The following is a 72,089-nucleotide window of genomic DNA, read 5'->3' on the forward strand; positions in this document are numbered from 1 at the left end:
TAAGGAGTTAGACATTCTACTCCCCCTCTCCACCTGAAAAGAACTCTGTTCAAATTGCCGGTTGCCTCACATTCCGTTACCTCAGTTCAAACTGGCAGACGTTCCACTCTTTCATTCAGGAGAGGTCTGGCGCTCCTTACAGTACTAAACGTCAGTACCTCAGCAAAATATCTACACCTTCCACCTATGGAACTGCTTCCAGACTCAAGACAGTGGGAGCAATATTCCCATATGTATTTCAATCAACAGCTACCACTGAGCCAACAGATTGTGAACTGAATTTCTCCTGCATAACCTAGTGAATCACATGCTTTTGTCATGAAGCACGGGTATCCAGCTAGTAAGAAATAAAATCCTAGGTTTTCTAAGTGATATTGTTTATCGATTGCTTGGAGACAAATGGAATTCCTGAAGCCAAAAAAACCCCTCTTCCCTGGATTTGCAGATTCTTATAGTAACTTTTAATCAGAGAAGCTACATTACTTTAGCTCCATTTTCTCCCCAGGTTTCCAGATTCTTCTTTGAATGTAGAAGACAAAAAATACTTTTTTTCTGTTTCAGAAATGGAGCAGCTGGGAATATTTCCTTGGTTGTATGCTGAACACGTGCTTCAATTGGCAAGAGTCTAGTTGAGACAAAGAAGAGTTGATCCTGATGCCAATTTTGTGACTGCTGGATGGTATCATATTACAAGCATTAGACAATTTAAGATGTTTAAAGAATCATAAACTAATGCTGTGATGTCACACATGAAACAGCTTTGAAAAGGTGTACATACTTTGGTGCAAACTTTCATTGAGCCTAAACAGCCTTTCAAACTTTTGCATCCTTCTAATTGGCATGTTTATCTAGAAATGTACATTATAACTTCTCTGATTATCTGAATGCTTTTCTAGATACAGCTACTGATCTTAAAACTTTCATATTGATTCTGATACTGACGCAATATGTTTGGTTCCATGGGATTCAATACAGCAGAAGAAAAAGAGAGAGAAGAGATTGATTTTGCTCAAAGAATACTTCAAAGCAGGGGTATCAAACTCAAGGCCCGCAGGCCAGATCCAGCCTGTAGGGTGCTTAGATGTGGCCCACAGGGCTGCTCTGGAAACCATGAAGGACCACCAGTGGTGCCTCTGCCAGCAAAAACGTGCAGCCCTCAAGGGCTCCATTTTTGATGGCAGAGGGTTGCAGGAGGCCCTTCCAGCTGAAAACGGAGACTGGAAGCCTGTTTTTGCTGGCAGAGTGCTCGGGCCACCACGGGTGTCCCCGACACGTGTAGCATCAAGCTGGCCATGCCCACCCTGCCACGCTCACCCTTGCGGTCAAACACAACCCTGATGCAGCCCTCAATGAAATCGAGTTTGACATCCTGCTTTAAAGATAAAGTATTACACAGCATGCCTGCCACATACACTAGGAAAAATATTTACTATATTTATAAGGCTGCCGGAGTCAAACAATGTGACAAATTGCATGACCCGACAAAAGGGCGAACGACAAAACCGTGCCCGACTAAACCGCATCGCTAAAACCACAACGTCATCAACGTGGCGACAACAGCGCGGCAACAACAGCGTGGCGACAACAGCGTGGAGACAGAAGGGCGCTTTACAACAGCGCGTCGGCAGAAGGGTGATTTAAGTTAAGGTAAGGGTTAGGTTTAGGGTTAGGTTTAGGGTTAGGTTTAGCGTTACGTTTAGGGTTAGAGTTAGGGTTAGGGTTAGGTTTAGGGTTAGGTTAAGGGTTAGGTTTAGGGTTAGGTTTAGCGTTACATTTAGGGTTAGGTTTAGGGTTAGGTTTAGCGTTACATTTAGGGTTAGGGTTACGTTTAAGGTTAGATTTAGGTTTAGGGTTAGGTTTAGTTTTACAGCGCGCTTCTGTCGCCGCGCTGTTGTCGGCGCGATTCAGCGCTCATTCGTCGGAGTGCTTTAGAACACGCAGTTTTGTCACCGCGGTTTAGTCGGGCACGGTTTTGTCGTTCGCCCTTTTGTTGGTGAACCGACAAATTAGTAGGGCCCTTCAATATTTCTAGCTTTATCTCTAACTGGTAAGATAATGAAAACAGCTCAAGAGTGTTCTGAACATAGCAGAATAGTGAGCATCTAAAACAATCAGAGCTCATTTTTAACTTTTGGCTTTCAAGCTTTCTTAAGGTGTTGAATGATTGATTGATAAAAATGGAAACTACTGGGTAAGCACAGTTATGATTCAGTGAGCAAATGTAACATTTCTCTAGCATTTGGGACATGAAATTCTAGCTGGGCGTTTTCTCCAGTATAAAGCCTGCAACTCTCTTCTTGGTCCAACTATTGCTAATAAATCCTGAAAAAAATATTTCTAAAAACATTTCCTTTGGAATTTCCCAATAGAAGTTCAGCAACTAGCTCATTGATTGCCATTTATAGAGCAACTGCTGTGGTGCTATTCCCAGGAATAATTGTCTTCTCTTGCCTTTGCCAGCCACAGGCTGAGATTAATTATCGGCTGCTGTGTGTCTTGCTTTAGCTATACTTTGCTAAAATATGTAACTTTGCCAAACGAGATGGGGATTTATTTTAGCAAGAGAAACATTTATTTTCTCTGATTTCTGTCCTAATGGCCAGTACTTTTAAACCTGAATTAAACCAATGTTATAGTTTAACAGAATATACTTATTCTGGTTGGGGGTTAATTCAACATGTACTCTGAAAGGACAGACTCTAAACAGAAATGTGCACATTTTAAGGTATCCTAGTGGGTTGGAAAAAATAAAAATAAATAGAAAACAGGGATGTTACTTTTTAGAAAGCTGGTTTTGATCATTGGCCATGTCTACTATGGTAGTGTCATTTCCTGAGATGGGTGGCTATAAAAATCATATAAATAAATAAATAAGTCGTAACCATTTTGGGAGGGTACGCAGAAGGTGCTCTAAAAATTCCAAATTTGTCCACTGACAAAAAGGAAGGCATTTTGCAGTAGCTGGAATATGTGAAAGTATCTTCCCCTTTGTTTTAGCAATTTTTGGTATTTCTTTATTTGTTTAAGAAAATTAATATGGCTACCCAATTTACTCTCAGTGTCTCCACACAGTTTACAAAGATAAAAACCCATTAAAAACAATAAAAAGCAGTAATCACTACACACTGGCATCTACAATTGATCAGTCAGTCAGTCAGTCAGTCAAATAAACCACTTAATGAACCCCATCTTATTCTAGGGTTCCCACACCTGTTGCCAAAACCAGATGTGTGTGTGTGTGTGTGTGTGTGTGTGTACATATGACACTATGTGTTGTATTTGTGCTGATAAATAAATAAAGGGAGACTAGTGTAGATCTATTTCAAGCTATTTAGCTCTCATCAGCTAGCCATACCCTTACTGGGATTAGAACCTGTGCTGTATTGCATTTTAGGCAGATGTGTTAACCACTAAGCCACAAGGTCCTTCTCCTTATCAGCTGAGCCAGGGTAATAGGTATGTATTTAAAGTCACAACCTCTGGTATGCCCAAACATGGGAGGAAGTCAACTGCTTCCATTCTCTGTCCATCGGCTCGTCACAAGAGACCATCCAGACAGAAACCCAATATTTTTACTGTTGCCTTTGTTACATTTGTGTTGTATTTGTGCTGATAAATAAATAAAGGGAGACTAGTATAGATCTATTTCAAGCTATTTAGCTGTCATCAGCTAGCCATACCCTTACTGGGATTAGAATCTATGCTGTATTGCATCATAGGCAGATGTGTTAACCACTATATATGTGTGTGTGTGTGTGTGTGTGTGTGTGTGTTTTCTGAGGTTTTCACGGGTGTTAGTATGTAGGTCTTTGGTTATTCGGGTTTTCTCCCACGTAACATTGGAGGTGTCTTGGCGACGTTTCGACGAAGTCTCATTCATCATCTTCAGGCTTCGTGCTTCCAGGAGTAATGTGAGATCTCGGCTGTTTCTTCCTTTTAACTGCCAGTGGGGGTTTGAGCTGATTGGGTGGGGGCTTGGCTGTGTTCTGATTGGGTGGAGGTGTGTTCTGATTGATTGGGGGTTTGTGTTTCATGTAAGAATAGGAGGGGTTTAAAGTGGCTAATGGTGCAGTTGCGGTCTGGCTTCTGATCCTTGGTCGTGCCTCATCATTAGTGTGGGTTTTTGTCTGCTTTCTTTGTGGATGTTTGGTGGTGACATCCTGTGTGGCTCTTGTGAGTGTGGGCCTGGTGTCATTCCTCATGTTAGGGACTCATTTATCAATAAGGGCAGGCTTCCAAATGGCTGGCAGGCGGGAGGTATCGTCCCACCTTTTCATGCTGTGTGGCAGTTTTTCTATCTCGATGGCTTCTCTGATTATTCTGTTGTTAAAATGTTCAGCCTTGGCAATAGATCTGGTCTTTTTAAAGTCAATTTTCCTGTCCTGTGGCTTTAAGGTGTTGGACCAGTACACACACACACACACACACATACACACACACACACACACACACAAAGTTTTTTTTCATTTTCATATCAAATAGCACATGTATACTATTACATAACCAACATCATATTATATTGTTAAATGTTTACATCAATTCATCTTATTATCAACTCCCAAAAACAATTATTGGCTCTTCTGGTCTCCATACACCATGTTTGTACCCTATCCATCACTTTCTTCTCCCTCTCTCCACCTCCTCCCTGCCTCCTTTCTTCCCTCTGTTGTCCTTCTCTTCTCTACTTCCCCTTCCTCTCTCCTTCTCATCTCTCCTCTTTCCACTCCTTCTTTCTCTCCCCTCTCCCCCCCACCCTCTCTCCTATCCCTCTCTTTTTCCCTTACCTCTCTCCTCTACTTTGCACTCTTCCTCTCATTTACTTGGTATATTTCAGCCTTTGAGCAAGCTCCATTTTATGTTGATGGTATTTATAATTCCTTTTCAATATACATATTTAATTTTAACATATATCTTCCTCCTTCTTTTTTAAAAGAGAAAAAAGTATACATATATAGTAATTGTATTTTTAAACACCACCACCCCAAGCCTATTTTTGCCCGAGATGTAGACCTGGTTATGATTCCCAGCTATTCTCATCATTACATTTATATAGTTATGTGTTCTGACCAGTGACCTGCGGTGAGGATTATGGTTGGTGAGGCAAGAGCGCGGCAGTGGCAAGAAGCAACGTTCTCACCACTGTGTCTGACAGGCATCTCACATTTATGTCCGCCATAAACACAAGACACCTGTCAAACATAGTGGCGGGGATGGAGGAGGCGGGGGATGAGGCGGTGGGCGGTGGCCGTGACCTGGACATTAAACACCCACGCCCACACCCATACAAACTATGACAGTGCCAGGAAAACACCAAAAAATAAGAATCCCCCTCAAAAGACTGCAAATGAAACCAGTTTTTCCCTAACCCTAAAGACAGGAAAGACAAAGCCACTGGAATAAAAACCATCAAGGCATTGTGGGAAATTATAAAGGACAGTGCCAGGAAGCTCACAGAACCAGCAACCACCTCACAATTGGGGGCTTGTGGAGGGACGTGGGGGGAGGTCCTGGGTGGAGGGAGGTGGGGCAGGAGGTCCTGCCAAGGGTGGTTATACATCAGTGACGTGCGGTGAGCTTTATGGCCGGTGAGGGTCCCGCTCTATGGCGGACGTGGTGCTGGGGCTTCGGCGGAGTTTTTGCGCTTGCCTCACCGGCCATGAAGCTCACCGCACATCACTGATTCTAGCATATCCAGTTTAAATAGATCCTGGCAGTCATTACATACTGTAGTTTCTGAATATAATGTGGACTGAATTTGACTTATCAATTCTCTAATGTGTTTTAGTATGACAAGTGTGTACAGTAAGAAGGTGACAATGACAGGCCTTATTAGCTTTGTGATGCTTCAAAACACATGGAAAAAACAAAGAGACACAGAGAGATTTACCCCTCTCAGTCTCTTCAAACATGTTTGTACTAGAAATATGATCAAATTCATCAAATTGAGAGCTTTGTAGATCACAAGTGCTTATTGAGATATTGGCCATTCTATTAAGTCCAATTTCCCTCTATTGTTAACATTGGCAATTGATCTACAAGGAGTAACTGGCTTCTCTTTTTTGGAACAGATTAGATTGTTGGGATGATATGTGTTAATGCTACAATCCACTAAGACTAGAATGTACACTATCAATCAATAAATGTTATTTATAGTTGGCAACTTTTCGATATGTTGAAATATGGTTTCAGAATTCTCAAAAATGGCTATGCTGGCTGGTGAAGTCCGAGTATTTATTACTAATTTGTTTTAAAAAAATTATATGGCCGGCTATCTTAAGCTACTCTGAGTGGCTCATAATAATAATAAAACACATAAAACAAAAATAGTGAAATAATAAAACAAAAACATTGCCCATAACTTCATATTTCCCTTCAGATCTTAAGCTTCTCTCTTTCTATACTTTCTACTGTGCCTGTACAATCCCAATACCTCAGTAAAAAGCTAGGAGTCCTTTTCACACTCATATATACAGTCTGAATTCCAGAGATACAAAGGAATTGTAAAATTATCTATACAACTTGTAAAAAAAAATGTTAAAAATAATGAGTTGATAAATCAATTAGTAAATTCCATAATCTTGGAGCCTCATTGTGCAGTGATCACGTTACTTCCGTCCAATTCACCAAATTTGTAAATTTCAGTAATGTTTGAAATAGAAGAAAAAGATTCATAGTACTGCAATTCTACAGATAAATTATTATTGTACTGTAATTCTGTAGATAAATTAATTTCACATCTGCTATTATATTAAGCCATCTTGTTATTTTCAATGCATATTAACCTATACCTGTGGCATAATTTAATAAGCAGTGGTGTAAAAATCAATTTAATGATTCTCACCATCCACTGTTTCTTCTAATATTAATTTGTTTAATTTTCCTATCCACCTTTAATGATCTAAAAGATGCATAGTGCAATTTAAGAACATAAAGTAACTCATATACCAACATACCCAGAATAAGATAAATATGTGACTTTCAGATATATAGGAATAGATAATGCACAACAATGTGATTTTTGTCTACCTATTACTCTACTTCTTACATTAAGCATTTTAGGATATATTTCTGGGTTGTCAGTAATGAATAACAAATCTAAGTTTCCACTCAGATGATAAGGATAATGCTTTTAATGTGGTCAGTTTTTGCAGTTAATGGATATCCATAATGATAGCCATGGTTACATAGTTAAAGAACTGTATAAGAGGTTGTAGGCTTTTTGTAATGGACTAGACTTCCTTGTGTCAGGCCTACAGTCATATTCCTTTTAGGATCTTTGATCTGCCACACTCTCTATTATTTTACTATGCTGTTTCATTAGTGGGGTAATTGGGAGGGGGAATAGTAAGGAGTAGAAAGTGTTGTTGTCAAAATAAAAAATTCCTTTCTAGAAGCTTAAGGTCATTCTTTGTCTCTGCACCTCTGCACCTGACCAGAACTAGATGGATGGAACTACCAGTGTGGCAGTGGAAGATTGGACCATGTGATGGACTTGTGGGTGTAGGGGCAAGATCATGAACTTTCAACTGGGTGGAAAACCCAGGAAGCTTTCAGATTCGGGTTTTCCACAGATGTGCCAACCTGTCTCTCTTAATAAATTGGAAGTTTGAGGAAAGTTCTGCCTTGGACTCTGATTTAATTTTGAATGATATTTGGAACGCTGACAGCATGTTCAATTGCACAGATATTCCATAAGGGTTATACACTTAAATTTTCTCTGAACCATTTTGTTGTTACAGTTGGTTTATCTTTGGTTTAAATATGCATGTAAGTATTTTTGTATGATATTTTAAAACTTCAATTGCCAAATGTTTTGGGTAGATAATAAGTTAGAAGAATAAAGAAGTCAGCATGGTAAGACAATAATTAGCACACAACTTTTTTTTTAATAGAGAATATTTAAAAGCCATATGATACATGCTGTTAGCTAAGAATTATGCAAATTCACTGTTAAAATCTGAAAATGCCCGGGAGAAAATGGTTGTCTTTGAATAGCTGAAATAATGGAATGGAAAAAAAGTTACAGGAAAAGGCAGTTTTCAAATGAATGGATAAAGTTCGTAATAATAAAAACAGTCTAACAGTAGAAGCAAGTACCAATTGAAATGGTGGTCTTCTCTTGACTGAATGTTTTCAAGTGGCATCTATCGTATCCAAGCAAGGGCTGCGCTCAGTGGTCTAAATGGTCCTTTCCAGGGTATGATCATTACAATCTATGGTACCGGTTTGCTTCACGTGCACTTTGCCGGCTGCGTGTTGTTCACGCATATGCACAGTTTGCTGTAAATGATTCTGCAACATGTGCGAAGACCATTAAAAGCTAATAAAAAAGATGCCAGCAACGGCATCTGAGACCGAGGAACCAGTTTGGGGGTGTGGCCAGACTGGGTTGCTGCCAGTTCTGTGTCCCAGGCAAGATTACCAGTACTGTTCGGCTGAACCAGGCCAAACTGGGAGCAACCCACCTCTGAATCTATGGAATGCATCAACACCTAACATTGTGGACCCTTAACAATCTAGCAAGTGGAAGACACTGGACCATAAACTGAAAAGTAGGATGGTATCTGACCAACTTGATTGGCTGGACACTTAGAAAATGGTTTCCAAAGATGACCTAAGAACCCAGAAAAATATATACAAGATAAGATTGTCAACTTCAAACCAAACCTGGCAGAAGCCATTTTATTGGTTCTCAGTTGCCACACAGTATGGGTGGATGGGGGAAAAAAGGCTGGAATGCACTGCCAGACACAACACCGATCTAGCTTATGGGAACCAAAGTCAACTCCACAGGTGTCAAGTGAAGATGGAGATGAGTGCCTAAGGAGCCCACCAATTAACCTAATTGGACAATGTGACACTTGGAGAGTGGATCATTTTAACTATACTAAAACTGCAGGAAATATTCAAAGTTGCACAACTACACTTAGTTGTGCTGATATGATGTACCCAATTGTGCCCAAAAAAGAAGTTCTTTGAAAGAGATGTAAGTCTCTGAGTTCTGATTTGCTTGGGTTCATTAGCCGGAACCTTGACAATGATATTCAGTTAGATATAATTGAGCTTTTCCACCTGTATATGAAATTCACACTATAAACCAAATCAATGGTCCACAACCCCCAGTCTGCAGACCAATACTAGGCTGCAGACCATTGGGAAATGGGTCACACAAGTGGTAGGTGAGTGTGTGAAGCACTATTTATGAGTGTAAAACAATTCCCTCCTCCCTGCTTCCCGCCATCACTGCCAGTCCATGGAGGCAGAAAGGTTGGGGACCGCTGAACTAAATAATGTCAGTGAGCTATTATAACAACATTCTATAATCTGCCTTAGATCATGCACAAATAGTCCATGTTTAGTGAGTCTTGTTTATTGACAATTATAACAGTGATAAAATAATAACTTTACAACCAACCATCATATTTATAACTTTTATAAAAAATAGTTATAACATTATAACTTTTATAACTTTTGCAGGCCTATAAAGCAAAGGGAAGCTAAGATAGTTAAATACAGTCATAGTTTTACTATCACTTTGCTTAATGACTGAATTGCCAGTCCAAATTGTGGTTGCTAAAGAGGACTGCCTGAATGTTTCCCTGGAAGCACAATACACCTTTTGAGGAGATAGGATTTGTAGATAAATATATTAAGATGAAGTGCTGCATATATTATGAGTTTTTTTCTTTTTTTTCTACAGAATCTGTTCTAATATAGTAATATTCTAATATTAGTCCATAGGTTACCAAGAATAATAATAAAAGAAAAAAATAGAAGAAGAAAACTTAATCCATTTGTTTAAAAGGCTTGCTTAAATTCCATCCATGAATATAGCATTTAAAAAGTAAGATAACCCACTGTCCAAAACCATTCAAAGCTTAATTTTGCCGCTTATTTCTTCTGTTCTCAAATTTAAATTAACTAAGTTTTTTATAGGCAGTCTCTTTTAAAACGATAAAAATTCCTCACCAGCTGGAAACACTTTCTCTTTCCGTATCCTTCCATTTTGGAGCTGCACCAACTTCATCAGCCTAGTGGCTGGATTTTTTGTTGCCGGCTTGAAGAACTTCTCTTGGATCGATCAGGGACTTTGCGATGTCCCTGAGATCAGCAAAATGTATTCTTTCTGTTCACTGTCTCTGCAGGATGGTTTAGGTTCGATTGGACCACCCAGCAGTAAAAGTATCAGCTGCAGTCTCAGAGCATCGAGACCGCACGTCCGTATCGTTGCGACGTTGGCTCCTCCACCTCAGAGAAGTGATTTAAAAATATTTGTGATCTGTTCCAATTAGGAAATTTTAAACTTTACTTAGGGCAGGTCTATGCAATTTCCCCCCATCTTTTAATGACCCTGTAATTGGGTGGAGTAGGGGGAACTCACTGGAGCTAAGTGTTTACTGGCCGGATGCCCTTCCTGTCACCAATGCAGAGTTCACCACAGATAAATACTCATTGTGTCCAGAGAGAGAAATATCTGCTGTTACCTAGGATCGAACTCACATCCCTCCTGAATGTGAGGTGAGAGTTCCACCTCTAGGCCACTACACCTCTCTGGAAATGACATGCAAATCTTGAAAAGGAAGACAACACGAGCCCAGATTCTGATATATTCCTGCTTTTTCTCTTTCTGGTTACTAACTGGTTCAATGGTCCTCAAACTTTCTGGCTCCACAGACCAGTGGTGGCATCAATGCCGGCTGGGGAATGGTTTCATGTGCACAATCTAGATCCCATGCATACGCAAATGATGCTTCAAACACTCACCACACAGCTTGCATGGCCTGGTTCCCAACAGGCTGCAGACTGGTACTGGTCCATGGATCAGGGATTGGTGACCCCTGCTCTGGTTTATCCAGCAGAATCTCTCTCTCAAAAAACAAGTACCATAAATGATTAATGGAGAAGTATTTTGGCTGAAGGGACGCAGTGGCTCTGTGGCTAAGATGCTCAGCTTGTCAATCAGAAAGGTCAGCCGTTTGGGGGTTTGAATCACTAGCACCACATAATGGAGTGAGCTCCTGTTACTTTCCTAGATTCTGCCAACCTAGCAGTTCGAAAGCATGTAAAAATGTAAGTAGAAAAATAGGGACCACCTCTGATGGGAGGGTAACAGTGTTCCATGAGCCTTCGGTGTTTAGTCATGCCAGCCACATGACCATGGAGACATCTTCGGACATGGCTCTTCAGCTTTGAAACAGAGATGAGCACTGCCCCCTACAGTCGGGAATGACTAGCACATATGTGCAAGGGGAATCTTTGGCTGAAACCAGAAGTTTTCTTGATGGGACTACTGAATAGACAATTAGAAAAGAGATATAGAAGATGGTTTCATTTTCATACTATATGATAACTGTTTCAAAATTATTATATGAACAAAAATGGAAAGTTCCCACAGTGGAGAAATGGCTGACGAAGATGACAGAATTAGCAAAGATTGCAAAATTGACTTGTTTGATTAAAGAACAACAATTACATTTATAAGTGATGCCTTTTGGCTTTTGGCTGAAAAAAATTGAAATTTTCATTTATGGGTTGGATTATTAGAAAGCAAAAGAAGAAGAAAAAACAAATATTATGTGGTAAACCTTAGAAAGGGAGGGTAAAATATAAGTGTACCTGTTACTGCTGTAAGAAAAGGGTTTTTTTTTGCTTTTCTTTTTCTTTCTTTACATCTTTTTAATTACTTAATCCTTTACTTGCTCTACTTTTTTCTTTCAAAATTTGCATTGTTTTTATTCTCTTAAAAGTCTTTAATTATATATACTATTTTCTAGATGATCTACCAAGTCTGTAAGTCTTTCAGCTGCTAAATTAAGGAACTGAATACAAGTGAACATTGAATAATGTGAACCATTATTTTCCTTTCAATTAATATACTTTACAACAAAGCTTTTCAGATAATCTTGTGCTATAGTTTCTACTGGATCTCATGCCTTCTTCTTAGATGTGGTCTCTCTTGGGTCCTGATCAAACTAATTCCAATTATGAGACTGAGAAAGAAATTATATCTCACAGTAGGAAATAATTAAAATTGTGGGATTTCCAGAGAGAGCTGAAATTGTGTTACCAAGGGCATGGGGAATATAGTTTTATTAGAGTAGGTATATTAGCTTTATTAAAGCAGGTATATTAATAAAATCTTGAAAGCTTGTCCAGGATTCTTTCTGTTCCATCTTATACTGAGGAAAATGAAGGCAGGGTTTCTTTGAGTTTCTTTCTCACACTTCCTTCTATCTTTGGATGTGTAATCTCTTCTCCAAGTTCCTTCCTTAACAGCTCTATCGTATCTTCCCCAAGGTTACCTCAAATTCCTTGACTTCTTTCTCTTTGTCATATATAAACAGAAGCATTTGACCTCTTTTCTACTTTGACTTTTTTAGTCACCATTCATCTTCAATCTTTAATTTTAGATAATCTCTCATTACAAAACCAAAGTTCTTCTTTCCCTTGATTTGCAGTACCCCCCAGTCTCTTGCAGGGATGCAGTGGCTCAGTGGCAAAGATGCTGAGCTTGTTGATCAGAAAGGTTGGCAGTTTGGCGGTTCGAATCCCTAGTGCAGTTTAACGGAGTGAGCTCCCATTACTTGTCCCAGCTTCTGCCAACCTAACAGATTGAAAGCACAGAAAAATGCAAGTAGAAAAATAGAGATCACTTTGGTGGGAAGATAACAGCGTTCCATGTGCCTTTAGCATTTAGTCATGCCGACCACAAGGCCACGAAGACGTCTTTGGACAGCGCTGGCTCTTTGGCTTTGAAACAGAGATGAGCACTGCCCTCCAGAGTAGTAATGACTAGCACATACATATGTGCGAGGGGAACCTTTACCTTTACCAGTCCCTTGCAGTTTCTTATGCTAATCTAACACCTGGTGTCAATTCCCAAGCAATGTCTTTTCTCCCTCGATTTGGCATGGAATCCATGCATGGTCTGCAGCAAAGTACTTAGGGGTGCTTCTTGCCCCTGACTCTGTCCTCTTCCCATCACTTCATATCTCTTTTGCTTTCTCTAACTCTATGGTTTATTTCTTCCTCTCACTTATTTATTTGACCTTCCTATTGGGATGGGGTCCCTGATCTGGAATTACTTGCAAATTCACATACTTGTGTTTAAGGTTCTGCTGCCTCCTACTAATGATCCATCTACCTGTTCACTCATCTTTAGGACAAGGTCACAAATTTGTTTTCAATAATCACAAACACTGATTACCCCAAATTGTACTTACTAAATATAGTGTGACTCTGCTAATTTGTTTCAATCTTTCTTAACAGAACATGGGTGTCATAGTCTCTTTTGAATGGAAAGACTCAGAGCCGAGATGGATTGCTGCCGGTTTGGCCGAACTGGTAGTGGAATTCAGACCTGGGTCACAGAACCGGCAGCGACCCAGGCCTGCCACGCCCCCAAACAAGTTCCTTGCTGCCGCTTGGTCATCACCATTTTGGATTTTAGTGACTGCGCATACGCAGTTCACTGTAAATTGTTTTGGGCATGCACACAGAACAGTTTACATTGAACTGCACACGCACATATTGTCCGCGGGTTATGAACTGGCAATAACACCAGCAGCAACCCACCCCTGACTCAGAGGGAGAGGATACTACACCAGTGCTAATAACATGAGAATCCACCTTCAACTATACTCTCAACAGATGCAGAGACATTGTGGAGTGGCCCTAAAAATTCTACCTGGAGCTGTAATCAGATCCACATAGGAGTCAAGATATAGGCCTTTGGACTGGCATCTACGGTAGTAATTATAATCTGTCCCTTTGGTTGGGTAGCTAAATGCTGTCTGAACCCATCAGGTCCTCCTTTGTTTTTTGCATTACTATTCCCCAAAATTCACTGAAAAACAATGTACATTCATATATTTGTGCAAGGTTACATTGGCCAAAGGCTACTGGTTTCTTTCCACCTTTTTTATAGGAAGAGAAGTCTGAGGTATATATGCACCTATTGACATTACATGGATGAATATGAAAGGTTCAAGTCCTACTGTTGAGGACCTGCTAGGGGGCAGATTATAATCTCTCTTTGGAATTAAAAGATGGTTGATTTCCATTCACAATGCTACCAAATTGACTCATGAGGTACCATCCTTGAGAGACCGCCTCCTGCCAATTACCTCCTCGAGACCCATTAGATCTCATAGATTAGGCCTCCTCCGAGTGCCATCTGCCAGCCAGTGCCGGCTGGCCACTTCGCGGAGAAGAGCCTTTTCAGTAGCAGCTCCAACCCTTTGGAACGATCTCCCCGTGGAGATTCGTACCCTCACCACCCTCCAGACCTTCCGCACAGCACTCAAGATCTGGCTATCCCGTCAGGCCTGGGGGTAAAGATTATAATTCACCCCCATCCGAATGCTGAATGAATGTTGCTTATTTTTTTTAATTACATGTTATGTTATATGTCATTGTATGTATCCCCTCCCATATAAGTTGTTAGCCGCCCTGAGTCCCCTCAGGGAAAAGGGCGGCCTATAAATAAACTTATTCTATTCTATTCTATTCTATCCTCAACTTCTTGCTGTATTGTTCCTTCCCTCAGAGGCTGGTTGCACTAGATGCCTTCATGAGTTCCTGGTATGTGAAGTCTAATTCTTGCTGGGAACATTTCTAGCCGATCTGGAAGGAGGAGCAATTATATCCCCAAGCATCTTCCTTACTTACTGGGGACGGAAATAGGGGAACCTGTGTACCGAAGGGTTGTAACACTCTCACAATTCCAACCTTGCAAACCATATTACATCCTTGCCAAGTACTCCTTCATGACCAAATCATCCTAGGCTCCACCATCACTCTCTAGTGAATCACTGAGTCAATTATTTCTTAGGATTGTTCATTGTGGAGGTGAGAACCAAAGAAAGTTTGAAGGATAAATTCACCAGAGGCTTATCCTACCTGACATTGATGTATTGGTAGTCCTCTACGATGTGGCCCCAGCAGCAGCCCTTAATTTTGCTACACTGTCAAAGGGAGTATTCTACAAGTCTGAAGCTAAAAGTATGTGAGAATGGGGCAAAAAGTGGATTTTATCACCCCTAGCCAATGAGGCAGTTTCAGAAAGTGTCCATTGCTTCAATAACCTTTGTTGGCAACTCCCCAGTGGATGATTTGTGCATCTCTGGATGTTTCCTACAAGAATGATGGATGAATGCTGCCTTTTACAATTCCTAACCTGGTCCTTTTCTTTGCAGTGCTGAACCTGCTTTTACAGCCAGCAAATCAAATATTTTGATTACAGTGGCATAGAATAAACAATCAAACTGATTAAAGGGAATGAAACGGGTATAACTAAGCATAAAGAAGCCTGAACTTAACTAATAATACAATAAGAAAATGAGCCACCAAATAGACACAATATCCAGTGGAGCTTTCATTTACCGTATTTTTCGGAGTATAAGATAACCCTTTTACCCCCCAAAAGAGGATGAAAATCTGGGTGAGTCTTATACTCCGAATGTAGCTCCACCCACCAGCTCCGCACATCGCATTTTCGGGGGGTTCCATGTAGCGGGGATCCTCACTTTCACATGGCGCCTGATTCCTGAAGCTGCCTGGGGAACTGTGATGAAGAGTTTTTGGGCTGCAGGGTCCCCTCCCCAATTCCAAAAAGGGAGCGTGCAGACGCCAAACAAGTGCATCTTGTTTCAGGTGGCAGGCAGTTCCAGCACGTGCTGCCACCTGAAAATGCTTTCCTTCCGAGTTCTCTAGTGCACATCGCAGAGCCACGTGCCCTCCTCCTCCTCTACAGACTCGCCGCCTGCTTTCTCCTGGCCAGCACCATTGTCTGGGGGAGGCAGAGAGAAAAGCGAGAGGGCAGCGCAGTTGGGCGAAGGTGCAGGAGCTGGGTGCAGACACAGGGCAGGCAGATTAGATGCAGATGGCCGATTAGCGGCTTGGTGGCTTGGCGGCTTGGCTTGGCTGCTAGCCACCCGGAGTGCGCAGGCAGCAAAGGAAACCTGTGTCGTGGGTCTATTAAGATGCCCATGGTGGGGTACAATTTGGGGGTGGCAGGTGGGGCAGGGAATGGGGGTGCCCTGGCAGCCACTTCTTAGAGCCTACGCCCTTAAGTGTCCACTGCCAGCAACCATTGTTCTGCGCCCCCTCTCCTGGATAACAGCCAACAGGGAGAGGAGAGCAGTGCCCTGGGCAAAGTTTCACCACCCCCCGCCACAACGAGCGAGGGGAGGGGAGAGTCCAGCAGCGCCAGGGGCACTTCTTCACCACTGGCAGGGATGCCGGGCACCCCATTAGTGGTGAGGCACAATTTGGGGGTGGCAGGTGGGCATGGTCTGACGGTGCTGGCCAGGAGAAAAACAGGCAGTGAGTCTGTAGGGGAGGAGGAGGGCGCGTGGCTCTGTGATGTGCACCGTGGAACTGGGAAGGAAAGCATTTTCAGGTGGCAGCGCATGCTGGAACTGCCTGCCACCTGAAACACGATGCACTTGTTTGGCCTCTGTACACGCCCTTTTTGGAATCAGGGAGGGGACCCTGCAGCCCAAAAACTCTTTCATTGAAAAGGCTTCATCACAGTTCCCCAGGTAGCTTCGGGAATCAAGCTCAAACTGAGGCAGCAAAGATGTTAGCCAGATGAATACTGATGGATGCTGCTGGGAAAGAAGCAGAAAGGATTTTTTTCTTGATTTCCTCCCCCCAAAATTAAGGTGTGTCTTATACACTAGTGCGTCTTATACGCCAAAAAATACAGTATATTCCTTGTCCCACCCCACACAGCCAGTGTCTCCCACTGCCACTTCTCCCTTCTTTATATACTTTCTCTCCCTCTATTCTTGTGCTCCCTCTTTTTATTTCTCTCTTTTTCTATCCTCAATGTCTGCATCTTTTCCATTTCTTTTTCTTTCCATGAACATTAAAACACTGCAAATTAAAGCATTGAGAATAAAAGCTGGAGGAAGAAGGTGAATTCAGGACAGAATTTTGACAATTATGTTTATTTAAAGAAAAATGTAGCCTTCAGATCAAAATTCTTTAGGCTCTATCAAGTCAAACCTTATTACTTTCCGAGGCCCTCATAAGGAAGGTGGGATACAAAGAATTAAAACAGCATCAAAATAGATCAAAATTAAAAATTACATGCACAAAGCTAAAAAAAACATATAAACAAAAATTCTAATAAAATCTAAAAGGAGGGATAGGAGCAATAGATCGGTGTAGGGAGCATATCAAACTATCACAATTCATAGCACTTTAGAATGATGAACCAGATCCTCATTAAAACTGGTTTATGGCATAGGTCATTTTCTGATGGATTTTAAGTGCTGCTGCATAGAACCTGGCAAATTATATGTTGCAGCAGTGTTGGTATCTGAAAGCAAACAGGGATAGGTGCAATTGTCCTGTGCACCCTGGATATTGTTAAGTAATGGTGAGATGAGGCTAGTATGAATATCTCTGTAGTGCAGGTCCTGGGAAAGTACATGCTCTGTTGTTTCCATGGGTCCAGAGTCACAGGGTAGAGGATCTTTCTGTATCACCCTCCAAGGACAGCTGAGGAGAGGGCATGACATTGTGCCAAAGTAAAGGCCTTCCGGTAGTTAGGTTCTTCAAGGGTAGTTAGGCATGTCATAGAGGAGGCAGAGTAGCTATTGGGTTCACTGGTAATAAAAAGTTGTGGACCTGGCTAGGTCCAATTGATACTCTGTTTTTGCTACACACAGTCTAAGGCTTTGGCCTAATTATATCCATGCTGAGTAAAGACCTGGAGAGAAGCCCAAGGATACTTTAGATGCCACTGTCTTTTCTTTGGGCTGTAAGATCCAGTAACTCAACTCTAGAAGCACCATTTCAGGCAACACTTTATAACAGAACAGAATAACAGTGTACAGGGTTGGAGAGGACCTTGGAGGTCTTCTAATGCAATCTGATCAAGCAGGAACCCTGCCAAACAAGTGGCTGTCTAGTCTCTTCTTAAAAGCCTCCAGTGATGGAGTACCCACACTTCTGAAGGCAAGCTGTTCCACTGGTTTAGTTTGGGCACATTTGGGCTAAAGAGAAGAAGGGTCAATTATGGAGTGAAAACTTAACAGAACAGAATAACACAGTTGGAAGGGAGGTCTTCTAGTCCATCCCCATGTTCAACAGAAGCCCCTATGCCATTTCAGACAATGCCAATTTCTTCTTAAAAACCCCCAGTGATGAAGCATCCAGAACTTCTGAAAAACAAGCCATTCCACTGATTAACTGTTCTGTCCAGGAAATTTTTCCTTATTTTAGGTTGGTTCTTTCCTTGATTAGTTTCCATCCATTGCCTTTTGTCTGTCTTCAGGTGCTTTGGAGATTGGATTGACCCACACTTCTTTGTGGCATCTTTTTTTAATACAAGAAATACAAAAGAAATTTAAAGACAAAGATGGCTCTGTCACAATTACCTGAATGATTTCTATAAATATAGAAGAGACATGGCCAAACACATAGTCATTAAATTGTTTCCATATATGTTTCATAGGATCTCCCTGTGACGGGATCTGTTTATTGGAAAGTATACCACTTAGATTTACCAAAATGGATCAATATTATATTCCCACTAATCTACATTGTAACCCTAATTAGCTTGTGACTTTGTTACTAACCTATCTGTTTGAAGCTCGTGAAAAAATAAGGGAAGATCAAGATTACATAACTAAACCAGAAGTCATGCTCCATCCTGACCCACTCACAATTCAGAAGTCATCAGAGAGAAGGGAAACAAAAGTAAGACAGGCTAGAATAGAAATAGAGAACGGGGAAGAAACTATTCAAATTTCTGAGGTGTTTAATCGAGACATCTAAAGTGTCTCCAACAAGTAGCAACAACACTCTCTCCTTAAATGTCTCTTGGATCCTTAAACTTTCTACAGATAAATTGCTGTTGTTAAAAACTCTGTGTAACATTCAACATTTCCTAATTTAAGTCAGATAGGTACTATCTGGTATGATAAGAGCATTTATGGTGACCTTCTTTTGGTATTTAAAAATGCTATTCATATTCCCCTTCTAACTCCCAAGGCAAACTAGGGAATAATCATCAACTCACCCACCTTCTTGACTGATCTGGAAATGCATACAATTTCCTGAAATTTAGGATTGAATTGGCACTCTAGCCATGATAACCTGTTAATTAAAAATCTATACCTTAACTGAAACATTTTTATAGAAAGTCGGAGATTAGACAAAAGTATATGCAATCTTAAACAACATCTACCTGACTTACTTTGCCATCTTAAGTTCATTCTCAATGCGGGAATTGGTTAAAAAAAACAACCACAGAATAGAAAAGTTGAGGAGACATTAAAAATATATCCCAAAGTCTATTTCTGGAAGGCACTTCACCATATGCTCCACACATGCTGCCTTCATAAAATGTAACTCTGATGAGTTATAAAACTCTGCTTATGGGGGGAGGGGGGATGAGTGGAGCCATTACAAAACATTTACTACTTAAGCATGATTTTTTAAAAAATAGCCAGGTTCTGCAGTAAAACTCAGTCAAAATAAAGGAAAACTGTCCCTTGGATGCATAATTTCATTGCAAACAAACAAATTTATATTTTATAATGATTGGTAGTTCGGCACACTGGACACAGCAAGTGGGAACAGTTTTATTTAACTTCTCGGAGACAGACATAGATGTAGATGTGGATATATAAAGAAACACTATAAAAAGTGCCATGGGCAATTACTGTAAGTTTTTATCTGAATATGTTAGCATTTGCTAAATGGGTAAACAGCACAGTGCTATTGTAGTGCCTATTTCTATTTTTCATTTTCTTGCATATGTGCAACTAATTGTGTGTACTTTTCAATGGGGGAGGCCGGGTTGCTGAACTGGTAGGGCAGACAAATCACATTTTGCTTAAGAGCTGCCCTGTCTCATGGCCCACACTTCCCAGGTATATGTTCAGCACACATTCTTTCTACTTCCTAATAGAATCTGCAGCAACTCAGAGGAGGAGGAGGTGGTACATTGGGATGTATGGAGGGGGGACTGAAATAGTTTCTTGACTACTCTTTTCTAGCTTCTGCTTAAAGACAGCACAGGGAAGAAAGTTGTTTACTGCTTATTTAGAATAAAATTGATAAGTTTTCACCCACACATAGGCCTCATTTAGTGACTACTTCCTAGTAAACTGTTTGCAGTTACAAAAATGCTAAAAATAAATTTCTTACATTTACGACCTTCACAGGTCTCTAAAGCAAAAGAAAAGATGAAGCAAGATTTCACTTAGCAATCACTTCACTTACCAAATGGGATGCTGGAAAGAAGGATTACTCATATGTGTCTGACTACAAATATAGACCTTGAGCAAGTCTCAATCCACCTCACAGGTTTGTTGCTGAGAAAATAGGAAGAGGAAGGAATATTATGTATGTTCGCTGCCTTGAGTTATTTATAAAAAACAATGAAGGCGGGATAGAAATGGATAGATGGGTGGATAGATAGATGATTGGTAGGTAGGTAGGTAGGTAGGTAGGTAGGTAGGTAGGTAGGTAGGTAGGTAGAAGATAGATTCTATATACAGTTTTATCTCATTTGGCTTCAGTGGTTTGATGTTGGATTGTAATTCCTTGAAGTCCCTTTATATTTAATGTTTATGTAGTTCTGCTGTTCAGAATGGAGAGAATATCACTTTACAAAATGCAAAGCTGATGACTTAATTATCTTCTTAGAAGTTTAAATTCATGTTATAGAGCAAAATTATAAAATGGAAGCAGTTGACAATATTTTCGCCCCCCAGCCCTTTTTACATGAAGGACTCATTTGAGGATTATGTTACCATTTTTTAAGAAAGAGGAATTGTCGATGATAGGAAGACACGCTGTTTTCCACTGGTAAATACCAGTACATTTGGTTCTTTTTTTTGTTTTAAATAAAAATTGGACCAAATAACTCCTGAGTAAAAAAATAAAAAAGACAATCGTAAGGTAAGGACAGCATCTAAAGGATTCTATTTCTTCCGATCTTTCTGCTTTATTTTTCGGCAGCAACAGCTCCGAAGCCATTTTTAAAGCGGCACATGCCTGCATTTTACGCCTATAAACAAATGCTAATTTTGCCTGCTGCAGTGCGTGTCCCCACACCGCGCCTCGGCCAAGGCAGCTAAAGGTTGCGGCTCAGGATTCCCGTGGTTGTACCAAGGAGAAAAGAAAGACAAGGGGAACACAGATCGACCAAGGGAGCGAAAACTTAACTGAAAGTTCACACCTTCACCCAGGAATTCATTTGCCGAGATCCCCTTTTCTAATCCACCCGCTCTCTTCATCCCTTCCATTCTGAAGATATGCCTCGGAAGCGCGGAGGGTCGCGAGGGTGGCGCTCTACAACCAGATTTGGAGTTTGTCTGAGCCGCGTTCAGTTGCATCCGGGTAAGACGCCTCCTCCCCCGAACCCCGTCCACATATCTAATCCCCGATCGATAGGGCATTCCTGGGGGAAAAAAGAGAAGGCTTGGAAGCCCAGTGAATAAGGCACCGCTGCCTAGACAATCTCCTGTTTCCTGAGGTTTTAAAGGGACAGACCTCCTCCTGCCTTCTCACCACTTGCCGATGCTGTTTGGCAGCGCCCGGATCAGAAAGGAACTTTCAAAAGGCAGGGAGCGACCGGGTGCTTCCCTCTCCCCGCCCCTCCAAGGAGTGGACCAGCCTTCGGACGCGGCTCCTTTACCTGGACGAACGGGAGGGACCAGAGCGGAAGAGAAGCGGATTTCTTTTTACTCGTTTTTTTTAAATTTTATTTTAAATCAAGGGGAATGAAAGGAAAGCGGGACTTTCTTTGAAAATGAACCGGAGTCCGAAGGGCGTCGTGCTGCGTTCCGGATGAAGTTTAACCTGCGTCCGGCGGGATGTAGTGGCGGCTTTTGCCCAAAGATATCCAGGGGAAACTGAGCAGAGGAACAAATCTCCTTTGCGGAGGAAAAGGACGCTTAGGCGCGTTGGGTTAGCTGGATGGCCGGACCAGGAGTGAAGGGTGTGTGAGAGAAAGAGAGGGGTGGGGGAGGAATGTTACTTGACTACATCCAGTGTGAGAAACAGTGACGGGTGCGAATGTGTCTGCGAGAGGGGTGGAAAAACGAGGGGGGCTATTATTGTCAATGGGCGGGCGGGGGGGGGAGATTGGGGCGAGATCCCGTTCTTTATCCTCCGTCTAACCTCGCCTCATTTTTTCCCCCAAAGCGATACAACTTCGAGGACAGCATCTTTGGCAAAGCCGACGCTCCTCCGCTATGGGCTTTCCAGGTAACCAGGCGCTTCCCCCTCCGCTCGCTTCTCTTATGCCACTTGGAAATTCCGGAGGATTCTTTGCAAAACTGAGAATCGGGGGAAAGAGAGAGAGAGAAAAGCAAGACTTCCCAGCAAGGTGTCTTTTGATTAAGCTGTTGGAAGAAGAGCCGGGGATTGGGGTGAGGGAGGCAACAAGAGTTCGAGGTCGCGGAGATTTAACTTTTGGAAACAGAGCCAGCCCAAACTCTCAAGCGGGGCTCTCTGGTTCTATAACTATTCCCGCCTTGAGTTGACCGGCGGGTTTGCTGCAACCGGGCGAAGTGCAGTGCCGGCGGGAGTGGAAGCTGAGCGAGGGTTCCTTGGGAAGGAAATTCGAGAGGGAAAAGCTGCTTGGAAGCGCCGAATGGAGGTGATGGGGAGGAACGAAAAAAGAAAAGTCTAACGGACTTCACAGGCAGGGGACTTAATCGAGGCGACAGGAGACAGACAGAGACGGGAGTTTGTACTAATTTATCCAGTTTTGGTGTATAATGCCTGATGGAGGCGAATAACTCTTTACCTCGCTTGGCGCAGGAACGACTCCTTTTCCCTCGGGGTTTATGAGGAATGCGAGAGAAATAGAGAACCAGTCTTGTGTGTTCCTCTACCGTCTGAAAATAATTGCCGATAGTTGTTTTTATTATGGGTATGGGAGGAGCAGGGCTGCTTTTGTCATTTTTTAAGGGTTTTTAGATTTATTATGGTTTTTTTTAGGGGAGGAGGCGTAGCTTAGTCTGACATATAATGTGCCCTTATGTATTCGGTGAGGTATACGGGGAGGGGGGGGGTTTGACAAGCTGTGCTTAGCACCTATTCCATCTTGCAGACTTCAAGGTGTAACGTAGAACGGGGAAAGGATTGTTATAGCGGGAAAAAATTCGTCTTTCGCTCCCCGTCGTGGCGAACGACAGGGAAGTGAGCGAAAAGCCGCAGGGCAACTCGCTCCCCACATCCCAACGCGCGCTTGTTTTCCCTCCGAGAAAACACTTTTATGCAGAAAGCCTCATATCTAAGTATTTATTTATTTCTGGCCACTGGGGGAAACTAAGGCACCGGACTAGGTGGACGGTTGGTTTAGCAGTCAGTCCAACGCAGCAGCGGGACGCCTAGGACGTATAAATCCCAGTCTTTCGTCCGGTTGCCCTTTGTGTGCCTGAGGGAAGCGTTTCCTTTATAAAGGACGCCATTCCTTTACCTCGCGTCTTCGCGCCTCAGGGTGGGGAAGCTCCAAAACTCTGGCCCGTGAGGAAGAGGGGTGGGTGGTGGTGGGTGTTCGCGAGGCTCCAAGCTCCGCTTAGGTCTGACCGCCCTTTCTTCGCTCTCTCCCCTCTTGCAGGCTGCGACTGCTGCGCCCCTCCTGCCTTCCTGTGAAGCCTCCCGTTTGCCCCGTCCGTGGCTGAGAGAAGAAGCGCGCGCGAGAGCGCTGGTGCGGGGCTCGTGCGGGTCCGCAGGCTGGGCCAAGCCAAGCAGAGCCACGGCTTACGCGCCCGCCCGGAAAGTAAAGGCAGCTCTCGTTCGCTGCCGCCCCGCCGCCCCCTTCGGACTCCCCGGTTGGTGACGGGCCCTGCAACACGATGCCCGGGCGGCGGTTGTGGTGGTGGCGGCGGGGAGCGCTGGCGGAGCCGGCTGGCAGTTACTCCTGCATGGCGTTAGTGCTGGCTTTTTTGCTCTTCCTGCTGCCCACCAGTTGCCCGGCGGTGGGCGCGCAGAATGATACCGAGCCCATAGTGTTGGAGGGCAAGTGTTTGGTGGTATGCGACTCTAGCCCGTCCGCCGACGGCGCCATTACTTCATCGCTGGGCATCTCCGTGCGCTCTGGCAGCGCCAAGGTGGCTTTCTCGGCCACGCGCAGCACCAATCACGAGCCGTCTGAGATGAGCAACCGCACCATGACCATCTACTTCGACCAGGTCAGGTGGCGCGCCAGTCTTTCCCCTCCCCCCTCCCTTTCCACTATCAACCCCGCTCTTGGTTAAGCCCCTCCCAATGGTTAAGCCCCTCCCAGAATCATAGTAACAAAGTCAAAGCCCCGCCCAGTTGCCCTCCTTACCTCCCTCCCCTTTCACACGGTGAGCCTTCATCCCATCCAACCACCAAACACTTGCTCCTAACTCCCCCTTGTGTTAAGAAGAGTTGGTGGCACGTTTCTGGCCCTTAGGTCTTTTAGTCTCTCCACTGAGCCCTTCCCTTAGCAGCTGGGAGCATTGTTCTCTATTGATTCCCAGTTCTGATCTCCTAAAACACATTCTGTCTCTATTCAAATGACCCATTTCATCTGCATCAGCTACCCAAGGTCTTACTTTATATACTCTGCCCAGATCCCTATCAAACTTTCCTCCATAGTGTCCTCTCTGCTATCATGTCCTATTTCACCAGGGTCCTTTGTCAAGTTCATGCTTCCTTCAGGAATCTTAAGAACAACCACTACAATAATTCACAGCCAGCATCTTGGCAGCACTTGTTCCTCATCCCCTTCTTGGATGAGAATCATGATTTTATGAATTTCCTTTTAGTGTGTCCACCAATAAATGCTGCCAAGGACACCTTTCTCATTTATTGGAACAAGCTTGACTTCAGTGCATGTGTCTTTTTTAAGACATAGCCACATCTCATTTCACCAAATTGGTGACTTTGGGACATTCTTCTATAAACTGGACAGGGAAGACAGCCTGTAGAATTCTGAACAACATAAGTGTAATGCCAAGTGGGGACAAGTTTTAATAAGAAACTCTTTAAAGAACCTATTGGGTTCCAGCCAGTCCAGAAATAAACAAAGAAGGATGCATTGGAATTTTTTAAATTAACTATTTTTAAAATCATTGTATAGATACAAATATCAGGCTAATTGCTTATGTAGATTAGAATAATATTATATGCATTGTGTGTACTATTGCATTTTATCATAAGTCCTCAACCAAAGAATAGCTTCTTCAAATCTGTAGGAATTTCATGTTAAATATATTTGTTGTAATACAAAAAGAGAAAATTTTTAAAAAATCATGGCAACATAAATTGGCAGGGTTTTAATATTAACAGAATTATTCTGATTTTCTGTGATACACAAAGGCAAATAAATATATCAGTTATTCTAGGAATGCTTTATGTCTATCATTTTGTCATATTCATATCTTCAATTCATGAAACATTGTCTTAAAACAAAATATTAAAATTATAATTTCATCATTGTTAATTTTCTATGTATACATAAATAAATCAGTAGTAAAAAATAGTAGTTTCTGTTTAGAAGATCAAGTTGGAATCCTATATTTAAGGAAATAAACTTCAGTTATTCACACTTAAAATGTTTTTTACATGAGTGCCCAGAAGCACATTTCACTTAATTATTTAGGAGTTAATTCTATTTAAAGGGGCACAGAGCTGCAAATTTCTAAGAAGTAAAAAAAAATGATTTTTTTATTTTACTGTTTCTTTTGTAACATGAAACCTGTTTTAGAACAGGTGTAATAAGCTCTAAAATTTACAAGTTCTATATCATACCTAGACAAGACAATGAACAGTGACTGTATTAGGATCCTCCCATTTGGAAGCCTACCTATTCAGGGATCAAAAAATAAGATCTCAAACAAGTGTTAGCAAATAGTTATGTACGAATATGGATTATAGAGAAGATTAAAGATCTGATTCTGCAAATAATTTAAAAAACCTAATTATATGAAGAACTTTAAACATCTGTTTTGGAATGTTCTGAAGAGTCTGCAGCTTTTGTTCTCATGTTTTATGTAATCTGCATTGTTTTTGGATTTAAGAAACCAGACTGCACTGTGCATTATATTGAGATGAAGACCTTCCTTTCCTTATAAAACTGTTCACTCTTTCTGTTTTGTGATATGATGATGTTTGAAACATTTATAACTTGGCATCAGGTATCATTTTTGCATTATTGTAATTGGCAATTGGTATTTTCTTTTACCACTAAGTCCCTGTGGATTAAAATAATATACACCCTCCTTATTTGTTCAAGCTTAATTGAATAAGTTTTGCTTTAGGATAGGCGTGGGAGCAGAAAAATAGAATAAGGGATACAGATTAAGAATGCTACTTATCTTAATATCTCAACTGTCTTCTCCACATTTCATCCCATGCAACATGACTAAGCCTCTTTCATTTCACGTTAATGCTGCAAGCCCCAAGAGACACAATTAGTTTCAGTGCTGTCATGTGAAAATGTAAAATCCAGTGGTTTGTTCAATGGAGTATTTTCTTTCTTTGTGTATGTCTCAGCAACTATTTGATCTGTATTCTCCTTCACTGTGCAGACATAGGCTGCCATCATATGCCTTTCATGCTCTCAAAGAAGCTTTGGGTGCACCACTGGGTAAATCAATCACCTGTCTGAACGGATCCTTTTACAGCACCTTAGGAAGTGGCTCCTTCCCCCTGCAGTCCATTTTAATTGTACAGCAAATGCCAATGGTTTTGCACTGCTGGGAGAGCAGGGGAGGGTTGCCTGAGAAATGTCTTTCCTCCATCCCACTTTCCATTTAATGAAGGGACAACCTGATTTCTTTCCTTTTCTCCTCCAGGTATTAGTTAATATTGGGAACCATTTTGACCTCGCTTCCAGTATATTTGTAGCACCAAGAAAAGGAATCTATAGCTTCAGTTTCCATGTTGTGAAAGTATAACCGACAAACTATCCAGGTATGTGCCAACATTAGAGGTTCCTTTTTAGAGTACATAGTTGTTTCATTTCACAAAATCATATGAAAGGCTCATCAAATAAGGCAATGAGGAAAGCACCATGCAATAAATTATTTGTTAGTCTACTGTTTAGCAGTGTTATGAAATGGGCTTATTTGACTTAGTAAGGAGTATGATTCTTCATCCCTGGTCAATCTCCTTTGACTGACCTGAGAGAGGACAGCCTGATCTGGAAAGAAATTTGTAGATCATTTAAAACCTTTTCAGTATCATCCTGCATGAGAGAGATGTGTTTTATTCTACTTGTCACCTACTCATTATTTGGGTTTCCGGCATGTGGAGGAGCTGACTTCCTTTTGGTTATAATGTACTATGTGAATACGTGTTTGTACGATATATTGGAGTATAACTTTTACAATTAAATCTCATGAGCTCACATTTCTTTTGTATTGCAGGTCAGTTTAATGCAAAATGGCTATCCCGTGATTTCTGCTTTTGCTGGAGATCAAGACGTTACCAGGGAAGCAGCCAGCAATGGAGTCTTGCTCTTGATGGAAAGAGAAGACAAAGTGCATCTCAAGCTGGAGAGAGGGAATCTCATGGGAGGATGGAAATATTCAACCTTTTCAGGGTTCTTAGTCTTTCCATTATAAAGAAAAAAAACCAAGGTGAATCCTAACCTGCAAGCTGGAACAGGAATTCGGTTCTTAAATGACAACAACAATCCCAAGAAACTTCTGCCTCCTCCTCCTCGAACTGGGCTAGACCTGCCAATAATTCCAAACACCCAATCAGACTGCCATCACTGAAGAAGGAGAAAACTTCTTGATGCCACTCTTTGTGTTAACTCTTGACAGTTCCTTGAGAAATCTGCAGATCTAATTAGTTTTAGATGACCAGTCATCCTTAAGAAAAAAAAGAAGTTACCAACCTGAGCAATTTGTACCTGTGATTGTAAAGTCAATTTTGGATTTTATTGTTGGGATTCCATGTCCTTTTTTCCCTTTCTTCCTCTTCTTGTCTTGAAGGGATGCATTAATTGGAACCACAGAAGTGTTTGTAATGGACTTATTCCAAAGCCAGAAGACCCCGATATCTGATGATACGTTCCTATATGTTTTCTCTTTTGTGTTTGCATAGCCTTAAAAAAGAAACAAACAAAGCACCAAGACAAACATAAGAATTTTTAAATTATTCAAACTTCAAATCTGTATCTTCTGGGGAGAGTAATTTTTGGACATTACTGTGTCAAGAAGTGCTTTATTCAGTGAAGCAAATTTTGCACGATTGGAACCTATTTTATTTTGTGTTATTCGTGTTTTCCATCATCCTTCTTTCCATTTGATGACTGTTCTTGTGCTAAAGAAGACAGGCGATTTGACCCATATGATAAAGCAAGCACATATATACTCTGAGGCTTGCAGTGAAACTAACCAGTGAACGATGCTGCTTGTGTTATCCAGCTGATTTAACCGAAGCATTTGTTGGCACCGTGGAAGACAATACAGCTTGAGTTGGAAAGGCAGCGACTGATATTTCTTCCCTTACCTGAATCTATTTCAGAAGGTTGTCAATATCTCAAGCAAACATACTGTAAAATATATCATTTCTTTGCATCACTGGGCATCTTTTGCTGCTTTCCTGATATTTATTTGATGGATTAATTTACTTATGCTTATATATGCTGTGATTTGGCCTCTTTCTGAGTGTTCCCACAAGTTATCTTCCCTCCAGGTTAAATAAAAACAGATTCACACCAAATTGCTTGGACCAGACAGTTCGTGGGGCAGAATCAGGGACATTGAAATCCTGAGGTTTTGAAAAATTACAAAGATTGTGTGGTTCAACTATAAATATACCATAATTTGTATATCTTTTTTGTTGAAGTTTCCCCAATTAACTTCCAAAGACTTTTGAGTAGTCTTAATCCAATACTGTATACAATACTGATTTCAAATAATAAAAAATAAACCTCAGGTTGAGTTAAAATTCACCTTCAATGTGTCAATGTAACCAAAATGCTGATGAACTTTAGATTCAGAATAAATGGGTTTCATGTCCAACTTGCCTTTTTTACTTTTATGTAAGTGTCAAAGGTAGCTGGGCAACACAGGGAAAATTGCATTTTGATCTGAAAAACAGAAAATAAGGAGAATTTGAAGGAGGGGGGCTGTTTGCTTTTAACGACCGATTTGTTTTTAAAATACATATTTCAAATTTGTCCATGAGGACCTAGGTAGACTGGGATTTCTTTTCATCTTCCTTTTGATAGGTTCTTGTTTCCCTTGTCAAGAAACAAAAATGATGCAAATGTTTGCAGAACTCAAGAAGGAAATATATTGCATTGCATACAGGACTGATTTTTTATTCTAAATTTCTCATTGATGGGTCACTATTAGAATAATTATTAGCAGCATCTCAGTGTACTTTGAAATATTTTTCTAAAAAGAGAATTCTAAAAAGAGATTGGGTTTTTCTCTTTGCTTATGTTGACTGTGTTTCATTCATGTGGATTTTAAAAATCCAGTCAAATACTGGTTTTTGCATCTGGGTTGTTTCTAACTCAAATTCTGTATAGATTTTTTTTAAGTACTTGCAGCAATTTTAACAGGGTCACACTATGTAGAAAACTCCCACCCATATATTCTTAGACACAAGGGGTATAGTTTTTTAAAAATAATTCTTGCTGTACTGTGATCTATGGATATAGATTTTAGTGTTAAATGTGATATAATATTATATAACTTATCCAATGGCAAATCTGGATAGATATTTCATTTGTGTTACATTGCAAATATATTTCATTACAATTTTATTACTTTATGGCATGTGTTAGTACCTTCTAAACCCCAAAATAAGAAACATTCTACTTGAATGCTTCAGTTGAAGCATAAATAGCAGATGTGAAACATCTGTAGGTATCCAGGTAGGTTGCTGGATTAGACATTTTAGCATACTTGGTCATTGCCCTTATATAAGTCCAACATCTGGAAGGCTGTAGATTTTCCATACAAATTTACAATTTGAACAGATTTTAATCCCTTCTCTATTAAATTAAATTCATAAACACTGGTTGCAGAAAGAGGAAAACCAGTTTTTAATGTTTGTGAGTAAAACTACATCAAATTATTTCCTATGCATTGTCTTATTCCAGTGTTCTGACACAACACAAAATAGAATTATGAGCTAATTCCAGGTTTAATTATATTTAATTTGTTGTTTGTAAGATAGCATTTATATAATCAAATCAAATTACATATGTATTTCTGATGTATAAAAGAAAGGAGGAAATGCAAAAAGAAAAAAGGAAAAAGGATGAAAGATAAGTAGAAAGGGAAAAGGAAAGGAAGGGAAAATGTGTAAATATGCAAAATATGTACATTTAAAAGGGGCAGTAGAGAATTATTAATGTTTCAGTTCTGGTTTAATAATGATAGCAATTAATTGATACTCAAAATTCAACAATAAATTTGGATAAGGATAATTTAAATCAAATTTGTGAAGTTGTAGTTTCTGCAACAATAGATTTGGTTGCAGGTTATATTGGATTGTCTTTTCTAGTATCATAAAATACTGTAAGGCTTTAGGTGAGTCAGAATTTAAAAAATTCGACCAAATAAATGAAATACTAAAGGAAATGTTGCTTTTAGAACATGTGTTTAAAAATATCATTGGTGATTTTAAGAGTTCTAAATTGTAATATAAAAATAACTTAAAATAAATAAGTTAATAAATCTTAAAATTGATTATTTCAACATAATATTTTGCATCAAAATTATATTCAATGAGTAATGCAGGACATTAACTCAGCAATCTATCGGTGAAAAGCCTGAAGCTGGATGTGGATGATGGGAATAATAATTCAATATATGCAATGGCCTATATAAGATTGGGAAAGGCAGCATTAAGAATACTGAATTCATTTACTCCTGTTCATCTTACATCAAACTTACGACCAGAAATAGAAAGCTAACTTTATAAGATGACAATTTTAATACCTACAATATAATTTATAAATGAGAATGGTAAAAATATTTTAAAGCAGTTTATCAAAATTTAATTAAAATTATGCTTGGGGAAATATTTGAATTTTGGTTGGATTTTGGTTCCATTTTCTGGAATGAAAGTAATGTTTATTAATTGTAACTTGTGACACTTCAAAGAGCCTTGTTGATGTTCTTCAAATGTGCAATGTGCAAAAGTAGCTGTTCCAGAATATTTTTCTAAAATTGAACCAATTTCTTTAAACTGTTAAACTTCAAAGACGAGATTAGAGACCCAAGCATTTCAGCTGTAGATTTTTTTAAAATAAAATTTTTATTTCAGTATTACTATTTTAGTTCATCTTAATTGAGAGGATGAATTGTATATTATGTAACAAGAATATTAAAAATAATGGAAGTCACTGATTATTCACTCTTACAGGACATATTGCAGGATTAGAATAAAAAAATGCTTATGGATGACAGTAAAAATCCTAATTGCTGGGCTAAATGTATACATGCACTATATCCAGCAAAACTGAATTGGAATTTGAAAAAATTTAAAAATGACCAGAATTTTTTAAATTTTTTGTTATCTTACTAAAGTTCATTTTTATATGCCAAAGCACTTAATTATAACCATTGGTTCCAATATCTTGAAGCTATCTAGATTAGAGACCCCTAGTTCCATGTTATGTACAATTTGGTCACCTACTTAATTCCTGTTATTGATAAACACAAATTAAATACAAGACCTTCAGGTATAAAAAAAAAAGCATATGGTGTTGTAAAAACACACATAACAACAAAAAATTTACTGAAAATACAAAGGTATTTGTGGAGAACAAACCTCACTGTGGGATCTTAAGAATGATTAAATAGCAGATATCCTGCTGAGTATAATGGGACTTCTAAACAACTAACTTTGATTTGTAACCTGAGGCAATTGTGTCCTTGTACAGTATATAGTGCATATATGGTGGTGTTACTACATTATGAATTTTCTTGCTTCTGTGGTAATTTCTAACAGCTGCATGCGAGATTAGTAATCTGAAGGGGAATTAATTACTGCCTTCTGTATTGAATATTGCAGGGGGGGGGAAACCCTGTTTGAGAGATCCACTAGACAAAAGGTAATACCTTAAAAAGGTATTAATATTAAATTTCTCACTCTTCAGAGAGTAGAACTTAACATTTGTTACACAGATTTCTCTAGCTTTAAGGATTTTCTATTAGATAAAAAGTCACAGAAAAACAAGGAATAAAGAAAAATAACTAAGGGCTAAAAACTGCCCTCTAATTTCCTGTTTCCTTCTCTGCAAAAGAGGCCTTTGCCTTTCCACTTCTAATTAGAACGGCTCCTAATTTCTTTTGTATTTATTTGGTGTGTTTGGTGATGAATGGCTTGTATTTCACTGCCTTTATTGCTTCAGAAACTGCAGCCTCTATTATATATATATATATAATATATAATAACTGATCTTTCATCATCTGCAGAATATATTCTTAACATCGTACCAGATCCCTTTTCAACATAGTTAATATTTCTTTTAAAACCTAAAAACCCAGTATATTCGTATTTGTGTTCTCACAGAGGCAGAGTGTTTTGATTCTGTAGTTTATGGTATTGGAAGCTGGCCAGAGTTGCTCGATAGTGAGATGGGTGGCATGCAAATTTAATAAATAAACAACCCAATAAAGTTAATGGTACAAGGATAATTACCTAAAGTATATTGATCCATGGAACATAGAAGTTGAGCCTAAGGATTAAGGAACATCTAAAATTTATTTATTTATTAATCAAATTTGTATATTGCTCATCTTATCTGATGTGACATTTACATCCATGTCTCTAGAAAATGCTAAGTTGGAAAAGGTGACAGGATAGCACAAAACATAATCTAATTTACTCTAATTAAGTGGCTGTTCAGTGCTGCATTTATTTTGCTTTTTATTTACAAATAAAACCCATAAAACATAATCTATATCATGAGATTTGATTTACATGATAGTCTAATCTGGATCAAAATTATTGTGCATGAGGGACAGAAGCTTAATCCTTCTTCTACCATACTTGGTTTTTAAAAAAATAAAATGCTTCTTCCCACTAGGCACAGAGTTGAAATATAACATCCTTCCATGGATGTCACTGCCTGATGCATAACTTTTTTATTCTGCATGAGGCAGATTGTTTAAACATGGTGTTGAATAAAACAAAATTTGTTGTATTCAGACAGTTTAGGTTATAGTGTTTCCCCAAAATGAAAAGACCGACCACTCCAAAGAGAATGATTGGACAGGTGGTGGGGGAATCATTTATCCTATTAACACATTCTGAACTATCTACAACATGCTCTTCTTTTCCCAAGTAATTTATTTGAGTAATAAGTGTCTATAAATTAAAATGTCGTGGCTTATAAATCATAATACAGGACTTATACATAGTTACTTTGGCTAACAGGTATGAACCTAAATTTTATGTAGTGTGAAATTGTCTCTAATTTGGGGTTTTATGCAAAGCTCCAGAAGGGTTGCTTGAAAGAGTAAAGAATGAGCAAGAACTGATGATTGATTGAAACAAAGCTTCATTGTGTACTTCCGTCTTTGCATTTTGCAGGTGTGGTCTCTGTCTGCATAAGCTAAAAGGAACTACCGAAGGGAAAGATTTGCAACGATAAATATTTATACTAGCAAAGCACCTAATATGAAGAATTTAACATGGCAATTTTCTAAACTGACTGAAGAGTTAGCCACAATGGGTCTCTAGGTCCTTTAGATTAGTGGAATTCAAGTGCCCCCTGACATATCTCCTGCAACAAATTGTTTATAATGGGAAAATGTTATTTTGTATGGAAAGGAGCAATCTTTTTCTCCAGTATAAAACCAAATTCAGAATAATAAATAATATTCCAGTAGAAATAAGCACTATATTTCTTTCTCTGGTTTAGTCAATGAAATGACTTGGACTTCATACTGAAAATATGCCAAATAATAGACTTAACTTCAAAATGTTCACTATAAAAATCCATAAAACAAGAATATATGGAGATATATTTTGGTTCAGGCCATTAATGAACAACCAACTAATGCTACTTTAAAAAATGATATTATGGCTGTCATTTTCCAGGCTGGAACTCCTTTCTTTTAATTTACTTTTAAAGGAAAGCAGCAGCAAAGTAGACTCACTTACTCCACTGTTAAGTTATATCCATTGCATTGAAAAAAAAACCTTGCTTACCATGGTGACAATGGCTCACCAATAGAAATATAAAATAGAAGGTAATGAACCTATCCAGCTCTTCAACTCAAGGGAATATTGAATTGGAAAGGTAATAATAACAATTTCAATGCATACGTATCTAATTTGGGTTGGCTGGAGAGATTTGGTGGTAGCAAAATAAAATGTTGCAGTGAACAGTAAATTAGATTGTGTTTTGGGTTATCCTGTCACCTTTCTCAACCTAATGTTTCCAGATTCATTCAAAAGGGAAGCTCTCAGGATTGCCAGTTAACATGCCAATTAAGAATACTGGAGATGCTGGTACAACTCATTCTGGAAAATGTGTTTGGGAAATGATGCATTTTATTTTGATCTCATATCGTTTAATTCGGAATCTATTGTTTATTAAATGATTATGCCTTATTGATTTTGTGTGCATCTGGGAAAAACAGTGCATGCTTTAAGGCAGTCTGTAATGTTATTATTCTGATAGTGTTTGAACATATACACCAGAGTATGTAGTAGTATATCCATGATAATTTTATATTCTGTACAAATCTGTAGCAGATTTACCTGTAGCAGAAAAGCCAAGGGCTAACATACTCTTTGACTTCCAGTTACTCTTGTATTTTAAGCCCAAATTACGTATAGAATAGTATTTTATATTCAGTATTTAATTTTTTTCACATACTAGAAAGTTTTCAATCTCTTTTTGCATCTCAATCTACTCTGTGAATGGCCAATATCTCTATAACCATAATGACAACAATAATGTAATGAGCAAATAGAACAATTCAGCTTATAGTGACCAAACACTGTTATGGAATGGCATTGTTCTGTAAGATTATGAGTTTATTTTAATGTGACCTTGATGTATGGCTGAAGAAAAATCAGATCTATTATTTTATGGACCATCGGAATGTAGTTATACAGGCAAAATCATTGCTTAATTCTAACCTCTCTGATAACTAAATTGTTTAAATAAAATTCAATTTAGCCTAGTTAACTTCTGTTTATGGAACCATTTTATCCTTGGTCTCAGTATAATGTCTTACGCTGATCTAACAGTTTGATGAAACCCGATTCCCATAATCATTCCTTGATGCTTTTTTTAAAATATATGATATCAAAGAAACAAATATGCACCTCATCTTAGTATAAGCAAAAATAATATAACATACCAATTATTCTGGAGAAATGTTGAAACATTTATGGATTAGGGCCATAAATGTTATGCAAATACATTTTATCACCTGAAAATTGAAATTTTAAATTTGCATTAAAATGTTCAATTCAAGCATATGTTACATTTAGTTAATGCCATGTTTTCCACATAATTTTTGCCCTGGTCTAAATTTATACTAGAATATTTGCCTTCAGGCAGAAAGCTATCTATTTTACACTGTTCTTATCAAAACTTAATAAATTCACTAATATTATTGGGCTAACTGCCCTGTGCTCTCAAATAGAACAGGGCATACTCATTGATGTTAGTCTTACAAAAATAGGCCAAGAAAAAAATCCTCAGGTATACAACTAATGTGTGAATAGCAGCCATAGTGCCTATTATCTGTTATTAAAATCATTATGGCAAGCACTCAGCAATTAAAGTAGATAGTAAACATAATTTTTGGCTGGGGCAATAATTAACTTTCCTTTAAGGAATCTTACTATGATCATCCAGAGCAACATCCAACACAGCAAACTTTCTTGGTATTGTTTTTTTCAAATGCATAAATCATAAAATCAGGTAATTATTATAATCTCAAATTAACAAAGCAGTAACATGACTGTAGAGGATACTTTTAATTAGTTACCATCTCCAATATTCAGTATACACGGAATTGTTTCCATAGCCTATAAAAAAGTCATGTGCATATTTTTGGTATAGGGCAGAGCATTCATTCCTTCAAATCTGTGTATAAATTAATTGTACATGCAACTGTTATCTTATTCTTGTCCTAAGATATGAGTACAGGGTTAAAAAACAGAAGCAATGGGTGGAAAATAATCAAGGAGAGAAGCAACTTAGAACTGAGGAGAAATTTCCTGACAGTTAGAACAATTAATCAGTGGAACAGCTTGCCTCCAGAAGTTGTGAATGCTCCAACACTGGAAGTCTTTAAGAAGATGTTAGATAGTTATTTGTCTGAAACGGTATAGGGTTTCCTGCCTAGGCGGGGGTTGGACTAGAAGATCTCCAAGATCCCTTCTGCTATTGTATTGTACATTGACAAATAAGGGCTGAATTCATTCATTAAATCTGAGTTTAGATTGAATAATCCGTTCTAGAATCTGAATCTGCCTCTTTTGACCCTGGACTGATTTAAATTATTTCAACAGCTGATAGGCACTGCTTCTGGATGACTTTGCCTGGACTGATTTGAATTGAGCTGACTTGTATTAGGCCAGTGTTTTACAACGCTTGGCAACTTAAGAGGAGTGGACTCCACTGCCAAGAGTTCCCTGAACATCCACTCCTACTTAAAGCTGTCAAGAGCTGAGAAACATTATTAAATGGAGATTTCAGCGAAAACCGGGTGGTAAACTAACTGAGAAGCTGAGAAACATAACTTGGTAATGCACAAATGAAGACATAAAAGAAGAGTTAGTATTATATCCACGAACCTTTCTGAACAATTATTTTTGCCATAACACTGCTAACCTGCTGGACATTTGGGAGATGGGAGCAACAGAGCACTTTACAAACAGCTACTATATAGCTAATGATTTGTGTGTTTTCTGATTTATAACCAATCAATTACTTCCTTCACAGCAGGAGCCAAACAGAGATGTAAGTACACCTTTAACCTTCAGTGGAGGCTATATCAACCACCAATGAGAAACAGCCTTTGTTCTCTGTAGTGTTTTAAACTATTTCAGAATATTTCAACCTTGCAATTGTGAAGTTCTAGGAGACAAAACGGCTGTAATCTCATGATATTTGATTGTCTTCAAATTTGGAGCATGTTTAATTTTGTAACTCTGTTTCCCATACATGATGACAACAGAGAAGATTGCCTACTTCTAAAGACTGATTTGCTTTTGTTGATGGTTCCAGACAATCAAGGCATCCTTCAGGATACTCCAGCCCATTCTAGTATTCCATCAGTGAACTTTAAAAAGGACAGCAGCAAAATTAAGAGAGCGACAAAGGTTAGCCTGTCGCAAACTCTCAGAAGACAGCAGACAATCCAGCAACCAGGAAGAAAAAGGGCATGGAGAGCAGCCCTTTCAGCCTGTCATGAAAGAAAAGGGGTGTCCATGCCACAAGCATAGCAGCAAATTGGAGTCAGGATGTTTTGCTGCAATCAGACAAAGTAGAGCAAATGAACTGGATTGATGGGCAGGCTTGTGCTAGCATTGTCGTAAAAACAATACTTTTGATGTTGAGTAGGAAACCAACAGGCAATGCTTGCTTCTTGATAGGATGACAGCAGCCAAAAGGAGAAATTGTATATCTCAGTCTGCCCTCAAGAAGTGTACTTCTGATGAGGTAACCTGGTCATGCATACCAGCCTTTAGACATGCTCAGTGTTAACTTAATCTACCTGAGTCAACCATAACACGAGAGTATGTAAACTAAGTCAATGCTTCATTTTGCCGCACTAGTCTCCCAAGAACAGCTGAATGGAAAGAGTCAGGGGTGGGTTTCAACCGGTTCATGGCGGTCCCTGTGAACCGGTGGTCGGCGAACTCGGAAAGTAAGTAACTTACGGGAACGGCGAAGGCGCGTCCACCCGCGGGTCCTACCCGGTTTGACGGTTCTGCGCTTCCACGCATGCGCAGGATGCATTACAGTGCTGCGCCATCCTCCAGGAACAGCTGGATGCGTCCACGCAGACGCTAGTACGTATGCCTGCACTGCGCGCATGCACAAGGACGCCGCTGGCCCGTTCAACTGAACCGGTTGGAACGGGGCGAGAAACTCACCCCTGGAAAGAGTTGATTGAATAGTAAGGTTTTTCCTTATACAACTCATGGCATTGGACAGCAAAAAATATAGGCTTGCAGTCCCTAATCAAGCTTACTGCTTTCTGTATGAGTAAGAAACTAGTAATTCAATCATGCGATTGAGCATTTTCTAGAGGAAATGGGCCAAGTAGCCTGGACTAGCAACAGACTGAGTGTCATTTGTGACAATGGACTTTTGTGTAAATCTGCAAATCTTGGGTTTCCCTGTATATGCTTATGTATGGATGGTGGTACTTTAGTAACACATTCACCATTTTATCAATATAAACATTATCTCTGAGGGAGATGGGCAGTTTACAAATAGGTAATATAATGTAAATAAATAAAAGGCTTAATAATTATATATTTATACTCTGTCTATAATACTATTTTAATGTTGAAATTTAAGCAGTACTTTAAAAAACCTCATTCATTTTCACCATATATGTGCTAGATTTTGTATGTATCCCTAGTGAAATTATTATACCCTATATGCATGATGGCAAACCTATGGCACGCTTGCCAAAGGTGGCATCCAGAGCCCTCTCTGCGGGCACATGAGCTGTCACCCCAGCTTAGCTTCACTGCGTATGTTCACATTCCTCCTGCCAGCCAGCTGATTTTTGGGTCTTTGAGGTGCATGCGTGAGGGGGTGGGGTGCTTGTGGGAGATGCGCACACATGCGTGGGGGAAGGGGGTCATACACATGTGCTGGGACGCACACATGTATGGGGGGAGGGGGAGCACAGGGGTGATGCATGCATACACAGGGGTGGTCGCAATGCATTGCATTATAGGTCTGTGCGCACACTTTTGGCACACGACAACAGAACGGTTAGCCATCACTGCGCTATATGTATACTTCTAGAATGTGATATGCATTTTTCATGGCCATGTCATTCTCAAATGTTTTAATCAACAGTTCTGTAGTTTCTACAAACTAAAATTTAAAAATCTGTATTGAAATTTAAAAAAATAGGCATCTAAAGATGCACTTTGCGGGGCTCTGTTCTAACTTGGTGTCAAGCCCAAATTTAGAATGGGTGAGGCAATTTAATGGTAATTCTTAATTCACTTCAGATGGGATGAACACCTCTAAGCCATTATGGTCCAGATCCCAACTCCCCTTGAAGTGATTGTGCAATACAGAGCCCCATATGAACAACTATGGCAATGAAGAAAATATTAGAGTTCTATTTGGTGTTTATGTAAGATATAGAATTGAAGCCTTTCCTCAAATCAGATTGATATTTGCATTCAGATCACATGTATCCAGCCCTAGCTTTGTATAACTGCTTTTGTTTAACAATTATGCTTCACTGCTGGCCAGATTCTCGTTTTCAATGTGTAATGATACTTTATGATGGTAAATACATTATTTATAATGGTAAATATATTATGATTATTTTTTTTCCTACTCACTGCTGTTTTCACTTTTTCCCACAGGATTATCCACAAAGGAGGGACAATGGGAGGAGGGAATGATATAAGCAGAGTTGTGCCATGATGATGTAAACTGTTCCCCTTATATACATGATGCCACACACAAAAAGGGTGGATTTGTATTGTGACAGTACAGTGCTGTCATTTTGATGCCTCTGTTTTCCCATTTGCTTTGCTTGTATTCAGTGTGGTCTCTTCTTCTTATTCCTCTCTCTTCCCATCCATTCAGTTCCCCTCTTCCATTCACAATAAACATTTTTAAATCATCCAATCTGTAATTTAAAGATTATTTCATAGCGCATTCATTTTTTTCTTAGCCTGTCTCTCCTCATTTACATAAACTTTGTATTTGCTTGAATTTTTTTCATTGTGTATAATGCAAATGGCAGGGCTTTGCTTTTCCTGATTCACCTCTTTGAAGTAAAGTACCGTATTTTTTCAGAGTATAAGACGCACTGGAATATAAGATGCATCAAGGTTTTGAAGAGGGCAAATTTTAAAAAAAGTTTTTGCATTCTGTAGACCTCCCAAAAGAGTCCGTTTTTTGCAAAAAACAGGCCTGTATTTTTTAAAGGGCATGAATGGCCTTTAGGAGGCTTGTAGAGTGCTCCTGGGGGGTGGGGCACTGCTGCGTGCGTGCATGTGGTGGATGCCCAGCCCTGTTGCACCGTACCGGTTGCACCAGGAATTCCGGAACCCACCACTGGTCCATAAGTAGCCCACATGCTAAAAATGAGGAAATATGTATTTACTTTTTAAAAACCCTGTAATCTATAGTCACCAGTACTAATATTTATGTTCAGCTCATCTATCAGAGTCCTGAATGATTTTAGATTTTAAAATTATGATAGAAATATTTTTTTTTAAATTAATTTCTTCACATACATAGAACTTAAATATTTTTACTTTCTAAGTCTTAGAACCTGACTTAATATTCTTAAACCCTGGAGCATTTTGATTTACCTTTTATGCATTTTTTCTCCTTCTATAATGTGGCCTCTGAGGAATAGTGACCCAAAGCTGCATATGATCTTTCCAGTTAGGTTGGAGTATAGATTTTATATAAAGGCATTATGTTAACAGAGGCATGGGCAATATTAAATAAGCAAAGACCATTTTTTTTCTTTTAACATTGGCATAAACCATTCCACTTGGAATATTCTATTGAAATAGAATATGAAAAAAAAACCCAGTTAAACATTTCTGTCTAAAGATTTCGAAAGTATTTATTTTTATTGTATTTTTGTTTGTAATAAGCAGGGTGTAGGCTATGCTAAATACTAGCACCAAATCTACATAAAAACTGGACGAGGAGATGGTTTTTAAGTTTTTATCTTAAGAATCTGAAGAAAATACAAAAAGAGCAGAACTGTTTACCCTCGCACTGTTCTTTTCTATTTTCAGTAATATTTACTATATGCATGGCCTTAGATTAAATGTGGATATACCATTCCATACAGTTCTACATAGATTTCAAATGCAGTTTCTTATCAGTTCCATTTTTTTCCTTCCATATATATGCTTGCGAGTTTTCATTTCTCCTTGGAGCACAAAACCAACCGGACAAAACAATGTGTGCACACCATTTTCTTCATAAATTAATGCTTCTGTCCTTTTATGCATTTATACACGGAAGGCAGGTATTAAAATTAAGCAGTTTCTTGGGGTTTGCATGAAGCTGACTTTTCAGACTCACAGAAAACAAACAAACAACACTCATTTCGGACCACTGTATCATCATAAGTGCACCAGAGAAAGTCATTCTGCTACAATAAAAGGGTTTTGAAGCAACATTTTATCATGCTGTTTACAACCTGCTCTGCCTATGTGATTTAAAAAAAAATTGAACTGAGTCTATGAAAGAAGCAAGAACAATGGATCATTGAAAAAATATAGTTGGTCTATGACCAACAAAATAAAAATATCTCTGGGTGTTTTATTGAGGCTTCTTCCCAATATACATGCATAGAGCACATGTCACACATGTCAATGTTCTTTAAATATCAACAAACAAAGAAAGCAGCATAATGTTTTCACTTGGGAATCTAAAAAGTCAAGCAATGCTGCAAATGAAGCTATGACATAGATAATGAACAGTTACAGTGTGTATGTGCTTATCATACACACTTTTGCATTTATCAATCTGTTGTGACTCAGCAGCAGTCTTCTCTGAGTCTTTTCGGGATGCAAGATTAACTATGCAGCTGGGGCTCATTAGGGGCATCTTCTGGGGATAAAAGGACGGATGGTGCCACGCCCTGGTTGCAGGAGTCAACGTTCATTCGTGCGGTTCACATTCATTGATCATCGGTCGTGATTTATTTAAGATACACTTGGAGGAAGTGATTTGTTTTCTGTAACCCTGATTCAAGGAGGACACTTGGAGAAGTGCATTGCTTTGTAAGAGTTTTTGTTTGGTATTCTGTTATCTCGGTCAGAGACTTTATTTATGTTATTTTTGGGCTCGCAGCCAGTCTGAGCGAGAACTGATAAAGTGAGTTCCTTTTAAGTTGTTTGCCTGTCGTCTGTTAACAAGCAGAGAAGGGGGGGACAGAACATCAATCTATTTGAGAAAGAAATGTAACACATACAGAACATTCAGGAGTGACATTACACCATAAATTATGAACCCTAAATTATCAATTAGAAAAATAATGTAAAAAAGACCAATGAACTTGTCTACTAGCCAAATGCATTAATGACTTTTCTTCTTCTTCTGAACTAGATCCAACCAATGAGTACAGTTATGGAATATGTTTCTATTTTATTGGTTAATGTATTTCTTCTAAATTTGCATAGCTTAGAGAGGCGGTTCTCAATCTCTTTAGCTCATAGACTACTTCATAAAGTTTCAGATTGTTCCTTCACCCCCTCAAATATTTATTATATGAAAATAATTTAATAAATACTACTTTAATAGTACTATGAATAACAGCAATGAATAATCCATTGAACCTTTGAGGGAACTCTGCCTTACAGTATTTTTTTTTAAAGAAATCATAAGACTCAAAATAGACCTTATAAAATTCAGTCTAAGTTCAAACAACAATGGATAAGTCTTTGACACTAGTTTCAAACATCACCATAACTGAACCCAGAAAGAATCCCATAACAGAGGTCCTAGTTTTCTCAGCTGCCATGGAATAACATTTTACAATATTGCAGGAATGAATGAGTTTTCCATAATGATTCTTTTCATGGTAATCCACAACCTAGAATTTAGTTTCATTATAGCTGGAGGTTAGATCAACATTTTTGTTAGAGCTCAAAATCCCTGTTCAAGCACCATTGAAACTTTAAGAGGGCATATACCTCTTTTAATATTTGCTTGCATTGCATGTGCCATTTTGATACTTATTACTCTAATTTGAAGAGATCCTTCTGGAATTCACTGTACATGTGTAGCCAAGCTCATATTTCCATTAAACATTGAACAGATAGTCTAAATAAAGAAAGCATTCCATACAGTATAATAATATATAATTAGTATTTCCAATCACTTCTTCAGGGTACGTGGCTTAACATCCTCACTGCAGGTGGAATAGCTGATTAAACTGTATTTGAAAGCAAACATTTCATATAAAAGAACTGAACAAAAAATAATGATCAAAATCCAGCATAGGCAAACACACTTTCAGCTTTGATAGTCAGACTTAAACATTATTAACTCTTCACTTAATCATATAAAAAACTCTTGGCTGTTAATATTACCTGTCTAATTGTAGAAATCCATATATGTTCATGATTGGGTGCATACCAGAAAAAAGTGACTGAGCAATTTGCAAAATCTAAATGGTCCAAAGTATATTCTTTGATTGCAGTGAATAATTATTGAGACTGAACATCCCTCTTTTAACTTTTCTGGCTAATAGGCAAACAGAGGGACGGAAACAACCAAACAATCCTCTCTTATAATAAATATTTCAATCAGCTGGTGGTTTCCAGTTCTGTTTCTCGGCAGAAACTATATTTCTTGCAAGCAAGTGTCCTTTAAGAATGACCACAAAGAAACTATAACTTGTCTGTGTGAGAAAAGTAAATGTGTGTAAGAAAAGCTAAGATAATTAGGCTAGCTGGTATTGCAAATCCATTGAAAGGATGTGATCAATGGGTTGTAATTTTCCATCCACAGCATCTCATTTGTAACTGAATAACAAAAGACAGGGAAATCATGAAATCACAACACATTGTACCGGCAAGCACAAAGCACACATCAAATTGGCATCTCTCCCAAGGGGGACCTTCTATGCTCATTATATTCACCTTTTCTTCCTTCCACTGTTCCCGCTTCATTATTTAGAATCTTGTCTAGGAATTGTCTGAATGGGGAGACGTATCCACTCCCAAGTTCATATAGATTCATTTAAGATAGAAATCAGAATAATTTGTTGAAACAAATTAAATAAAGTACAGAATATTGTTTGGGAAGTCTTACAGTCAAACTAATATTGGGCTGGGTTACCAATACTATAAAATAAATGAAATACTCTTAAGATAAACCTCTCAATGTCTTCAAAATACCCCACCCATACCATAAACCTAGAATTAAATGTAATTTAAATATTGATATCCAATACTGTATATGACAACTTTTCTACAGTGGCTAACAGGACCAAACATTATATATAAGATTACCAATACTTACAATCTATTCCTTGCTTTTCATTATTATAGTTACTGGATTGAATGTTATGTTTATGGCATTCTATTCTGCTTCAGGAACCTATGGTATAGCATAATAAGGAACAATCCTTTACAAATTACACTTTTACTTACTTCTTATTTATTTATGATTGATTGATTTAAGAGTACCTTCATAAAAACTTGAATACATATTCCTTAAGTACATGTAACAGAGAATGCTATGTCATTCACTGCCAAAAATTGTCCATAACCAGCATTCCTAGACAGTTTGCTGCCTGAAACAACATATCCAATGATGTCTTTTCTGTTTTACTCAGGGTTCTGATTGAGCGATCATATTTCAAAACTTGCAATTGAAGAATATCCTCTACTTACTTTAGGGCCGAAGACTAGGTTAGATGTGCAGGACAGGTTGAATGGAGCATTCATATACTTCCCTCAAAAGCTACCTAACTCTACAGTATCAGCTTGAATACAGAAACATACCATTGCTGTCTGTCTATGGAGATTCTCAGTATCCAGGTCATGGTTATCCAAAGGTGCTTTTTCAAGAGGCAACTGGACTTTCTGTTTTTTCTTTGAAGACATTCACTTCTCATCCAGAAGCTTTTTCAGCTTTGACTGGATGGTCGGGAATGGAAGGATTTATACTCCTTGCAGAAAGTCCAACTGTTCCAAGAAGGTTCCACACCCATTGCACCACTCAGGTGACTCTGATGACACAGATAAACCTCCAGGTGACCTTAATGACCTGCTAAAAGAATGGAACTGTTCAACTGTCTGCAAGGAGTATAAATCCTTTGATTCCCCCCTTCCAGTCAGAGCTGAAGAAGCTTCTTGGATGAGAAGCAAAATGTTTTCAAAGAAAAACCAGAAAGTCCAGTAGCTTCTTGAAAAAGCACTTTTGGGATACCATTCCTGTCTACTAATAAATGAATATTTGCTTCTATTCTAAATAACACACTTTACAAGGGATTATTTTCAAACTCTCCAGAGGTACAAAAACATTATTTGGAAAAGTAAGAATGTTTTTTTGGGGGGGAGGGTGTGGGGAGGGGAAAGGGAATTAAAAACTCCTTATCTCACAGCTGTTTTGGAGTTCTTCTAGACAGAAGCAATCCAAAGATTATGGTTGTAATTCTCCAAACACTTAGTTATGTCTTTATTTGGAATACGTGTCTTCATTATGCTGCTAAAATCTTTCAAGTACAATGATATTCTTGATAGTGAATCCAGAAAAGCAGTTGAAACTTTATTTCCCATTCAGCTTTTCTGGATAAACTCACCTATCACCATAAATGGAGAAAAAAAAGATGTGAAGTTACATGTGATTTTAATAATATAATTTTTTCTTGAATATACAGTTTTCACAAAGGCACTTAGATATTAGATTTATTCAGTGAGGCTTTTAATTATCAGGCACAACCCTATACTTAACATCCAGCTAATGGGCAGTCTCCATCCTGCCAGTAGTGTCAGCAGCAGTGGCGACGGTGAGGCGACATCATTGAGGGGGCGTGGCAGGGGTGGAGAATCATCAACCTTCCCCAACAGTCCCAAGTTTCATGTGGTCCTTGAGAAAATGATTTCCTTACTCTTATCTTATGAGAAAGAAGTTGAAGGAGAGCTCCAATTTGTTTTGTAAACATGGGTTTTTCAGAAAACTTTAATCCATTTGAGTTATTTGAAAAATGGTTCCATATGAAAATACATTTCTAACAACATCTATTTAATTTGCTTGTCTGGTCTCAGCTACAATCAGGATAAAGTCAAGGCACTGTAGTGAGATTAGTGGTATTCATAAATGATCACCATTTATGCATTTTTCATTCCTGAGGATTATTATGAAATATTACAAATATTTCTTGGATAGTATGCTGTCATATAATTCTCTCTGGAATCATACATATTTTAGTTAGGCTAACACTTATTTTCTTCCACATGGTTCTAACGAAGTTTTTTCCTCCAGTTTTGTTCAGAGGACATCCAGCTACATTCATGGAGGCTTCTGTTTAAGCAAAGACCTTTACTTGAGTAATATCAGAGGTGGTATTCAGCAGGTTCTGACCAGGTCTGGAAACTGGTAGCGGAATTTTTTTTTAAACAATTTTTATTTGTTTTTAAACAAGGACAAACAAAATAAAAATAAAACCCCATATTCATTACAAATTGTAGAAACTGTGTCAGTTGGTTACAGTATTTCCATGTTTCTCTTCATAGTCACCACCTGCTTTTCATATCAATCACATATTTTAAATTCACCTATATTCATGTATATCACAATTATTATATCTCAATCTTAATTTGACTATATTGTTTTTTACGTCCTTTTATATATAATATTCAAAATCTAGAATAGGATTATATGATAACATTCTATTAAATCATCCTAAAATTATCCAATCACAATACATCTTTATAACATATTCTACATAAAGCTTTTAAACTTCCTCTCATAATCTCCATATGTTGTTTATATAAAATTTAATATTATCAAACTAATATATCTGTATGTTATCATTATTAATCATTATTTAACTATGGCTATTGTCACTTCATTTATACATATTACTAGTAAACTAAATTAGCTTAATTTTTATTATACATTTTCAACCTGTAACCCTCCACTACAGTCTTATATCTCTTGCTATTCTACATAAAGCTTTTAAACTTCCTCTTATAATCTCCATATGTTGTTTATATAAAATTTAATATTATCAAACTAATATAATCTGTATTGTTATCATTATTAATCATTATTTAACTATGGCTATTGTCCGCTTCATTTATACATATTACTAGTAAACTAAATTAGCTTAATTTTTATTATACATTTTCAACCTGTAACCCTCCAGTACAGTCTTATATCTCTTGCCATTTGTAGCATTAATGTTCTAGTTACTTTTTAAATAAATCTTGTATAAACCTCTCTTGGCAACATGCTGTTCCTTTCGTATCTCACAAAAGCTTGAAACCCAACATCTGCTCTTTCCATCAGCTTATCTTTGGTTATCGCTAGTGCTTCTATCAAGATTTCACTCCTTATCTCCGTTAATTTTTCTCTATTTTATTCTTCTGTGCTTTGAAGTCTGTGGTAGCGTTCCAATCCATCCATCTCCCCTTTCCATATTCCGTTCTTGCCATTATCAACCATGCTCACTTTGTTGTCAGTATCCACAGTTTTCTTATCTCTCTGCTCATTTTTTGAACTCTGTCCTCCACTTTCTTCATTTGGTAAACATCCTCAGTTTCTCCATCAGATTTTTCTGTTTTGTATTCCATATTCTCCAATCTCTTCTCAATTCTCTCTGTCACAACTAATAGATTTTGATTTTCAAACATAATCATTTGTAATGTTACAGTTTCTTTTTCCTGCTGGGCCATTCTTTCAATCTTATAGATACTGCCACTATAGGGTTCAAAGCTATTTTAATAAACTTCAAACAGGCTCATTTATTATCTTTAAAGTCAAAATGTTGTCTTCCCTCCAATAGCTAGTGATTGAACTTCCAAAAGGCACCTGTATAACAACTTGTGCTCTTCCTACTATCATTGTCAGTAAACAAGCTGAAAGAACCTTGAATCTCAGTGATCAAAGAGAAAGAAGAAAAAACAATGTATCCAGCCTCCAGCCTCTAAGTGGCAGTGTAACTGCTTTTTCTTCTGTTGTTACAACCCTCTTTATAATCCTTCTTATTATCTTCTTTATATTCCAAGCTTAAGCAAGAAAAAAAACCTTAAATGGAGATCAAAAACAATCCAATCAATCAAATCAAGCATTATAAAAAAAGAAGGAGAATTTTAATCCATAAGTATAAGCAAAAGTGGAAAAATAAGAAGAAATAATTAATCCATTCAGTTTAAAAAATAGGGAGCCCCTGGAAAAGTTCTATCCATGAAAAAAAAAGAAATTAGAAACTGGATAACACACTAAGTTCAATGCAGATCAATCTCACCACTAGTCTTTTGTCTTCATTCTTAACTTAACTTAAAAAATTTCTAGGGTAGTCTCTTCCTCTAATAATAAAATTTCCTCACCAATTCGGCACACATTCTCTTTCTGCTTTCTTTCCATTCCATTCCTGTCCCAACTTCAGCAGCTTCATTAGCTGTATTTCTGTTGCCGGAAAAAAAGGCTATTTCTGGATCTTTCAGGGACTTTGCGGTGTCCCTGAGATCAGCAGGAGGTACCTTTCTCAATCACCGTCTCTGCGGGACAGTATAGGTCCGAATGGACCGTCCAGTGGCAGAAATTCGACTGCGATCTTGGAGCACCAAGATCGCATGTCGTGCCGTCGTGCTGTCAGCTCTCTTTCGCCGGTAGTGGAAATTTTTAGTAGATAGGACAACCAGTAAATACCATATCTGACTGGCCCTGCCCTCACCTGTTCTCTGCCTCCTGAATCCAACTGATCAGGAGGGAATAGAGATTTTACAGTATCCTTCCCCTGCCACCACCCACAAAGCCACACCCACAAAAGCCATGCCCACCAAACCATGCCACATCTACCAAGCCATGCCACACCCACCAAGCTATGCCCACAGAACCGGTGGTAAACATTTTTTTGAATCCCACCACTGAATAATAAGAAATGATCACACACAGAGCACTTCATGTTGAGAAATGCCTAATAGGGCTTAGAGTATGAAGGAATGTTATAGGCTGCAATATTAATGTAACTATATGAGAGAAAATGTGGGAAACTGGTATCAAATTTATATTTTGTCATACTTTAAGTGATAAATTGATGTATGGATAGTATAAGGCATTGGCTAAACTGTCAAAAATGTGTAAAGGAATATCAAACCAGGTGTTAGAAGTGTGAAAAGGGAGATGGAATATTTTATCACATAGGATGGACTTGTGAAAAAGCAAAGAAATTTGGGTACATATTAGTCACACAATGCTGCAAAAAATAATTGTGAACTAATATGATGAAACCAAAATTATTTTTATTGGTTTTTATTGAGCTATGAACTGGAAAAAAAATATGGAAATTAATAATGTCATAATAAACTGGGATAAGATTATTATACACACAAAGATAGAAGAGTAAAGAAATATCCACAGTAGAAGACAGGATGATCATATTGGTGAAGCTCATGAAAATGGCAAAGCTAACTAATTTGGTCAGAAGATCAATAAGACCTTTTAAAAAAGATTGGAAGTTTGTTGGTTTAAAGAAAAAAAGGCCAATTGAATTTGGGGATTGAAAAGTGTGAAAGATGAAGGGAGGGAAAAAAGATGGCAATTACTTGATAGAAAGAAAGGCGAAAGTTACAGTTCTGTTCTTTTCTTTTTTCTTTCCCTATTCTTTATACATTTTTCTTAATCTTCTTTTAATTCTATATACCTTTACTGCAGTGAAAAATCCTAATAGTAACAAAATAAAAAGAAAACAAATGAAGGAATGTTGGTTAAAACTGAAACAGAAAGGAAGATACTTAAGTGTGAACAAACTAAAGCTCTTGCATTCCTGCTGCTCTTTAATATTTAAACATTGCTGGAAGAGATCCCTTAACCATTTCTGATCTACTGTATCTGGTTTTGCAATAAAATAAAATAATAATCCCAAACCCATTTTTTTTACTATTTGCATAGCCTAACTCAAGTAATTTTTTTCCTTAGGTAAAGGTTCCCCTTGCATATATGTGCTAGTCATTTCCAACTCTAGGGGGCAGTGCTCATTTCTGTTTCAAATCCGAAGAGCCAGCACTGTCCAAAGATGTCTCTGTGGTCATGTGGCCGGCATGACTAAATGCCGAAGGCGCATGGAACACTTTTACCTTCACACCAAAGTGGTTCCTATTTTTCTACTTGCATTTTTACATGCTTTCTAACTGCTAGGTTGGTAGAAGCTGGGACAAGTAATGGGAGCTCAGTCCATTACACAGCACTAGGGATTCAAACTCCCGAACTGCCGACCTTTCAGATTGACAAACTCAGCGTCTTAACCACTGAGCCACTGCGTCCATTTTTTTTCCTTACTTAAATCCACATTCAGATTTTAATATTTGGCCAAGTTTGCACACCAGTCCACTGTTTCCTGATATACCCACTTTCATTTATATGGTGAGCCCACTCTCCATACATTAATTGAAGCAAAACTACATTTCTCATGCCCCCAAAATCCTGAGCATTCTGATAAACTGTGCTTTCAATTACCCAAGCTCAGTTTCATGAAATGTTACAAACTGGAACACTGTCAAATCCTGCAAACCTCTCAGCTGAGATAAATCTTCTTTTAGAAAGAAAATGATGAATGCTTCGTCTTATGAAATGAAAAACATGTCATACACTTTAATGCATTGTATGTTTATGCATGCAGAGTTTTATGCTCTATATCGACACATTAATGGTTTAATGTAAGCATTTTCAGCTGTTTACAGAAAAAGTATTTTTACTGTTCTGGCTTTGAGGCATTTCATATACTTCAGATCTTCCCATCTTTTAAATTCTGTTGTTCTCCAGTCAGCCTCTTTTGAGTGCTGAAAATGTAATAAAACATCTTGGGAGGTAGCAATTGTAATATTTTTTAATATCTTCCTATATTACAACTGCATGAAGAAGTGTGTCATTACTGGTCAAGCAGAAGCTTAGTGTTCTGGAAGTGTTGTATTAAACAAAAGACTATGTTTAATAGAAAGCATATTGGTGGCAGCTTTCAATGACACTACTAGTCTTGTGCAGCTGAGATGCCATATATTTTAGAGTTGTGTATGAATGTGTGTGTATATAGAGATATATAGGAATGTGTATGTATTCATGCATCCATGTGTGTATGTATGTGCATACATATATGTATGAAATATTTATAATGTGCATTTAATCTAGTCTTGTGCAGCTGGGATACCATATATTTTAGAGCTGGGTATGTATATTTGTGTGTATATAGAGATGTGTGTATGTGTCCATGTGTATATTATTTGCATATGTATTTGTATGAAACATTTATAATGTGCATTTACAAATTCCTCTCTTAATTTTTTGGGAAGTCTCACGGATCAAAATGCCTGTAATTGTGTGACCACTTTCCTCCATATTTAATTACTTAGGGTTGCAAATTACAGCACACAAAAATTCAAAACCTAGCAGCAGTATTTGAATGAGAATTCAGCAGGTTTATAGCTTTGTTTGGCTCAAGGCTGGAGTAATAAAAGTCTCGTTTTAAGTACCACTGGGGTTTCTGGGATGGAGACATCTGCATTATTATATCAAAATGGTCCTTAGTGGAATCAATGTGGCTGACAGTAGTACATGGCTTTTCTTTATGAAAAAAAATGTCGTGATAGTGGTGTTTTTTAATGCTGAAGAAACTGATGATTAAAATTTTATGCTTCTAGTTACCCGCTAAATGCTCAGCAGATGTCCATATCTCCAGTTTAACTGCTGGATGTATCTAATAAAATATCTAGTTAAAATAACATTTAAAACTGATGAAAAAACTGAATTGACCATTCTGCTAAATTAATACTGTTGCTGAAAACTTAATGTTAAAATTCAGCAATAACCGATTTATTGTCTCTTAGAATAGCATCTGGGAACATAAAGAGTTGATTTCTGCTTCCATAAAGGTTTCCATAAAAATTCAGAAACAACCAAGATCTATTTGTACCTTTACCTTTGTCCCCATCTGTAACTCTATTTCCCTCTCTATCTCTATGTTAGAACCCAGTAGTTCTATTCCAGATTTATTCAAAAGAAGCCACAGATCAGAGAAAGTCAGGAGCATGTTAAACCAGGCTTTCCAAACTTGGGAACTTTAAGACTTGTGGACTTCAACTCTCAAAATTCCCCAGTCAGCATGGCTGTCCCAAGGATTTATCAGACCCACTAGAGAACTGTTTTTCTCCAAGTTTGCCTACACTACCCATGGCCACCTCCAAAAAATCTGATGTACCAAGGGCCGTAGAACCACCACCACTCATGGGTAACCAAAATGGCTATCAAGACTCTCTCCAATTGGAGATGGACAACACTCCACTTAAACAGGACTCTCCAGTAACACTGCAGTGGTCCACCAGGATCTGTGGGCCCCCAGCTTATCTCAAAGACTATGAATATTGAACAGTCTGAGGGTAAGAACCATCCTAGGGGGGAGGGGTGTTATTTATTGAATATACTGTATATAATTGTGGTAAGCCCTGCTAAAGTGAAACTAACCTTTAGATGACCCTAACTGTTAACTACAACTGTTTTGCAGGGAAACCTAGAATATTGGGCAGGCTTTTTCAAGTATTCTGATTGGTTAAGACCCTGTAGGCCCAGAGTATAAATTACAGGGATTTGCCTATTGTTCCAATTCCAGTTTGAGTCAATAAATGCTGCTGTATCTATGTGTGTTCTTGCCTACTGCACAATAGGAAGCGACTCTTTTCTGCCATTGGCCTCAGTCTGTGGAATAGTCTTTCTTTGAAGATGAGGCAGTTTCCAGGTCATTATAAAGGAGTGTTTACTCCTTTACAAGTTTGAGGGGCTTTTACAGAGAGAAAGGGGTCAAGCTATTTTCCAAGGTACCTGAAGCAGAGGTGGGTTATTACTGGTTCGCACAAACCGGTAGTGGAAATTGGGACTAGGTTGCCGAGCTAGTAGGGACAGCAGGCTGGCCATGCCCCTGAACCAGTTCCCCAGTCCCCGCTGTTGTTGCTAGCTTGTTTTTTAGTCATTATACTTTGTAGTCAACTGTTCATGCAGAAAGCGCACACAAAGTGAACTGGCAACAATGCCAGCAGCAACCCAGCCCTGACCTGAAGGCCAGACAAGAAATAATGGATGGAAACTGATCAAGGAGAGATTCAATCTAGAAATAATCAAAACTTTTCTGACAGTGAGAACAATCAACCAATGGAACCGCTTGCCTTCAGAAGTTGTGGGGGTTTCATCACTGGAGGCTTTCAAGAAGAGATTGGACTGTCATTTGTCAGAAATGGTATAGGGTCTCCTGCTTGGGTGGGGGCTTGGACTAGATGACCTACATTATCCCTTCCAACTTTATTAATCTGTCAAAAGGGAGTCAAAACATGGCTCTACAGCGGTGGTGGGTTTCAAATTTTTTTAGAACCTCTTCTGTAAGTGTGGCCTGCTTTGTCGGAGTGACTTGCCGGCCATGTGACTGGGTAGGAGTGGCTTGCCAGCCATGCAACTGGGTGGGCATGGCCAAATTGTAAAATGTGGTTAAACTCACTTAACAACCCTCTTTCTTAGCAACCAAAATGTTGGCTCAGAAACTCTGGCATTTGAAGCATGCAAGTCTTAAAGCTGTCAAGTTACAAGACCCTTGAACCTCTAACCCTTTAGGAAAAAACCCCAGGAGTGTTCAAACTTGACAGCTTTAAGACTTGTGGACTTCAACTCCCAGAATTCCTCCTCCAGTAATGTTGTCTCAGGAACTCTGGCATTGAAGTGTGCAAGTCTTAAAGCTGTCAAGTTACAAGACCCTTGCACCCCTAACCATTTAGGAAAAAAAAACCCAGGGGTGTTCAAACTTGACAGTTTTAAGACTTATGGACTTCAACTCCCAGAATTCTTCCTCTCGCTCTTCATTTTGATGATGTGCAGAAGGGCGGGGGAGGGAGCTGGAACTGGTTCTAAATGGCACTGTAGATTTGTGGAACCTCTCCTATAGAAGAGGTTAGGACTGGCAGGAACCCACCCCTCCTCTACAGCCTTATGTAGAGCCCAAAGAAGCACGCAAACCTGCAGCTAGCTAGTGTTATGAAAACCCTCCCTTCACCTTTTTACTAATTTTAACAGTGTTTAATCATCCTTGCTTCCTCCTAATTTTTTAACTTCTGTATACTGTTTCTATATTTTAACATTTTATTGTGCACCTCCCACATTCCCTCTCTGAAGGGGATAGCAGTTCAAAAATGTGTAAAAACAAACAATAATGCTACTGTGGCCTCTTTACTACTAATTTCCATACCCAAATAGTCCTTCGTTGTTTCTCACACATTTATTTCTAAAGAAAATCATAACAGATTTTGTTGATACCCCTATGAGTCATCATACATAAAATATATTTCCTGAGCTAGGATATCTTGGGCAATCTATAAGGGCACTTTACGAATCCTAAAGTCTTAAGTGAACAAGACCTGTAGGCATAGAAGTCCTAAACTCTTTGTTCAGCCAAGCTGTCTCCAGTTGTGTAGAAATGTAGGATCAAAGTGTTTGAGTTTCATTTTTCTTTTGACTGGTGCTCCGCATCCCAAAAGTCTATGGAAAATCTCATCCGTTTCAGAAGTGTGTTATATTTTTCAAATGAAGTGAAAAGCTGCTGAATATCTAGATCTCCTACACAAAGGTTTGGATGTCAAACACTGAGCTTATCATGGGAATCTGCTTAATCCTCTGATCTTCCCATTTCATATTAGAGTATATTACAGTATATCTATTAGAGTATATTAGAGTATATCTATGATAATTTTAGATCAGAGCAAAAGCAGGGCCTTGCTACAGGGCTGGGCATGAAGATAATTAACCAAAGTTGTCTGTGGATTCTTAAGGATTCTTGTAATTTCCATATAATTAAGTTAATTCTATTTTAATTTAAAGCATTTGTGGATCTAATTCAAACATGAAATGGTAATAAACAAAACTGTCTTCAACCCATCACTACATGACTGGAGCTATGAAACTGAAACTGCCTTATTAAGGTTGACACTATTATTTTATAGGATTTTATACAGTCTTGGAATACAGTACACAAATGAATTTGGGTGTGAGTAACTAGTTTTCAATATACATATAAAAAGTCAATAAGAGCAAGGGTTTCATTTGAAGTTTGGAGCTTTTTATTGTTACAGGGGGCAGATTTTGAGTTCAGATATCCTTCTGTTATGGAATAGAGTAACTAGCATACATTGGCACACTGGTCATTCAGCTGACAATTTATTTTTAAGAATCTATGCACTCCTTACATAGGTTTTATTTTTACTGGATGAAGTGTTTGAAAGAAAAATATGATTCTTCCTCAAGATACAGGCTCAAAAGAACAAGAGCTTCATATCTTGTCTTGACTATTGAGTGGTACCATTTGCCAAAGAGCAGGGAAATAAAAGATATATTCAATAAGGTTATGTAGAAGCTTCTCAAATTGCTTTTAGTGCTAGACCCAAGGCTGTGCAAATAGCCCAGTGTATTGGAACAAAGAAAGAAATCTTGTTTCTATTGTTTTGAATTTGCACTATAGATGCACCACTGTTTATATTTTTGTCCCTGCACAGAGAACGCCTCTAGAAAGAGAATATATACTGGGCTGTCCAGGAAAGAGGTATTAAAAGAAATGGCTCTCATAGCATCATAGTATTCTATCTACTATAGAAATGTTGGATTCTGATTTGTTTTCCCCCCCAGTTAAACGAATTAAAGAAGGGCCCCTTTGAAGGGGATAGAATAAGGGTTTTTTTTTTGCTGAAAGCTTCATAAATCACATTCAGAATTTGGGGAACAAACTGGATCAAATAACTAAACTACTAGAAAAATTTGATCCAATAGACTGGTGTATTTGCACAGACTTGGATCTAGCACTAAAAGCTATTTGAGAAGCTTCTACATAACCTTATTGAATATATATTTTATTTCCATGCTCTCCGGCAAATGGTACCACTCAATAGTCAAGACTATAGGAAGCTCTTTTTCTTCTGAGTATGTATCTTGAGGAAGAATCACATTTTTCTTTCAAACACTTCATCCAGTAGAAATAAAATCTCTGTAAGCAGTACATAGATTCTTAAAAAGAGGGGAAAGAGGAGTAAGCATTCTTCTTACAAAATGTGGCATTGACTCTTTCCTAGCCATCTTCATTGGCAACATCAACCCAAGTTAATTCTGAAGCTAGACATCCATTGTTTAAGTTAAAGTTTCTGATTCCGATTCTATACTTTACTTTTTGCTGCTAATCCTAATAAGTACTTCCTCACCTTATTCTGCATTTCACCAGCAGTTTATAAATAAGTCTCAACAGATGTTCTGATTTGCATTTTTAAGGCTTTCAAATTAATGCTTTCCTTTTCATAAAAATAATTGTAGGGTGAGAAGGTTTTTTTTAATTTTTATCCCAAACATTCAATACATTACTGACTGTTGCATGATATTTTATAAATTGTTTGCTTCTGTTGACTCAACCCAGAGATGTTTATGTATACCAGTGATGTGCGGTGAGGTTTATGGCTGGTGAGGCAGCAATTTTTTTAGATTTGTGGACTTCAATTCCCAGAGTTCCACAGCCAGGCATGCTCAGTTCCGATTTAAAGTGACAGCATTTATTTTTTTTCCTTTGCTAAATAAGTTTCCTTCTTTCTTTTTCTTTTTCTTCTCCCTTCCCCTCCTTCTTCCCTCTCTCCCTCCCTCCACCCCCCTCTCTCTCACACACACACAAGTTGCACCAGGATTCAGAAAATTTAGGTTTTCCTCCTCAGCCCATGTTAGCAATACCACTAGCAGCATTTTGGCTGGCAGGTGTAAGTAGAAGTGGAAAGTCATTCTACTGAGAACATTGTTTTTGCTTATGATTGGATAATTAAAATTTCAGAAGAAGCAAAAGGCATAGTATTAGAGTGTCACATAGTGCACAAACTAAAGAATTGTCTCAATATGCTCCTCCCCCTCTCTCAAACACATACACACACACCTACACACACACACACACAAAGTTGTACCAGGAGGATGAAGTTTGAATTCCTCCCCCTCCCTCCGATCCACACGTAACTTTTCCAGCTGTTTCAGATCAAGCTGAGCTAGTTGCTACCAGAGTCACCATGGATGACTCTGCTTAGTTTTTAACTGTTTAAAAAAGCCTCTTAAAAAGCTCCCTCTCCAGGAGAAGGCGGGAGAACGACGTGCCCATCTACTCAGGAATTTTTCGGCTTTTAACCCTTGCTTAAGTCTGCTCAAGTGATCATAAAACTCCAGACTAGATGAGGCACGTTGTTCTCCTGCCACCTCCTGTAGAGGGCCCTTTTTTAGAGGCTTTTTAAACAGTTAAGCACTAAGCAGAGTCATCCATGGTGACTCTGGCAGCAACTAGCGCAGTCTGGCCTCAGCTCTCGGCTTTTTCCTTTTACATTTTTTTTCTTTTCATGATGACAGTGGTGAGGCTCTGCCTCCCTGCCTCCCCTGACTGCACATCCCTGATGTAGACCATCTGGAAATCTTTCTGTTCTGTAGAGGTAACTACAGAACAATTTTGACTGTGAAACCCAATTAAGTAGCTAATTAAAAGGTTCCTCTCACACATATGTGCTAGTCATTCCTGACTCTAGGGGATGGTGCTCATCGCTATTTCAAAGCCAAAGAGCCAGTGCTGTCTGAAGATGTCTCTGTGGTCATGTGTCCGGGATGGAAGATGCACAGAACACTGTTACCTTCCCACCAAAGGTGGTTCCTATTTTTCTACTTGCATTTTTACATGCTTTCGAGCTGCTAAGTTGGCAGAAGCTGGGACAAGTAATGGGAGCTCACTCCATTACGTGGCACTAGGGATTCGAACCGCTAAGTAGCTATTATGGCAATACAATTCAAAACTGTCAATCCACCTTCCTCTTAAATGGAAAATCTTGAATTTAATTTAATTTAATTTAATTCTTGGTCTTATTAAACATAGTTTTTCCTTTTTTATACTACATATTATTTTCAATATATATTGGAATTGTTTGAAAAAAAAAATTAAATCTTGGCAAAATATTTCAGTTTAATGGCTGAAATTCCTAGCCAGACCTAATTACTGTCTCCCACAGAGATATCCACTGTTACATTTCCCCCCAAATTTGCAAAAACTTCGTTCAAAATAAATATTTTAATAAAATAGTTGAGACTTCCTCTGAACTATTAATAAACTATTAACAAAATAAATGTTTAATTTAATTCCTTTTTTGCAATAAAGTTAAACCTTATTACTTAAAGTAAGTATTGCTTTTGTTCTTTTGATAGATTCCAAGTCAACAATATTTTTCATACACTAACCTGACCCAAAACCATATGGTATCTTGTGATAATATAGAACCATTTTATGTTATATTGATTTTATGCTCTTTATAAATACACTGTATCCATATGAAGGAGATAGGGCTGCAAATCATTGTTTCAAATCCAAAAGCATGAAAGCACATTCCAAATTGTCAAAGGCATTTTCTACATTTGTTGTTGTTTTCTAGTTTCATTTTGTTTTTAATTAAAAATTTGCTTGATGTTGTCTCTCATGTATCTTTTCAGGAGAAATCTAGTTAAGAAAACATTTGTTATCTTTGTAGGTATGTTTAATAAAGAGACAGGTCTGTATGAATCTGGATGAATTAAATATTGTCTTCTTAATAAATTAATGAGATAGAGGCTTATTTCCACTATGACAGAAATGCTTCACGTACTTGAATCTCATTCATTAAAAAAACAGCTCTTGACTTTCTTTTGTAACATTCTTTAATGTAAGTTCCACAGTCTCTACTGCAATCAATAAGAAACAGTCATTCAATCATCCTCAGTGGCTCATCAGAAACTTCAGGACATACCCTGTCCAATCAATACTTGCTTTTCAACCCTCAAAGCTAAGTAAGACCACATAACCTCTCAAAATGCTTCGCCTCTCTGATCAACCATACATGTAAAATCTTGCTAGCCTTCCTATTCACTTGCTCACTAAATTCAGTATACAGTATGTGTATTCTTTTATATTATTTCAGCGTGCTTTTCTAATAGCATTGCACAGCTCTTCAAGCCTAATTCCCAAGAGATCTTGCAGTCACACTCATGCATATTCCTCAAAACACTTTTCTGGAATTATTTGATATTATTATTATTAATTGGAAACATTTGGAAATGTTACTATTACTATTAATATTTCTATTTCCGCAACATCATTAGCCATATTGCATAAGTTCTGTTAAGGACATGTTCTCCTATGGATAGGATCATAGGCAGTGGTGAAATTCATTTTTTTTTTACTACCGGTTCTGTGAGCATGGCTTGGTGGGCATGGCAGGGGAAGGATACTGCAAAATCTGCATTCCCTCCCCATTCCTGTGGGAAGGATATTGCAAAATCTCCATTATGCCCAACTCTGGGGCCAGCCAGAGATGGTATTTGTCAGTTTTCCGAACTACTCAAAATTTCTGCTGAGAGAGAAGATCAAATATACCCATCAAATTAAATATATTAAATGTATTATTGATTAATTATTTTAATTATACTAATATGGATTGTTCATTATATTTTGAACACAGCTAAAAGCAAACACGTTTATATAAGCAAAGCGTTCTCTGTTGCATGGCTTTATTCAGCAGCTGCTCTTCTTCAGCTTGTTAGAGCTCAGGGCAGGTTCCCCACAATAGGATTTGAGTGGCTGATGGGAAAGGTCAACAAAATTGGAGTTACTATTTGAGCCTGAAGCTTCTGAGAACAAACTTGCTAAAAACACAAGAAGTGAAAATGAGATCTATAGAAACTTTAATGTGATCGGAAAGCTGCTAGAAGCAAGACATAAAAATAAAACAGAAGCTTACATGATTTATCTTATCTCATCCCAAGTTGCCACATGATAGTTCTTTAACAAGGGGTTTTTGTGTTTTTGAGACAAGCATTTTTGTTGTTGTTGTCACAGTGCTCTCTCTCTCTCTCTCTCTCTCTCATACACACACACATTGGAAGCAGTTAGCTTCCTCCCATAATTGGGGCATACCAGGGGTTGTGACTTTAAATATATACCTTTCTCCCTGGCTCAGCTGATAACGGATCAGAGCCTGTGGCCTAATGGCTAAGACGTTTGCCTAACATGTAATATAGCCCAGGTTCAAATCCCAGTAAGGGTATGGCTAGCTGATGAGAGCTAAATAGCTTGAAATAGATCTATACTAGTCTCCCTTTATTTATCAGCACAAATAAAAAAACACAAATATAACAAAGGCAACAGTAAAAATATTGGGTTTCTGTCGTGATGGACTCTTGTGACGAGCCGATTGACAGAGAATGGAAGCAGTTAGCTTCCTCCCATAATTGGGGCACACCAGGGGTTGTGACTATATATACACACATATATATACATACATATATATACATATACATATACATATACATATACACATACATACATACATACACACCAGAGGTGGGTTCCTACCAGTTCGCACCTATTCGGTAGAACCGGTTCGTCAAATCTACCGAACCGGTTAGAAGAGGTTCCACCAGTGGACCCGGAAAGCAGGCCACACCTACAGAAGAGGTTCCAAATTTTTTTGAAACCCACCACTGGTCCTTGGATATGATTATTCTACACTATCATGCTCATATTTATAAAACTCAGTGCCTCTGTGAAAGGTAAGGATGACTACTGCGTTTGTGGTGCAATCGGAACATTGCGTGTGTTGACGTTGTTTAACGCAAACTAAAGATGCCTTTTAAAAAACAAGTTTACATCATATTCTTATGCATGCCAGTGCTGTGTGTGAGGTAATTTAAGGTGGTTCTGACAAGTGTCGTCAGCATCTTCATATCGGGTCACATGGGCAGCAAGCCACTCCCATCCGGTCACATGGGCAGCAAGCCACTCCCACAAAGGAGGCCACACCCACAGAGTAGGTTCGAACAATTTTTGAAACCCACCACACACACACACACACACACACACACACACACACACACACACACACACACACACACATATATATATATATATATATATATATATATATATATATATATATATATATATATATGTTTGAGCTGATAAATAAATAAAGGGAGACTAGTATAGATCTATTTCAAGCTATTTAGCTCTCATCAGCGAGCCATACCCTTACTGGGATTTGAACCTGTGCTGTATTACATATTAAGCAGTTGTGTTAACCACTAAGCCACAAGGTTCTCCTTTATCAGCTGAGCCAGGGGAATAGGTATGTATTTAGTGTCACAACCCCTGGTATGCCCAAATAAGGGAGGAGGCATACTGCTTCCTTTCTCTGTCTATTGGCTCATCACAAGAGACTATCTAGACAGAAAGCCAATATTTTTACTGTTGCCTTTGTTACATTTGTGTATATATATATACACAACAAAGGTAATTGTCATTCTGAACTTCCATCATGTTTTGGTTATTAAGTTCTGAAATGTTTTGACACATTAATGTCTCTTAATAGAAAGGTATCTTTGGTTCCTGTTTATCAAACATGATGCCACCTAACTTCTGTCATCATAATTCCAGTTTAGAACTAGACTGTGAGGTGATTGAAGTGTCTCCTATCAATTTGTTCTCACATCAATTTTTATTTTCTCCAAGGTTGTCCGATAATGAACAAGTATTGGGAAGATGGATAGAAGCTCTAGCTTTGATCAGAAATTCTAAAATATAACATGTGTAAAATGTTTTCATCTATTCATCCACGACATGTTTAAAGTGGATTACACTTTATATGTCAAGTTATATATACTGAAAAAAATCATGATATCACTAAATAGCATATATGAGAGTAGCGAATTGAATAATTGTGGCTTATGGCTTTGTAATATTTTCACTTTTAGTTACTTTGAAGTCAAGAAGATATCTTTTAGCATTAATGTTGCTGAAGCAACAGATTAGACACTTCCCTTACATTGTCACTGTAAGAGACTTAATATTTCTCTCTCAGAAAAGTAACTAACCCATTGCCCACTTTCGTTTTTATTTCTGTAATTGGAAGAAAAAATGGTGTGATTCCCATAAAACTGCAAATGAATGCAAGCAATGACATCCATTGCTTTTGTAGACAACATTCATTTTTTTTTTCTCAATAGATTTTAGACTGTGTTTGTTAGAAACCCATACCGTGTACGGGTTCTGGGAAGTCGGGGGGGGGGGAAGGTGGAGGGGGGGGTTGGGGGAGAGGGTGGAGGGAGGGAGGGGTATATATTAGGCTAGACAAGAATTTGGTGGTAAACTAGAATTATTTTGATATACAAGAAATTGTACTTCGATGTCTTACTGATTGAGGAATGATGAAATGTTTGTCTTAAAAGAAATAAAACTTTTGAAACAGAAACAGAACATTCAGAAATATCCACAACTGAACATCTACTTTTACTTTTAAGAGTTATTTTTAAATGAGTCACTTGGTATTGTTCTAAAACAATAGTTTGATTTAAAAAAAATGCTTTGCTTTGCCTGTAAATTGTTCTGCGCATGTGCAGAACAGGAAAAAATGACTAAAATACAAGCCAGCAATGGCAGAGGCAAATGGGGAACCAGTTCAGGGTATGGCCATCCCTAGCTGTTCGGTGACCCAGTCCCAATTTCCACTACAGGTTTGCCTGAACCAGTGCAAACCGGTAGCAACCCACCTGTGGTTTGGATCCTGGAAAATAGAATGTCAAATAAAACCTAGGGCTGCAGAGCGTGTTCCTTTTTTTTCTAGTCAGAGTTTTAGCACTGAATTATATTTATATAGCTCTTGCATATTCAATAGTTTAAATTTGTATTTATTTATCACAAACACAGCTATTTCCTCCAGAGATGCTTTTATTTGCTGAGGTCCCAAATTACAACATTATACACACAATTCTAATAAGTAGTCATACTGTGCCTCTTTAGAACTCTGAAAAATAGCTTTTAAAACCTTTTTTAAAAAATCGTATTCAAATTACCAAATTAGATGTGAATGTGAGTGATTGTTACAAGTGATTAAATATTAATTATTACATTCAAAAGTACATCTAAATAAAAAAAAGAAAGCAGTGATTTGGAACAAAGGAAAAATAATCTGTTCTAAACCCATATATCTGTTGGCCAACAAGGCATTCCAAATAAACTCATTGCTGTGAGATTGATTGTGTAGCCCAGGGCAGGAAAAGGATATAAACAACAAAATATGAGAATAATCAAATGAAGTAACACAACATATATGGTTCTCAGGCAGGATTTTAATATCAGATGATCAGACACATTTAGAGTTATAATAGGACAACTTGAAGCAATTAATTTCCTCAGTATAAGAGAAGATAATAGGGTTGAACTATGTAGTCTTTGGTAGTCTCTGGGCTTGATTGTTTGTTTGTAAACATTTCATTACCTGAATAGGTAACATCATTAATGGTAATGAATGTGAGGCTGCTATGGGAGCAAGGCCCATATTCACTACTGTATTACTGATGATGTTACTCATTTTGGATAATGAAACATCTCCAAGCAAATGACCACAATTTCCTCAATAAATGGTCAATTTTGGCAGGAAGATTCCTGGATGTTCTTGCATAGATGTTCAGCGAAGAGACATAATTTGTTGGGAAAAATAGTAGGAGAAATACTGTGCTAATCTACGAGAGCATTTCATAATAATATGAAAGTTGTAACATCTATTCAAGAAGCAAAGAAGATTTAAATGAAGTTATTGATTTGGTTTTCCCCCTGAAAGCATCACAAGAGTTACTTCATGACCTGCGGACAGTTTGGGAAGAGGAGGAATTCCCCTAAACCAAATAGTTATGTGCTGATCTATGTGTATTTATTAAATTTCCTTTTGTGAATAAATGCTGTTATAACAAAGGCTTTACATTTAGTACTGAGTATCCTGTGGCCTAAGGAAAATAATTGGTTTTTAAAATATTTGCTTTCATGCAAAAATAATTTCAGTTTTTATTCCATTTTAACAGTTTAATCATTTCTTTGGTATTTTAAATTCATTTTTGTTATGTGCTTGTTTTCAGTAGACACTCTTGGTCTTCTGCGGCTTGTAACTTTGGTGCTTAGCATTCAAATGGCATGGAAAATGAAAACACTCTGTTTACAGACATTAAATCCGCAAAGCATCGGACTGATTAATGTACAAGTTTTTAAAATACATTTAATTGCATTTTAACAGCCCTTTTAAGGAGCTTTCTGTAGCTTATAAGCTATTTTTATTTTATTTGTAGCCATTGCTTTGTATCTGTGCTATATGCCAATCTGTGTTCTTTTTGATAACGGGTTTGTGACTTGTGAAAGAGATAATTTGTTTCTTTTGCCCAAAGGGGAAGAATTTCTTTAAAAATAATTTTAAGAGCTATCGGGAGGAATATTGTGCTAACCTGGAGAATTCTTTTTCTGTTTCTCTATTAAAAAGTCCCATCAGGTATTTGTATTTGTGTAAGGCTGTCTTCCTATAAATTTAAAAATAAGAAATGGCTAGTTTCTACAAACGTGAATTCATTTTATTTTATTTTTCTGATTTTATGCAATACCCTTTGGTTGTTCTGGTTGAAAATTAATTTCATTATCTATTTCTCTACTGTATGAAATATCCTTCTCTTTCTCTGGAATTTTCATTTCCATTTTTCTTCATCCGCTCCAATTGCAACAACAAACCCTTTAAAAGGTAAAGGTAAAGATTCCCTTTGCACATATGTGCTAGTCGTTCCCAACTCTATGGGGTGGTGCTCTTCTCCGTTTCAAAGCCAAAGAGCCAGCACTGTCCAAAGAAATCTCCATGGCCATGTGGCCAGCATGACTAAACCCCAAAGACGCAGAGAACAATGTTACCTTTCCACCAAAGGTGGTGTCTCTTTTTCTACTGGCATTTTTACATGCTTTTTACATGCTTTCGAATTGCTAGGTTCTGGGACAAGTAATGGGAGCTCACTCCGTTACATGGCATTAGGAATTCAAACCACCAAACTTTCTGATCGACAAGCTTAGCATCTTAGCCATTGGGACACCACATCCCTATTATAACTTGCTTAATCTTCACTTATGGTCTCTGGAAATTTTCATCCATCCCTTTCACTGATTTGCTCTCTTGTTATAAGAGTTGGCAAATGTCTATCGGTTTGCATTAAAACCATTACTCCAAACACAGTCATCTTGTGATTGCAATCTCAGGTTTGGTTGTATGTGAATATCTTATATACATGCACAAGTTTTTAATACAGTAGTGCTTTTCCTTTTTTAAAATAAATGATTCCCCCCCCCAATTTTTTTTTATTGTAGCGGATGAGATAAAAATGATTTTTCAAAAGGTTTTATCATCTCTCAACTTCCTATTAAATGGTGTTCAAATAATGCTATCTCGATAAGTAATACATTTTTTCATTGTCAACTCTTAGAACAGATATTAAGTGTGTGACTATCTGTTTCCATGTCTCGCATGGTTTAGTTTGGGGTCTAAATTCATTTGCAGAGTAAAGAAAATCAAATGAACTAATGGGTATGCGTTAAACAAAGGCTATTTGAAAAGCCTCAATCTGTTTTTAGAACAGCACATCTAATTCTGTGATTCTTTGAAAGGACCATTTATCTACTGCATCTCATTTGTTTGTTTTAGTATTAAAAAATAGCAAATCAATCAATCATGGTAATCATGATTAAAATCATAGAGAGAAAGAATCAAGGATGAAGGTGAGATCAAACCATAACAAAAAGAGCTGTACTGCTGAGAAAATGTTACCTTTTGAAATGAAAGGGTTAGTACTGATATTGAAAAGAAATGTCCTTTTATAATGACTTAGCTGTCAACATATCCCATGTAGGTTTATGATCGCTAATTGGCACACAAATGCAAAAAAAAAAAAACCACAATCTTGAAAAATGGAAGCTTCCTATTTCAAAGAAAATCAACATGTTCCATATAAAGTAAAATGTGAATCTGAAACTTTCAATATTGCTGTTGCCTTTTGGGGGTCACTTGAAAGTTCATTCATTTGCATTCCATTCTTTTAATACCACTAGCAGAAGAAAAATGGATGACCAATTGACCTCTTTCTTTCACAGCTCTTTCCTTTGTTCGGAGTTGATGTTGTTGCTCTTCTGCTTCTGTGCTTCAGAATTATTCTGTTTCCAACAGAAGAAAGAAAATATGAACGCTTTGTTTTTAAATGTATTTTCTTCTTTGGCTGCAGGCAAGTGCACCTGTGTTTACAGCCACAGGATAGCAGATTAAGATTTCTCCAGATAGAGGGTTGGCATTATCTCATGACCCATTGATATATGATGGTCTCATTATGTAGATTAAGAAATGTGGTTTTTTTCCCTTCTGCCATTTTCAACAGCAGAAAACAGAGCACAAAATTCTGTTCTGCAGTGACGTGGATTACCTGATTTGTGTGATGAGTTTCTATATATAAACAATTTAGCACATGGTAAATTCTGGCATATGGAGAAATTAAAAATGATCTCCATGGGATGGCTTGATAACATCTGCAGTTGTTCAAAGAAACTGATCAAATGGGACAATACACAATACACAAATACACATTCACGTCTACTGAGTTAATGCTAGTGTAAATTTTACATTATATTTCAACTCTCTTTAGGGCATCGTTGAGCCATGCTGGCCCCGCAAATATTATTCAACTACAGCTCCCATAATTCATTAGTATTGACCATGTCAGTTGAAGCTCATAGGAATTACAGTGCAGCACATCTAGACAACCACACATTGCTTTAGGAGCTGATTTAGTCGATATGTAATGCAAGCCAGATTGCAAACCTATTTTAGTGCAGTATTATTATTTAGCTGCCCCAGTTGGTTTGTCTGTATTAGAAGAATGGAACATACATTCTTATTTAAATCAACACCTGGGTCAATTCAAAGCCAGCTTTTGTGATCTTCCAATGATTTCTTCAGGTAAGTTGTTACAAAAAAAGCAGGGGAGGGATAGAGAAGGGATAAAAACAAGGCTGATTTAATTATTCTTTGTTGGACTATTCAGTGGTTCCCAAACTTGGCAACTTTAAGACTTGTGGACTTCAACTCCCAGAATTCTCCAGCTAGCTCTTCTAGCTAGTTGAAGTCCACAAGTCTTAAAGTTGCCAAGTTTGGGAACCACTGGACTATATGGATGTTCAAATTGGATAACATTTGATATTATGTACCTTAGTTCATATCAAGAACTGGGGCTAGAATACTAGAATGAAGAAAATAGCATAGCAATTAAGTGTTATTTCCCCATTTTAAAAAAAATGTAAAAATCAGTTGTATTGGAACTTGCCTCAATAGTTAAAGAAAACTTATAGACTTCTTAGAAGATTTGAAATAAAAGGATGATTTTTATATTAAGAGAGTTAGAGTTAATATTTATTTATTTACTCATTTATTTACTATGACCATATGATGTTCGTCCATCCTGTTCAAAGAGGACCTTGACATCTGATAGAGGGGATGTCAAGACTTGCGCATGAATTGAATTAAAGTGAGGGAGAGGTGAGCAGAGTTAGCCTCACTCTCTCTTCCCAGATTCCATCTTGCTCCAATAGCAGGACAAGAGTCAAGGCAAGTAGAGATGGGCTGGATGCAGTGGTTGACCAGGTTGTGTTTCATGCCTTGCTGTACTCTTAGCATACCACATCGCTTGCAGAGACCACCTTCATGACCGTTGTATTATTCTAGTAGGTTTCATCCACTCAATCCGCCAGAATCTGTCTTCACATGCTCGGAATGGACAAGTCCCTATCTCACTGAAGGTCAATGACCCAAAGGCTACTCTCACCCTGGTTTGACCAGCCTGTTGAAGCTGTTGCCCGGGGTGTGGCCATTGCACATCCTACAGCTACTAGGAGCCACAGGTGAGAGCTGAGTTACAGGTGGGGATCAAAGTTGGATGAACTGCCCTAAAAGGACATGACATGCCCCTACACCAGAGGTGCTACCCCTTGCTGAACACCCCATACACCGCTATGACCATATCATACCATAATCAAGGGACAAATAATTTAAGATGTCTCTGTATGCCCATTGAAGCATGGCTACAATGGTGGCTTTAGGTATTTTTTATTAAATGAAACAATAGACAACCTTTTGATGGCTGGAGTCACCCTTTATATTTTGGGATGTCTCAAAGACTATAGTGGCTAGGGCAAGGGAAATGGATGTCAGGATTTCCTTTTTTTTCATGAGGGTGAGTAGACTCTCCCCCTGTTCTTTTAAGTACTTGCTAAGCCTGCTATAAGGCTTACTAATCATTTTTCATGCATTTCCCACTTCCATAGGAAGTATAATATGTCTCAATTATGATTAGAGTCTTTGTAGAGAAAGTAAAAAAAACAATGCGGTTCAGGGCTATGTACATCCTTAGATGCTCACTTCTAACAATAGATTGCAACCATAGAGAATGGTGCTTCATATCAGAACTGGATGCCTATTGTTTCACTTTAAGACCAAAGGGTCTTATATCTCATAGCTCAAACAGTTCTCTTCACTTAGGGAAGCTTGTTATGACAAAATCTAAGAGCTCCCTAGTGCTGGAAATTAATGTTCTCTTCTTCACTACTGACAAATCTGTCCCACTGTTTGTTTCAGCTGCTGCATGCTAATAACATACAGTAGAAAAACACAACAAATAGACATGCATATTCAGTTGAGTTTCTTGAATAATATCTTACTGACATTCAATTACAACCCATCATTAAATTGAATGAGTTTTTAAAAAACAATTCAATCTTTATTATGATACTATGATTATACATATGTAGGCCAAATAGATAAGAGATATCTGTTGATGACTATGCAATTGAAGTCAATCAATCAGAATAGAGCTGGAAGGGACTTGGAGGTCTTCTAGTCCAAAGCTCTGCTCAAGCAGGAAACCCTATAACATTTCAGACAAGTGACTGTTCAGTCTCTTCTTAAAGCCCTCCAGTGATGAAGCACCCACAATTTCTGAAGACAAGCTATTCCACTGGTTAATTGTTCTCACTATTAGGAAGTTTTTCCTTAATTCCAGATTAATTCTCTTCTTGATTAGCTTCCATCCATTGTTCCTTGTCTTTCCTTCTGGCACTTTAGAAAATCAGTTGACCCCCCCCCCCCCTTCTTTGCGATAACACTTCAAATACTGGAATATTGCTATCATGTCACTCCTAGTCCTTCTTTCTCTTGACTAGCCATACTCAGTGCCTGCAACTGTTTTTCATATATTTTAGTTTCCAGACTTCAATCATCTTAGTTGCTCTTCTCTGCATTTTGTGTTAGATCCCACAAAGCTTTCAGTGTCCTCATAAATGGCTTCTTGTGGGAAATCCCATACAAAGCATGGTCTTTGTAAAACTTGAAAACATCACACAGTCTTTTGATATTTTGAAATAAAATTGAAACCTATATTCTCTCCAACCCATAGCTGCTTACATTGTTCCACAATGAGTTATTTCAAAAGAGGCCCAGGCTACAGTTCTGAACTTAGAGGCAATTTGGAATTTTGGGAGCTAGTCCTGGAAGTTTTTGCAATATCACTTCCAAGATAGACAGGTAATAAGCAAGAAGGAACCATTTTCCAGAATTAGTTGCTCCTCACCTTTCTCTCTGGTCTCTGAGGAGGATTCCACTCACTCCAAGCTTACTTTTTTTGGACACATGGACAGCCATCCTTCCATATTGAACTTATGTGGAAATCTCTTGTAAATAGATTTGATGTGCAAGACTGATTCTTTACTTTGTAATGCTTTTTCTTTAATGAGTATGGTGACTAAAGTAATCTATTTAGGCAATTGTAGATACAATGGTGCCTACCTCCGAGACAAAATTCATTGTATATCTAATCACATTTAGCCAAATAAAGTATTCTATTCTATTCTATTCTATTCTATTCTATTCTATTCTATTCTATTCTATTCTATTCTATTCCATTCCATTCCACTCCACTCCACTCCACTCCACTCCACTCCACTCCACTCCATTCTATTCTATTCTATTCTATTCTATTCTATTCTATTCTATTCTATTCTATTCTATTCTATTCTATTCTAGCATCATTTTGTACCAAACAGATAGAAACATGGGAACTATATTAACTTAAGGTATATATTTAACTGGGAGGCACTCGCAACCGGGAGGCACTCGCAACAGTCACTCACGCCCTCGTGACCTCAAGACTGGACTACTGCAATGCGCTCTACATGGGGCAGCCCTTGAAGAGCATTCGGAGACTTCAACTTGTCCAGAATGCAGCCGCACGAGCGATTGTGGGTGTACCTCGATACACCCACGTTACACCTATCCTCCGCGAGCTGCACTGGCTTCCAATCGGTCTCCGGATATGCTTCAAGGTGCTAGTTATCACTTATAAAGCCCTTCATGGTATTGGACCTGGGTACTTGAGAGACCGCCTGCTGCCAATTACCTCCCAAAGACCCATTAGATCGCACAGGGTCGACCTCCTCCGGGTTCCGTCTACCAGCCAATGCCATCTGGCTACGACCCCTGGGAGGGCCTTCTCTGTTGCAGCTCCGGCCCTTTGGAACAAACTCCCCACGGAGATTCGGACCCTCACCTCTCTCCCGGCCTTCCGAAAAGCCATTAAAACCTGGCTGTGTCGGCAGGCCTGGGGTTGATGAACTCCCTTCCCCTCTTGACAGGTGTGGTTGTTGGCTATCTTAAATGCTTGTCTTGTATTTGTGTGTTCCCTTTCCCGCTTGAGTTGTTCGCCACCCTGAGTCCCTTTTGGGAATAGGGCGGCATATAAATAAAACAAACCTAACCTAACCTAACCATTTACATAGCTAAAAGATCTCCTACTTAGTATTGTTGTTGTATTTAGTCTTTGAGATTGATGTCATTTTTAGATTTGTAATCTATTCTCATTGATGCAAACTTCTGGAAGTCTGTTCAGAGATTCTACGGGTACATAGAATAAATTCATAAGTCATTGCTATCCACAGAAGGGACATATACTATATGTACTTAGGGATGGGATTGTGATAAATGGTTATGCCCACTGCATGTTCCTCCTTTCCCATTGCATACATCTTTGCTTTTCAGCACACAATAAAACCAGTCCATCTATTGTTGCAGCTTGTAGGAGCTCACTGCTATCGGCTCAGGGCAAGCTGAAGGCTGGAATATGGTAAGAATTCAGTCTCTGGAATCAACCACAAAGGAATAACATCTCTTGTTCCCTATGCATAGCCACAGGAGAGAAAATAACTTGCTCTTGAGATTTCAAAATAGCTGGATTTCTCATCAACTTGCAATGTGCCAATCGTGGCTTGCCATCGTTCCTGCTTGCCTAGCATTTGAAATGGGGTATAATCCCCATGCACTAAAGTTCTGAGGAATAGGTAAAGATAAAGCAGCTGAAACCACTGGTAGAATGGCAACTCTGGGGTTTCTATTTTTCTGTGTCCCAGCGCATCATAAATCTTTCCTCAATTCCCAAGGGATTACTGCAGCGTGTATTGGTTATATACTGAAGCAGTAAAGGGCAGATGAATGAAAAAGCTTATATGCTACCTTGAGTCCAATAATGCCTTACCTTTTACCTTTCCTATTTTGCTATATTTTATTATGTTGCAGTGATTAATATTGTATATTTTCTCTCACCTAACTTTCCCAGGAAGACTGCTGATTTTCAGCCTTAATAAATGAACTCCCCTCTTTCAGTAATCTAGAACATTAATAATGTGTTGGTCTAGAGGACTAAGCATTAAAACCTTTCCAGTGGCTACTCCTTAATGAATCTGGGTCTCTGAGACTCAATATATAATCAGCTAAATAAAATACCTTTGGAAATGGTATTTCAGGGCCTGCTGGGGAAAAGAGCTGTTGGTGGCAATTGCTGCAGCTTCAACATGTGCAGAAGAGTGGTTCAATATGTAAGCTGATTGGCCGTACTGATTCTTGGCCCTCAAAGCAATGCAACTAATCAGTAAAAAGAAATGTAATGTCTGAATTTATTTCAGTATTTTGGATTTTCTGACACCTTCCCATTATTGCCACAGAGATTTTTTAAAAAAATCTATACTCGTGTAGAGATACAATGAGAACAAAATAGGGACAGACTCAAATGAGCAATCTGTCTCCAGATGTGCAGTGATGGGATTTATTCTGCTGGGTAGAGTGTCTATGGGAGACCTATTTATCGTCTTACCATTTAAATAGCTGAGTGTATCTAGCAACTAATTGCCCAAAGCTTCGTTTTGAAGGGAGCTCTGTTTTCAGATTGAACAGATCAAAGGATCCTTGCAACATGGTAAGGGACAATATAGAAATATAAGTCAGCT

General features: G+C 38.3%; 1 protein-coding gene across 1 annotated transcript; it reads left to right on the top strand.

Moving 5' to 3' along the window:
- Positions 1-22,170: 22,170 nt before the first annotated feature.
- CBLN2 (cerebellin 2 precursor) lies at positions 22,171-28,346 on the top strand. The gene is given in 5 exon segments (XM_032223160.1): positions 22,171-22,236; positions 23,597-24,170; positions 26,805-26,899; positions 26,901-26,922; positions 27,378-28,346. Coding segments are annotated over 4 exon segments (651 nt in total). The 5' UTR covers positions 22,171-22,236; positions 23,597-23,834; the 3' UTR covers positions 27,576-28,346.
- The last annotated feature ends 43,743 nt before the right edge of the window (positions 28,347-72,089 follow it).

The sequence above is a fragment of the Thamnophis elegans genome, chromosome 8, assembly GCF_009769535.1.
Source record: "Thamnophis elegans isolate rThaEle1 chromosome 8, rThaEle1.pri, whole genome shotgun sequence".
Taxonomy (NCBI): Eukaryota; Metazoa; Chordata; class Lepidosauria; order Squamata; family Colubridae; genus Thamnophis; species Thamnophis elegans.